Raw genomic sequence first — 72,089 nt, 5'->3', positions numbered from 1 at the left:
CTCGATTCAATTATGAAACATATCAGTGGGATGATAGGGGCACTCATGATGGACAAAGAAATGAAGAGTAGTCACGACCGGAATATTTCAAACACTAGTTAACACTTAATTAAATTAGTGGGTTGGTGGTTGTGGTGGTATCCACATCGGTTCATTTCTAGAAATTTATGTGACTGAATTTTACCACTTCCCCTGGTCATAAGCTACTACAAATTTTCTACTTTTATCATTTCAAAATAGTTATCAGCATGTCTCCATAATTAAAATCACAATTATTATGTTGTGACAAGGAATTTACCTATTCTCAAACACCTGCTTTAGAAATTTACAAGGGTTAATCAACTTTGAAAACCTGCTTAAAAATAAAAAGTCTTATAAACTTCACAAATACAAGTTGTATAGGCAATGTATAGACTATTTCTGAACGTTGTTCGTACCGTTTACTGGTGATGATAATTTTTGGGGGTTATAATATACTTTTAGTTGCAGTTGTAGTTGCAGGCAATCCCACAACACACCCCTTATATTATTATGGCTATAATTTCTAAATCAAAACTTATTTGATATGAAAATAAAGATAAAAATAATGAAAATAGAAATAAGACACAAGATTTACGTGGTTCGATCAATTTGATCTACATCCACGGGGTTAGGGATCTTCACTATGATTGTTTGTAATTACATCTTGATTACATGGAGACTCCATTAATGAGTATTTGGAGCTCTAGGTTGGTAGAGGAAGAAGAACGAAATAATAATAATACAAATTGTAAACTTGTCCTCTGTCTCTCTGACTTTCCCTTTATATAGGTGTTTACATAGTGGATGACAACTCATATGTAGTGGAGTACAGCTCATATTATCTCGCGCCCAAACTACATTCTCGCAAGCTTCTCTACCTTCTCGCAAGCTCTCTCTATAACTTCGCAGGCTCTATCTATAATTTCGCAAACTCTTACCGTTGTGCGATATTTGGATCTTACATCTTGCCTCTTTTTCCTTGAATATTGCTTGAAGAACGATCTTTAAGGAAAAATCCATTTTGTAGTAGTAGTTGTTGGAGGAACGAGCGAAAGAATATTGGACTTGAAAAGTACATACTTGTCTCTATTCTTTTGTGAAGTTCCGGAGCGTTGCGAAGTAAATAAGAAGTATCATCTTTTGAAGTATGCGAAGTATGAAGTATCCTTGAAGAAGTGTAAGAAGCATGAAGTATCCTTGATGAAGTATAAGAAATATTCAATTCTCGAAATGTAAGAAGTATCCGTCCTTGAATGAGAATAATAAGTATTGTCTCTATTCATGCGGAATTATTACTCCATTTTTGGTGATTCTCGCCGAGAAGATAAAGAACATAAATGTTTTCTTGGTAATCCATAGTTGCCTCTGTTCTTTATCTATGAGGGTAGAATCTTTGAGAAAATGTTGAATGTGCGAATTGTTTCTTCATTCTCATCTTTCCTGTCTCTCATGTTTTGTGCTCAAGCGATAGTATAATCTCTTCAAGTTGCTTATAATTGTGCGAAATAATTGAGCGAAATGATCATATTGTTCGGAATAATCACATTCTGCGAAATAATCACATTCTGCAAAATTCTGACACATTCTGAATAATCCTACGAAACTCTGAATAATCCTACGAAATTCTGACACATTCTGCGAAATTCTGAATAATCCTGCGAAATTCTGACACATTCTGCGAAATTCTGAATAATCCTGCAAAATTCTGAAAAATTCTGCGAAATTCTGAATAATTCTGTGAAATTCTGAATAATTCTGCGAAATTCTGAATAATTCTGCGAAATTCTGACACATGCTGCGAAATTCTGATTAATCCTGCGAAATTCTGAATAATTCTGCGAAATACTGAATAATTCTTTGAAATTCTGAATAATTCTGAAAAATTCTACGAAATTCTGAATAATTCTGCGAAATTCTGAAAAATTCTGCGAAATTCTGCGATATTATTGCGAAGTTCTGCAATATTATTTCGTACAGTTTTGTAAAGTACTTGTGCGAATATAATGCTTATGTGATGATTATGTTATGAAATGTGTATGCGATGTTTATGCTATGAAATGCTTATGCAATGCTTTTACGATACGAGTATGATGTTTGTATGATGAGAATGCTTATCTATTGCAATATATAGCTAATGTTTGCGTTACTTAGCTCTTTTTGCACGCTAAAATTGATGTAGCTTTAAATTGCCTCCATTCTCCATTTCTCTGGATTTTTCTTTAGTGTATGCATTCCTCTTCGTGTAGTTATTGTTCCTCACAAGTTCTTACTTGTGTTTCATCTTTGATTTTTCCTGCACTATTAGTATCTCATAACATTATGATCATAATATCAAGTCTGCGGCATTTTCACTGCCTCAGTTTCATTTCCATGTATATATTTGCAAGCTTGTTTGCTTACATATAATCATTCTCGCAATCTTACTTGCTTACTCATTTTCTTATGTGGTCTTATTTTGCCTTCCTAGTTAAAGGTCTTATTTTTCCACCTCTTGTCATTGCGACAAAATCGCAGAACGTCTTTGTACTTTCTTGCAAAAACCCATTGATCTTGCCTTAAATTTTTCTTTTGTATTATTGCCTCTTCAGGATTGTTGCGATAATATGACAGGCCTAAATATTCTTGCGAAAATAAATCCCCATGACATTGTCGTCTTGCGACGAAATCGCAGGACGTCTTCACACTTTCATGTAATGACCCATTGATCTCGTCTTATCTTTTTCTCTAGTATTATTGCATCTTCAGGATTGTTGCACAAATATGACAAGCCTTAATACCCTTGCGAGTAAAAAGCTCATGACATTTGCGTCTTAAGACACTTATCAGCTCCCTAATGGAGGGTGCCGCCCTTATCTTCCCCCTGGTTACCCCTTCAAGGAGGCGTACTTCTACCATACAAGGTTAGCTCCTCCCATCCGGTCTTAACAACAACCAGTTGTTTTCGCAGCCTCTTATCCCTTTTACCTATAGGGCTTATGGTTACGAGACTTCACCCTAAGTGGGGTTTTCTTCGAGCCGAATTTCGCAGAATTATTCCGAATTTCTCAGAATTTTTCAGAATTTCGCAGGATTATTCAGAATTTCGCAGAATGTGTCAGAATTTCGCAGGATTATTCAGAATTTCGCAGAATGTGTCAGAACTTCGTAGGATTATTCAGAGTTTCGTAGGATTATTCCGAATGTGTCATAATTTTGCAGAATGTGATTATTTCGCAGAATGTGATTATTCCGAACGATATGATCATTTCGCTCAATTATTTCGCACAATTATAAGCAACTTGAAGAGATTATACTATCGCATGAGCACAAAACATGAGACAGAGGAAAGATGAGAATGAAAAAACAATTCGCACATTCAACATTTTCTCAAAGATTCTACCCTCATAGATAAAGAACAGAGGAAACTATGGATTACCAAGAAAACATTTTATGTTCTTTATCTTCTCGGCAAGAATCACCAAAAATGGAGTAATAATTAAGCATGAATAGAGGCAATACTTATTATTCTCATTCAAGGACGGATACTTCTTACATTTCGAGAATTGAATATTTCTTATACTTCATCAAGGATACTTCATGCTTCTTATACTTCTTCAAGGATACTTCATACTTCGCATACTTCAAAAGATGATAATTCTTATTTACTTCGCAACGCTCCGGAACTTCACAAAAGAATAGAGGCAAGTACGTACTTTTCAAGTCCAATATTCTTTCGCTCGTTCCTCCTACAACTACTACTATAAAATGGATTTTTTCTTAAAGATCGCTCTTCAAGCAATATTCAAGGAAAAAGAGGCAACATGTAGGATCCAAATATCACACCACGGTAAGAGTTTGTGAAATTATAGATATAGACTGCGAAGTTATAGAGAGAGCTTGCGAGAAGGTAGCGAAGCTTGCGAGAATGTAGTTTGGGCGCAAGATAATATGAGTTGTACTCCACTACATATGAGCTGTCATCCACTATGTAAACACATATATAAAGGGAAAGTCAGAGAGAGAGAGGACAAGTTTAGAATTTGTATTATTATTATTTCCTTCTTCTTCCTCTACCAACCTAGAGCTCCAAATACTCGTTAATGGAGTCTCCGTGTAATCAAGATGTAATTACAAACAATTATAGTGAAGATTCCTAACCCCGTGGATGTAGATCAAATTGATCGAACCACGTAAATCTTGTGTCTTATTTTCTATTTTCATTATTTTTATCTTTAATTTCATATCAAATAAGTTTAGATCTAGAAATTATAGTCATGATAATATAAGGGGTGTGTTGTGGGATTTCCTGCAACTAGTAATCATGTCGTGTGTGAGTGGAAAATTGTGATGTGGGATTTCCTGCAACTACATCAGTAGTAGAAAATTGTGATGAAACTTTTGTCTCCTGTTGTAAAACCCAGATTACACTCAATCGCAAGTAGTCATGTCGTGTGTGAGTGGAAAAATAAAGCAAGATACATGAGTATATCGCCTTGACTCCAACTCAAGTCTTGAACAAGCAAAAGAAAATGGCATTATATAACACCTGAAGGGACTTGATTGCTCATCACCTGATAACGAAATATATTCTTCAGATAAACTTTAAAATGTTCCTACGAGTTGTCTCTGTTACTTTCTTTGTTTTAGTACTACAGTTTGTTTCATCTTACCATGTTGTTGTCTTTGCTTCAAGTTCTATTTTTCCTTTGTCGCATAAAAAACAGTTGCAAGTAGTAGTTGAAGAAGAAGTAGATGCCCTTTTGAAATGGAAATCAACCCTTATTAATCATTCTCATTCTCTCCTCCCTTCTTGGAAGAGAAATTCCACGACAAGTCCATGTAAGTGGTATGGAATCACTTGTAACAACCAAGGAAGTGTTGTGGAATTGAATTTAACAACCTTGGGCTTACAAGGTACGCTTCATAGTTTCAACTTCTCATCTTTCTCAAACTTTGTTAGTCTTGATTTGAGCGGAAACAAACTATTCGGAACCATTCCTTCCCAAATTAATAATCTTCCAAAACTAATTACCCATCTTAATCTTTCCTTAAATACAATTTCTGGGCATATTCCACCAGATATAGGTTCTCTCAGAAGCTTGCAATATCTAGACCTTTCTCAAAACCAAATTAGTGGATCCATCCCTCAAGAAATTGGTAACTTGCACTTTCTCACTTTTCTAGGGTTGTACATGAACAATCTAACTGGCTTAATACCTACTTCTGTTTGCGATCTGACTAATATGACCGTTTTATCAATATATGAAAATCAAATCTCCGGTGTCATTCCTCGGGATGTCGGAAGGTTAAGGTCTCTTACCTTGTTAGAATTGTCCACAAACTATATCAATGGTTCAATTCCCATTTCTTTAACAAACTTGACTAGGCTGGAGTATCTTTCCGTTTCCGAAAACCAACTTTCTGGCACCATTCCTCGAGATATAGGAAGGCTACCTTATCTCACAAGCTTGAGTTTGTCCAAGAACAATCTTAATGGTTCAATCCCTGCTTCTTTGACTAATTTGTCTAGACTGACCACTCTGTACTTATATGATAACCAATTCTCTGGCATCATTCCTCAAGATATAGGAAGGCTACGTTCTCTTACAAGCTTGGATTGGTCCGAGAACAGTATCACTGGTCAAATCCCTACTTCAATCTCCAATTTAACCAACTTGACATATTTATCTCTTTTTGAAAACCAATTAACAGGTTCATTACCGATAGGAATTAATAATCTAACACGGTTGCAAACATTGTATTTGAGTGACAACAAGTTTTCTGGTTATTTACCTCAAAATTTATGTCAGAGTGGAAAGCTTGAATATTTTGTGGCATTTAATAACCATTTCAGGGGTCCGATACCAAGAAGCCTTAGAAATTGCACCAGCCTAAAAATACTCGAGCTTAAAAATAACGAACTGGTAGATAACATAACAGAGGCGTTTCACGTGTATCCGCATCTAGAAGGGTTTGTTGTGCGTAACAATATGTTGTATGGTGAGCTCTCAAAAAACTGGGGGAATTGTCAAAATTTGACATACCTATCTTTTGGAGGGAACAATATTACAGGCAGAATACCATCAGAATTGGGAAAGCTAAAGATTTTATCAGAACTTTATCTCGATTCAAATAAGTTAGTAGGGGAAATCCCCAGGGAGTTGTTGAAACTGTCCTCATTGATCGAGTTAGATTTGAGTAATAATCATCTTTCCAGTAGGCTGTGTTTTGCAAATGGAATGTTATCCAACGTGCAATATCTCGATTTATCAGCAAATAAACTCAGCGGATCAATACCCAAACAACTAGGGGAGTGTTCAAAGTTACTAAGTCTGAATTTGAGCACAAACAATTTTAATGAAAGCGTGCCACCACAGATCGGAAACTTGGATTCAATACAGATTTTGTTAGACCTTAGTTATAATGAGTTGAGTGGAGAGTTACCATCATCTCTCGGAAAACTAAGCAAACTGGAAACACTGAATTTGTCCCACAACAAGATTTGCGGTTCAATTCCATCTTCATTTGATCAAATGCTTAGCTTGACTACTGTAAATATTTCGTCTAATGAGTTCACTGGTCCAATTCCAAACATCAAGGCCTTTAAGGAGGCTCCATTTGCTGCATTAAAGAACAATAAGGGTTTGTGTGGTAATAACTCTAGGGGTTTAAAACCATGTAATTCTTCAGTTTTGTTCGAAAGAAAAAGGGCCAAGCATAAAATTTTGCTTGTAATCCTACTTCCGTTGTTTGGTTCATTGTTTCTTTCATTCATAATCTCCGCCATCTTGTTCCTCTTTCGAAAAAGATCCATAAGGAATGTCACGCCGATAGATAAAGCTAGAGCTAACAATACCACAAGAAATTTATTTTCGATTTGGAATTACGATGGGAAAATAGTGTTTGAAGACATAATTGAAGCAACAGAGGATTTTAATACAAAATTTTGCATTGGAACGGGAGGATATGGGAGTGTTTACAAAGCAGAATTGTCAAGAGGTCAGGTTGTAGCTGTGAAGAAACTCCACTCATCATCATATGAAGATTCTGAGATGTTTGATCTGAAGTCATTTGAAAGTGAAGTTCATGCATTGACAGAAGTCCGACATCGAAACATTGTGAAACTTTTCGGGTTTTGTTCTAGTTTTGAAAGGCGGATCTCATTTTTGGTTTATGAGTTCGTGGAAAGAGGAAATCTAAAAAATATTTTATGTAGTAGGGAAAGGTCTGTGAAGTTCAGTTGGATAAAAAGGGTAAAATTCATCAAAGGAACAGCTGATGCACTTGCTTATTTGCACCATGATTGTGTTCCACCAATAGTTCACAGGGACATTTCTAGCAACAATATTTTGTTGAACTTTGAATACGATGCTCGTGTTTCTGATTTTGGTACGGCGCGATCTTTGAAGCCGGGTTCATCCAATTGGACTTCACTTGCAGGAACCTATGGATATGTTGCTCCAGGTACATAATCCAATTGAAAGTATAATTTATTGTCATTGCTACCACTTTCTAAAGCTAAAAAGTAAATGCATATCCATTATTTCTTAGTTTAATAATATTGTTGTTACAGAGCTCGCATATACAATGAAGGTGACCGAAAAGTGTGATGTTTATAGCTTTGGGGTCATCATATTAGAAGTACTAATGGGAAGGCATCCATCTGAGATCATCACATTGCTCTCGCAAATTCTTCTTTCATTTTCCTCTTCCAGTAAGGCAGGGCAAAACGTGAGGTTGAGAGACATTTTGGACCAATGCATTGGAGCACCACCAGAAGTCCTTCAAAATGAAATAATGTGTATTGTGAAAGTTGGGTTTTCGTGTTTACGTGGTGATCCACTTACTCGGCCAACTATGGAAAAAGTATCAGCAGAGCTATCATCATATGCACAGAGTAACGCATCTTTGCTGAAGTCCTTTGAAACCATTACTTTAGCAGACCTACTCATGTAAAGTAATGTGATGATCTTCAATGGTTTAAAGTGTGAAAGACGTGCTGTAATTAAAGGGGCATTCACAGTCACCACTACAAGTGCTGAAGAGAAAAACTTTAATCACATAAGTGAAAATGCTTACTTAACCAGATATCATAGCAAAAATGATAAACATCAACTTGGATTACATTTCATTAAAAGCTTTTAAAAGTAGTACTACATTAACCATAACCCCAATTGCATTACTACACCAAGGACTATGTTTTAGTACTTTGAGGCTTTAAAGCACCCTAAGCAAAAACAACATGATCAGCAAAATATGTGACCTAAACTAAAACGCCCCATATGCAACTTTGATCTAACACATGAAATCTAAGGTCTTGGTTGCAGAGATGAATCCAGGATTTATCTTTGGGTACGGATGGAATTTCATTGCTTAGCAAGGTTGGCTAATGCTGCGATTTTTTTTCTTTTAGTAGGTAACTGTGGTTCCCATCTAGTTTGCACCCAAAACCTTCTAAATTGTTTAATACTCTAAGTTTCTAGCTTTATCAAGTATCGACTAACTCAAATGAAAAATTTGACTCTACTTTAACTGACATAAATTAGTGGGCTTGATCAAGTTTCAACTTTCAATCTATTAACACCAAACTTATAGAAACATGTTTTGAGGCATACAAGGTAATGACAAAATAGAGTCATTATGCAGTAAAATCAATAACCCTTTATCCATCATATTTTTATCATGACAACAATTCCCCTACTTCATTAGTGTAAATGATAATAATTAGAATCTAATATTAATGATTAATAGTTAACGATTATTAGTGCTTAATGTCAATGATTATATAGTCTTAGTTCAAAAGATTTTTTTTCTTTGAGAGATAATTAGGTTGGGGTTTGTTAAAGAAGAAGAATAAGAAATTAGGCTTTTGAGATTTGTTGAACTAATGGATAATTAAGGTTTTCAAATACAAAGGTAAACTTCTAAACAAGGTTTAATGTCCTTTTTATAAGTTGAATTTGTCAAAAAATTGAAGTTTTATAACCTAGATCTACTGATCAGATTCGGCTGATAACTTGCCAGCCGAACCTATTTTTTCTGAAAATATGCCTAAGTTCGGCTAAAAATTTATCAGTCGAACCTAGGAAAATTTTCAAAAAAACATAGGTTGGGCTGACAAGTTATGAGCCGAGCTTCACTCTATTAGGTTCGGCTGACAAGTTATCAGCCGAACTTCACTTTGTAACGGACGAATTTAGGTTCGGGTGATTCAAATGAAAAACTTAACAGCCGAAATAAGTGTGTTTTTTGACAAAATGAAGTTCGGCTATCATTTTCATGTTTATTTATCAGCCGAACCTAATAGAGTTCCAATATGCGGATTTGAAGCTAAATCTCTTTGTGCAACGCTTCACATGACTCATTTATATTTGTGGTTTTAATCAATGATTAAAAATTTATGAATCAACAATTAATCACCGAAAGTTTGATTGTTGATTAAAATCCAAACGGTTTGATTGTTGATTAAATTAGGTTAGGAATCAAAATGATTTTGGATTTTGGTTAGATTAGGTTTGTGTTTTAATTTTAGGTGAAGGGTATGTAAGTAAATAATAAAATAATTAAGGGTAACTTAGTAATCTACCCACTGCTAGTACACCCCTTATAAACCCACCCAAGATAGGAAAATGGTTTTGTATGCCTCAAAATAGGTTTCAACTTATATGAGGAGAAATTCATTGTGGGATGAACTGTACCTAAGTAGTGGGCTGAACACAAAACGTTTGGGGCCAAATTGAGGGACGAGCTGGAGCCCCAGTTGGCCCCCTCACAGGCATTCCCCTGCATGGTTTGAGAACAACAGTAATGGTATTCTCAGCACCTAACTCATTGTAGTGTAGTACGTGTAAGAAGAAAGCAATACGGAGATTGCTGGCGTTGAGAAGAGAAGAAAAGGATGAGAAAACAAAAAAAATAATAGCGTTCAAAGATGAGAAGGATAGATTGTTCTGAAAGAGTTGTTTTAATTATAACTTGATAAAAATTGTTGTTTACAAGAACGTAATAAGCCTGTTTATATAGGCATGATAAGAAACTAAAAATAGTAAAAAGGAAACTCAAAAAGAAGAAGTTCTAGACTTGAAAAACAAGTAAACCAAAGTAAATGCTATGAATCAACTGTGACAGTTGATACATCATAAAGGGATCAACTGTGAGAGTTGATACATCATAAAGGGATCAACTGCCATTATTGATACAGACCAATTGGATCAACTGGAACAGCTGATACGTTGAAAACAGGTAGATGTCTTACATCAGTCCCCCCTTCTTGAGAAAAACTCGTCTCTGAGTTGCTTGAAACAAATAATAGGTCATTATCACCATGAAAGGTGAAAATCTCTTGAACATTGAAAACATTAGAAATGTTCAATTCCTTGGGTAGATCAATGACATATGCATTGTCACTGATTTTCTTCAAGATTTTGAAAGGGTCGTACTTCTTCATCTTATTCTTTTTATAGGTACCAACTGGAAATATTTCCTTACGTAGATGAATCATTACTAGCTCTCCCTCTTGAAAAGTTTTGAATCTTTTATGTTTATCTGCAGCATCCTTGTATTTAGCATTAGACTCCTCAAGTTTTGTTTTGACTTCATGATGTAGTTGAGAAGCTTGCTCCAACATATTATCAGCTTTGACATTGGATTTATGTAACTTAGGAAGTACAACCAAGTCTAATACATGATTAGGAACCTTTGAATAAACAATTTCAAAAGGAGTTTTACCTGTAGATCTATTTACTGAAGTGTTGAATGAAAACTCCATGTGAGGAAGCAAAATATCCCACTGTTTGTTGTTATCAATGCTTTTAACTCGAATCAAATTTCCCAAAGAACAATTGACAACTTCAGTTTGTCCATCTGTTTGAGGATGTGAAGTAGTGCTGAACTGCAAACTAGTCCCCAAACGCATCCATAATGTCTTCCAGAAATAGATTAGAAATTTTGTATCTCTATCAGAAGTAATAGACTTAGGAGTGCCATGCAATCTAACTATCTCTCTGAAAAATAAAGATGCAACATTTGAAGCATCTGTAGACTTTTTGCAGGCTATAAAATGAGCCATCTTGGAGTATCTATCCACAACAACCATCACTGAATCATTACCTCTAGCTGTCCTAGGTAAACCAAGAATGAAATCCATGCTAATATCCACCCATGGAGCTTCTGGAATTGGTAAAGGAGTGTAAAATCCGGTATTTTGAATAGTTCCCTTAGCTTGATGGAAAACCATGCATTTCATCACATATTTTTGTACTTCGTGCTTAAGTGAAGGCCAATAATAGCGGTCCTCTACAAGTGCAATAGTTTTATCTCTGCCAAAATGGCCACCAAGTCCACTTCCATGCAGTTTACGTATTAAATGAAGACGTAAAGAGCCATTAGGAATGAAAAGACGATTACCTTTAAATAAGAAGCCATCTTGAATGAGAAAATCATCAACTCCATGAACCAAAGAACTGCATTTTTCCCAAAGCGACTTAAAGTCATCATCCTCAGCATAAATATCTTTAATATAATCAGAAGCAAAACTCTCATTTCGAATGGTAGTTGCCAAAAGATTTCGCCGTCTACTCAGAGCATCTGCAACTTGATTAAGCTTCCCACTTTTATGTTTGACAGAAAAAATGTACTTATTAATTGTGGATAACCACCTATCATGCATACAGTTAACCTTAGTTGAAGTCTGGAGATATTCCAAGGCATGATTATCAGTATTAGTCACAAATTCTTGATGAACCAAATAAGTATGCCATTGTTTAAGATCTTGTACAAGAGCAAGCAATTCCAATCATAAGTAGACCACTTTTTTTTGAGTATCAGAATTCTTTTCACTATGGTAAGCAACTGGATGTCCTTCTTGAGACAAAACTGCTCCAATTCCAATAATAGAAGCATCACAATCAACTTGAAAAGGCTTGGAAAAGTCAGGCAGTGCAAGAATAGGAGCTGAACATAGTTTTACTTTAAGAGTATTAAAACTTTTATCAACCTCTTCAGTCCATATGAATTTGTCCTTCTTCAAACAATCAGTAAGAGGTGCAGCAATGGTGCTGAAATTTCTTACAAAACGTCTACGAAAAGAAGCTAGTCCATGAAAACTTCTCACCTCTTTGATACAAGTAGGAACATGCAATCCATAATAGCTTAAACTTTAGAAGGATCCGTATGAATACCCTTGGAAGAGATAATATATCCCAAGAAAGTAACTTCAGAAGACATAAATGTGCATTTCTTCAAGTTCACAAACAAAGAATTGTCGTACAAAACTTTGAACACCTGAGAAAGATGATTGATATGCTCTTTTGCACTTCTGCTGAAAATTAATATGTCATCAAAGTACACAATGACAAACTTACTCTAAAAAGGTTGCAAAACCTGATTCATCAGCCTCATAAAGGTGCTAGGATCATTAGACAGGCCAAAAGGCATAATAGCCATTCATATAACCCCTCTCTTGTTTTGAAAGAAGTTTTCCATTCATCTCCAACTCTGATTCTAATCTGATGATAACCACTACGAAGATCAAGTTTAGTGAAAATGATAGACCCTTCTAAAAGATCAATCATATCCTCAATACGTGGAATATGAAACCTATAAGGAATGGTGATACGGTTCAAAGCTCTGCAATCTATACACATTCTCCATCCATTATCCTTTTTAGGCACCAGAAAAGTTGGACAAGCACAAGGGTTATTACTAGGTCTAATTAACCCCTTAGTCAATAAATCATTAACTTGACCCTGTAATATTTCATGTTCAGTTGGACTCAACCGATAATGAGCTTGATTAGGTAAAGAAGATCCCGGTATAAAATCAATGCAATGCTGAACGTCTCGAAAATGTGGTAAACTCAAAGGTAATTCTTCAGGAAATAATGCTTTAAATTTAGATAATATAGGGTGTACCTGAGAAGGAACTTGTACCATAGGTTTGGTGTCTTCATGAGAACTCAAAGTGTGAATTGAATGTAAAGAGCGAGAGATAGTAGCTACCAAAGCAGTAGTCTTGCAATCACTTTATTCTTGACTCACTGAAGAGGACTTGGAAGGAAACAGAGTCACTCTTTTACCATCTTTGTAAAAGGTATAAGTATTCTCAAAACAGTTATGAACTGCTCTAATGTTATACAGCCATGGTCTTCAAAGTAGGAGATGAGTTGCAGTCATGTCGATAACATCACATAGCAAAGATTCTTCATATCCAACAAAAGAAAAATTAATAACGCACTGATGAGTAATTCGTTGTGTAGAGGAACTATTCACCCAACCTACAGAATAAGGAGTAGGATGTGGTGTAGTTGGTAATCCCATTTTCTCGACAACAACAGATGCAATGTAATTGTCCACCACCACTATCAATGATCATGTCACAGACTTTACCACCAATAAAGCACTTGGTTTTGAAAATATTATGCCTTTGAGAATAACATGGTTCAATCAGCATGAGTGGTCGAATCATTCCAACAAAGTGATCACCATAAGTCTCATGTAATTCAATATTTTCAACTTCTTCACTTTCACCATCATCAAAAACTTCATTATCATTTGATTCAGAATGTACCTGATTATCTCCAATGAAACCATTAAAGCGCCGACAGTCAGCTGAAGAAGGACCAGGTTGGTTACATTTATTGCATTTATCCCCACGAAATTTTGAATAAATGTTAGGAGCTCTATTTGGAGGTGGAAATTGTTGTTGCATTCGATCGGAGAATCTGACACTTGCTGGTTTAGTTTGTTGTTGTTGAATGGATTGAGGTTCAACATGGGATGGTAAAATTGGTGACGTAGTTGTAGTTGTGGAAGGTTGAGCAAAAGAAAAGCTCACTGGCTGTTGCGGTGAACTAGAACTGAATTCTTGTGGATCAACAACCATTGTTGACCCCCTTTCACCTTAGTTACCATAATAAGAATTCAATTGTCTGGCAGCTTTATAAAAGTGTTGATAACGAGCTTGTCGTGGAGTTGTTTGTCTGGAAGAATTTAGTACACGCCGTTCAATCTTAATAGCTTGCTGAGTAGCTTCAACCATTGTAAATACGGATTGTGTCATTCCCTGTTGAATTAGGTTGTTCAATCCATCTATAAAATATGCAACCAACTATTCTTCAGTTTCATTCAATCTATTGCGAGCAATTAAAGCATAGAACTCAGCTACATATTCCTCTACTAGTCTAGCTCCTTGTCGACAGTTTTGAAGCTTGAGAAACAACTGATGTTTAAAATCTTAAGGTAAAAACTTAGCTCTCAATAAATCACGTATTCTCTTCCAAGTTCGTATAGGAGGTTTGTGATATTTACGACGATAGTCACAGAGAGTTTCCCACCAAAATGAAGCTCCAACTTTAAGTATATATGCTACCAGTTTCACCTTAGAAGAATCAGGAACTTCCATAAAGGTGAAAAACGATTCTACTTCATATAACCAATCCAGCAAATCTTCAATATGAAAACCACCATGAAAACTAGGTATATCAGCCTTTAACTTGAATTCTGGAAGATTTCCATAAGGATGCATATTAGACTTTAATCGTTTTTCTTCTATCTATTGTTGTTCTTGGATGTCTTCGTCTTTGTCTTCGTCATCACTATTGATAGTTAATGTTGTAATTTTTTTATAAATATAACCTTCTAATGGTTTTGTGTGATGAATAACATGTGAAACATGTCCGGGGATAGACGTATCTTGAACAAAAGAAGGTTTAACTTTCTTAGTTTCATCATCTTCGTTTTATCATGTCTTCTTCTCTCATTCTTCCTCATCATCAGTTAACTTAGGCATGTCTTTGTCATCCAGACCTGCATGTTTCCATAACTTATCTAAACACTCTCCTTGGAATACCAATCTTCGTTCGATACTTCCCAACTGTTTTCTAAAACCATCGGTAATAGTTTTATTGGTATCAAACTTGTTTTGCATAGAGGTTTGAAGGTTTTTCAAAAGTTCTGCTAATTCAGTTAGGGTAGGAGTTTTATCTGCCATTGAAAAGCAAATTAGGGTTCTGAGTATGTTTTGCGGAAGCCGTGAAGGATCTGTTTCTATATAGAAATCTAAAAACTCTATAAATGATACCAACTAGTATAATACGTGTAAGAAGAAAGCAATACGGAGATTGCTGGTGTTGAGAAGACAAGAAAAGGATGAGAAAACAGGAAGAATAATAGGGTTCAAAGATGAGAAGGATAGATTGCTCTGAAAGAGTTGTTTTAATTATAACTTGATAAAAATTATTGTTTACAAGAACGTAATAAGCCTGTTTATATAGGCCTTATAAGAAACTAAAAATAGTAAAACTCTAAGAGAAGAAATAAGGAAACTCTAAAAGAAGAAGTTCTAGACTTGAAAAACAAGTAAACCAAAGTAGATGCTATGAATCAACTGTGAGAGTTGATACATCGTAAAGGGACCAACTGTGAGAGTTGATACATCATAAAGGGATCAACTGTTATTGTTGATACAGACCAATTGGATCAACTGGAACAGCTGATACGTTGAAAACAGGTAGATGTCCTACATCACATTGTGACAAGTTTTCCTCCTATTTTTGACACCACAACAATGAATGAGTATTCTGGAATCACACCTACATGAGGGTAGGTATCACATGTCCATTTTACGGTCAAATTTTTTTAAATGGGACATGACTGGCAATTCTCTGTGCTTCAGTGAATCAACTTCACCCACAAGTATTCATCCTTACACACTTGCATTAAAGTATGCATCTGCGTTCACTCTTAAGATAATATGCTATGGAAGTATTTCTTCTTTTTTTATCTTTAACTCTTTATGCTCCCATAAACATAAGAGTTTTTCCATGCATCAAACCAATTGATAAACTCACACAAATCAGCAACACAATGAACATAAAGACATGGCACAATTGACCCATTTTATTGCATCAAAGGAAGATTACATGCAACAGTCCATCCCATAGACCAAACAGGTCATTCACCCTCTTGGTGAATGCCTAACTCTCTCTAAAATTAGTGGTTCTTCCCCTAATTCGAAAAACACCAATATTTTTGATTCCTAAACTATTTATACTACTAGGATCAGGCCAAAAATTGTGTGCAACCGTTTGCACAAGCCTTGGACAGCCAAGTTTCCAAGGGGTAGTTTCCATAACCGCCTAAAGGGCGCATAACTGACAAGCCTTTTCTAATTTGTGCCAATCCATGCCACACGTGCCCCAAACGGTTGTGGACACCCTAATAAGAATACAAACTCATTTTATAACCGTTCCAACTTGTGTCACATCATTGGCATGCTCGCAAAGCCAATAACCAACACTTGAGCCATTATGCACCACTTTTACACCACTTTTGCGCATCACTGCAGTATGGTCTCGATCTGAACTTTATATAAGCTTTAGCTAAGGAAAATTCATGCCAACATGATTTCCAACTAATGCCAATATGCTCCATATGGTCATATGCGTTATTCTTGCTTTACTTAGCCAATTGCTCGACAATAGTGATGCATACTTGATGTGATCTCAATAATGTTGTAGTAATAAGGTTCGTTGAGGCTTGTGAAAGCAATGGATTTTTAGACTTATAAAAATTAAAAATAAAGAACACTTATTATAAAATTGACTTCAAGATATGAGAAAATAACCAAGACACTGATTCCACTATTAAACATGAATTAATGATGGTAAATAATTATCTTTTAAGTCCTTTATATCTTAACTCACTAATAATCAAGCAAATTCTCAAACATCAATTGTATCCCTTAAGCATAGATTATCTAAACAAAGCATAACCTATCTAATCGAATCACAACTGATTAGAAAAATTACGCAAACAATTTAAAACTCTGCAAAAGCAGTAATTGAGTGAATTATAATTAAATATTAGAGAAAATAAAATAGTTACCAATTATTCATGCGTAAATAGCTTCCTCATTGCCTTGGTTGTGGGAGAATTATCCGCTCACCATGTTGGAAACACGCTCAAAATTTGATTTCATTTATGCTCAAAGATGGTTTACAAATGATGAAAATGGGAGAATTATAATAAAAATCGGGTTTGTAACAGTTATAAATGTTACAAACCGAGTTGTTACAAAGAACGATAGAAGGTTTCTGTCACTGTTATTGTTGCTTTAAGACTGTCTGTTAACTGCGACACACGGTTGTGAGTCGTTGTTACTGTTGGAAAATGACGGTCTTGAATGGTCCGTTCTTCGTGTTCTTCAATGGCAGCAGCAGAAACAGGTCTCTCTGCAACTTGGTGTTTCGACTCTGTGGTGCTCTATTTCTCTCCCAAACTCTCTGTCTGCTCCTGCTCGACCCCAGCAACGTATTTATACACCTTTGGACAAAGAATCACTACTCATTAACTCAGAAAAATCTCTCCATTACTCGGCAGTTAATGAAAATATTTCTGAGAGCTATTCTTTCCATTCTTGTCTTATCACGCTGTTTTCTCTGGTTAACATGTTCCAACACGTTCCTTAGTCTTCTCTGACAGCAATTAACATGGTGTGCCAACGATCATACTTCCCAAAATAACTCGGCGTCTTAACACAGAATATCCGAGGAAATATTTCTTTCCCTGCTGTTTGATAATTTTTTCCATTACTCCCGTGCATGAATCAATTACCTTTCCTGTTTTAGTGAAACAGGATAATTATAAACCAAATCATCGAGAATATCTCAAAGAATCTCGTCCAAATCACTCCATGAAATTTATGCAGCTTCAAAACTCTTTTTCCCGCCAATTTTGTTCTTCACGAGAAAGAATAAGGAGGTGCCCCTATCAAACATCCAGGGTGCCGAATAACAGTGGGTGCTAAAGATGAAAATGGGCTACACATAGCCGTGGGTGCCCCTTAGCAAAAGTGGGGCTCCGTATAGCAATTGTCCTTCGGGGGTGCTCCGAGCAACTTTTCGAGCCGAACTTTCCAACAATATTTATTTCCAAGAAAATACCTACAAACACACAAAAAAACATAATAAGGACGAAAACGAGTACTAACAATAGGAAACATTTAGGACAAACTAGACACATAAATGCGTCTATCAAATACCCCCAAACTTATTATTTGCTAGTCCTCGAGCAAAACTAATAAAAAAAATAGAATCGAGTTAATCTCGGGAGGGTTTACCAGAGGTATACCCACAAACCCATGACTTCTAATTGGTCACAAGTATCCAAAGAGCTATGAGGACATACATATTCTCAACCTATCTCCAAGTAACTAGAATTCCATAGAAATTAAAGGTGCCAGCTATAAAGATGACTAAAGAAAAGGGGAGACACATCTGCACCACTTCTAGATAAAGAGATATCTGCTACACAGCTAGATAAACATTGTAAGATGCGTCCGCTGATTTACAACTGGATAAGATTAGGAGAGAGATAAAGATGAGAGGGACATCTTCTACACAGCTGGACTAATTACGTGTGATGAGTTAAACCAGTGCTAGAAAGATCTTGTGCCAGATTGAAAGCGGAGTAACAAAGCAACCAAAATGCATCTTTCTTCGACTCTCTCATAGTGCTCAGTAGAAACAACGTCTTCTTCGGTCTTCAACTGTTGATGATAAACTCTTGAACCTCATAGAACCTTGACAATTAATTCTTCTCTTCGATTTCTTGCTTGACTTAAAAATTTCTACTTCCCTATGGCCTTATTGAATAAAGAACTAATTATAGAACAAAACGAACGTAATGATGATTTTTTTTTTCATTTTTCTATTTTCTTTTTCTTCAATTTTTTTTTCTTTGACACAAAAATTACATGACAATAATTTACATGGACATGAGAGAAGGACTTTAAAAACTTGGATCTTCACAACTTGTGATGTCTTGGTATCATGAATTCTAACAACTTATATCATTTGCTCTTATAACTTCAACTTTGATTTTTGAATTATTCTTTTCTATTGTTGCTTCTAAACCTAAAACGTCTTCATAGATTTTGATGTCGCTCCGCTTGTTGATGATGATAAGTTTCTACTGAGAGAGAGTCGCAATCCAGTAACTAAGACTACATTGTGAGGTTGCTTTGTCTTTCTGGCATTTCCTAACCTATTTGCCTTTCCATCATGTATGGTTAGGTCCATCATGGTTACCCTCTAAAAGTCACAAGTATATATGACGATCTTAGAACCTAAGAGATATGGTCTAAACTTGTCTAAGGCAAACACAATGGCTAACAGTTCCTTCTCGGTAGTGGTATAGTTCAACTGGGCATCATTCAGAGTTTTGCTAGCATAGTAAATCACATGAAGTAATTTGTTTTCTCGCTGACCTAGCACAACACCAATAGCATAATCTGAAGCATCACACATGATATCAAAGGGTAGGTTCCAGTTGGGTGACTGGACTATGGGGAGGTAGTGAGTAAAGTCTTAAGCTTCTCAAAAGCCTCTAAAAAAGCATCATCAAAGACAAACTTAACATCTTTGGCAAGAAAATTGCAAAGAGGTCTAGAAATCAAGCTAAAATCATTAATGAATCGACGATAAAAACCAGCATGCCCTAAGAATGACCTAATATCTCTTACGGTTTTTGGGACCGGTAAAGTTTTAATAAGGTCAACTTTGGCTCTATCTACCTCTATACCCTTCGAAGATACGATATGCCCTAGAACAATTCCTGAACGAACCATGAAGTGACATTTCTCCCAATTAAGCACTAAATTCTTTTCCTTACACCTAGTCAAAACTAATTACAAATGATGCAAGCACTCATCGAAAGACGAACCAAACACTGAAAAATTATCCATAAACACCTCTAAGAACCGTTCTACCATGTCAGAAAATATGCTCATCATACAACGCTGAAAGGTCGCAGGGGCATTGCATAGACCGAAAGGCATGCGTCTATACGCAAGGTACCAAAGGGACAGGTAAAAGTGGTTTTCTCTTGGTCTTCTGGGGCAATAAGAACCTGATTATAACCGCAGTATCCATCTAAAAAGAAATAATGGCTACGTCCAGCTAATCTCTCTAGCATTTGGTCGATAAAGGGAAGGGGAAAGTGGTCCTTCCTAGTGACCTTGTTCAATTTTCTATAGTCAATACAGACACGCCAACCCGTGGTCATTCGGGTTGGGATTAACTCATTGTTATCATTCTGGACTACAGTAATACCGGATTTCTTGGGAACAACCTGAACGGGGCTGACCCACTTACTTTCTGAAATGGGGTAGATAATACATACATCTAACAGCTTAAGAACCTCGGTTCGAACTACTTCTTTCATATTAGGGTTCAGTCGACGTTGCATCTCCCTAGAAGGTTTGGTATCTTCCTATAAATAGATTTGATGCATACAAACAGTAGGACTTATACCCTTAATGTCTTCTATGGTCCACCCTAAAGCTTCCTTGTTGTTTTGAAGGACGGTCACTAGCCTACTTTCCTGATCACTATCCAAGTCGGAAGCAACAATCACAGGTAAAGTCTCATACGGGCCTAAAAACACATACTTCAGGGTATCTGGCAATGGTTTTAGGTCCAACTTAGGAGGCTCTTCTAACGAAGGAACTAGGGTAGACTTATAAACTGGTAGTGGTTCGAACTTAGGTTTCCATCCATTACTAGTGTCTAACAAAGGGGTTGAATATAACAAAGCATTTACCTCATTAATCACATTATCATCATCGAAATCAATCCCAAAGTGAGCTAGGCATTTCTCTAATGGATCTTCTAACAAAGTGTTTGGTAATGACTCCTCAACTAATGTTCCTATCATGTTTACCTCTTCTAGGCTCGAGTCATCTAGTTCAGAGGGTAACTTACTAATATGAAAGACGTTCAGCTCAATAGTCATATTACCAAAAGACAAGTTCATAATACCAGTTCGACAATTAATGATCGTATTGGATGTTGCTAAAAATGGGCGACCTAATATCACTGGTATCTGGTTCTCTGGGTCAGGGACAGGTTGGGTATCTAGGATAACAAAATCCACTAGATAAATAAACTTGTCGACCTCAATAATAACATCCTCGATCACACCACGAGGAATTTTAACGTACCTATCAGCTAACTGAAGTGTCATCTGGGTAGGTTTCATATCACCAAGTCTTAGCTTAAGGTACACATGGTATGGAAGTAAATTCACACTGGCTCCTAAGTCAAGAAAAGCTTTCTCAACACGGTATTTACTTATTGTGCAAGAAATAGTAGGGGACCCTGGGTCTTTATACTTAGGAGTAGTGGTATTTTGAATAATGGAACTCACGTGACTAGCTAGGAAGGCTTTCTTCTGAACACTAAGTTTTCGCTTTCGCGTACACAAATCCTTAAGAAACTTAGCATAAGCGGGAATCTGCTTAATCGCATCCAACAATGGTAGGTTGATAGTAACCTGCTTAAAAACCTCCAATATATCATTAAAGTTCGACTCGCTCTTAGTTGGAACTAGCAGCTGGGGAAACGGGGCTCTGGGAACAAAGCCGGGCTCAGCAGGACCCTCATTGGTCTCTTTAGAGACTATATCAGTCTCCTCATTTTCTGGCTCAGAAGGGTGAACTACAGCATGTTCACTATCAGGCATGGAAACCTTATTATCAACTTTCTTTCCACTCCTAAGGGTTGTAATAGAGTTCACATGATTGTACGATTTCTGTGCTTTAGGATTGGATTGAGTTTGACTAGGAAACTTACCTTTTTCCCTCAAAGATTCATTTATCTGACTAACCTGGTTTTTTAACTCAGAAATAGCTTGGGAGTTAGCATAACCTATATTTTTACTTTTTCTATCCCTTGGGCAACCATTAGGTTGATCTTATCAGAGTTTTTAATAAACGAGGCTAGAGTGTCTTCTAAACTTGTGATCTTTTAATCCGAAGGGTTCTGAAACCGGGTTGACCTGAAGAGTTCTTAGCATAACCAAAACCTGGGGGAGGCTGAGAATTACTAGACTGACCTTGATTCTGGCCCTTAGACCAAGAAAAATTAGGATGGTTTCTCCAACCAGGGTTGTAGGTTTCTGAGTATGGGTCAAACTTCTGACGGTTCTCAAACCTAGCGTTGTTATAGACAACATGGGCTTGTTCTTAACTAACATGACCTTCCCAAAACGAGTTATTGGGCTCTACTCCACAACTAGAGACTTGAGCGGATCTAATCCTATCATCAGGTTCAACAAGAGACCTATATTTAGACTGATTCAATTCCAACTTCTAGACAAAGCAGCAAACTTAGCATCTGACTCGAAGCTTGTATCTACCACATTGGTGCTACTTCTATTGACCAAGAGTCTTTTAGGGGGTTCAACAAAAGACTCCCACTATTGGGATTTTTCAGCGATAGCTCCTAAGAAGGTAAAAGCATCATCAACATTTTTATTAGTGAACTCACCAGCGCATATAGACTCAACCATGGCTTTGGTCGAATAATCTAGACCATTAAAAATAATCTCTACAAGTTTCATCTTATCAAATCCATGGTGAGGACACTGGGATTGGAGATCACTGAATCTCTCTAAAAACCAATAAAGAGACTCTCCCTCTTGTTGCACACTAGCACTAGTTTTCTTCCTAACAGCTGTAGTTTTATGCTTAGTGTAGAATTTTATATAGAAAGCAGCAATAAGTTCTTGCCATGTTTCAATGGATTCAGATGGTAGGTTTTTCAACCAGGTCTTGGATTTATCTCTCAGGGAAAAGGGAAACATCTTAAGTTTCAAAACTTCATCAGTGAGGTCTTTTATTCTAACTGTCCCACAGATTTCCTCAAAGTCCCTAATATGAAAATAAGGGTTCTCATCATCTTTTCCTAAGAACATAGGGATCATCTGAAGAATACTAGGTTTTATCTCGAAATTAGCCGTACTGGCTGGAAATTTAATGCACGAAGCTCGGTTGGTCCTAGTTGGGAACATGTAATCTTTCAAAGTTGTCATCGCTGGCACAGCTGAAGTACTAGAGGTACTTTCCTCACAAAGAGACAGATTCTCAAAACTAAACTTTCCAAAAAAGGGGCTCTCAAAAGAAGAGTCTTCGAGCTCCCCGCCTTCACAAGAAGAACTACTAGGTTTATCACTAATCAAATGAACTAGAGTGTTTCTTTTCCAAGCCCGATCTCGAATAACCTCGGGCATACACTAGAAAAACAAAAGAAAAAAGAAAAATCCTAAAAGGAAGGGAAGTTATATGCAAACACAAACAAGGCTGACTCCACCACATCAAACCTACTGATTTCTAGCAAACAAAAAGCATGATGGCTCCACTTAGGTTGTTTCTAGACTAGCTTCTAATCCTTCGAATGGGAATTCGTTACAATTTGAGAAAACCCCTCTGGAATCAATCCGAGTCAAAGTAAGTTGAATAGAGGCGAGGGAAGCTGCATAGAGATTTGATACCCAAGGCCTCATCGCATTCCAAGGCGGCGCAGTCACGCATTCAACTCACAGAAACCATCATGAACTTCGAAGTATGCTCAAAAGAGTAACCAATATTTTTCGAACGACTTTCCTATTAAGCTCGTTACGCTATAGGTCTCGTTCTATTCCAAATTTTATATTTAGGTTCGCGTTTGGTTTTGTTTTCCTAAGGCAGGAAAGAAGAGAACGGTGATGAAATCCGAACCCTTATCTTGTATGGATAGTCCTTGCCCTTTACTAGGAAATTAAAGCAGTTGTTTTCAAGTCCTCAGCATATATGCAAACGAAGGAACATAGTAACTCGCTGACAGGGGATTCGCGAGTGTTTCGACAAACTTACCTCCCTTTCCAGACGGGGGATGAACCGCTAAAGTCGACTCGGGCCATAAATCCAATGGCGTGCACGAACCCGAGGGGCCGAGGTGATATCGTAATCACCTTCCTTCTCTGCAAACAGTTTAATATTTAATACTACCCTTCCGTAGGGTTTAAAAATAAAAGAATGTCCAAATGTCCAAGTCCAAAGTCCAAAAGAAAAGGAAAGTCTAAAAAAAAAATGTCTCTCTTTTTTTCTCTCTTTTTTAATAAAAACAAAAAAAAAATTCTCCTTTCGCTTTGTCTTTTACTCCAAGTCTTTAAGTATTCACCAAAGCTTTGGAAAAATTTTCTTTCGCTCCAAATTCTAAAATCTGTAAGGAAAAGACAAAAACCCAAAAACGTAAAGAAGAACAAATAAAAACCTAAAAAATCTAAAAACTCTAGCCTGAAGACAAGTCCGCGTCGGCAGCGCCAAAAATTGATGTGATCTCAATAATGTTGTAGTAATAAGGTTCGTTGAGGCTTGTGAAAGCAACGGATTTTTAGACTTATAAAACTTAAAAATAAAGAAAACTTATTACAAAATTGACTTCAAGATATGAGAAAATAACCAAGACACTGATTCCACTATTACACATGAATTAATGATGGTAAATAATCCAACACTCTAATTATCTTTTAAGTCCTTTATATCTTAACTCACTAATAATCAAGCAAATTCTCAAACATCAATGGTATCCCTTAAGCATAGATTATCTAAACAAAGCATAACCTATCTAATTGAATCACAACTGATTAGAAAAATTACGCAAACAATTTAAAACTCTGCAAAAGCAGTGATTGAGTGAATTATAATTAAATATTAGATAAAATAAAATAGTTACCAATTATTCATGTGTAAATAGCTTCCTAATTGCCTTGGTTGTGGGAGAATTAGTCGTTCATCATGTTGGAAACACGCTCAAAAGTTGATTTCATTTATGCTCAAAGATGGTTTACAAATGATGAAAATGGGAGAATTATAATAAAAATCGGGTTTGTAACAGTTATAAATGTTACAAACCGAGCTGTTACAAAGAACGATAGAAGGTTTCTGTCACTGTTACTGTTGCTTTAAGATTGTCTGTTAACTGTGACACACGGCTGTGAGTCGTTATTACTGTTGGAAAACGACGGTCTTGAATGGTCCGTTCTTCGTGTTCTTCAATGGCAGTAGCAGCAGCAGGTCTCTCTGCAACTTGGTGTTTCGACTCTGTGGTGCTCTATTTCTCTCCCAAACTCTCTGTCTGCTCCTGCTCGACCCCAGCAACGTATTTATACACCTTTGGACCAAGAATCACTACTCATTAACTCAGAAAAATCTCTCCATTACTCGACAGTTAATGAAAATATTTCCGAGAGCTTTTCTTTTCATTCTTGTCTTCTCACGCTGTTTTCTCTAGTTAACATGTTCCAACACGTTCCTTAGTCTTCTCTGACAACAACTAACACGGTGTGCCAACGATCATACTTCTCAAAATAACTCGGAGTCTTAACACAGAATATCCGAGGAAATATTTCTTTCCCTGCTGTTTGATAATTTCTTCCATTACTCCCGTGCATGAATCAATTACCTTTCCTGTTTTAGTGAAATAGGATAATTATAAACCAAATCATCGAGAATATCTCAAAGAATCTCGTCCAAATCACTCCATGAAATTTACGCAGCTTCAAAACTCTTTTTCCCGCCATTTTGTTCTTCACGAGAAAGAAGAAGGAGGTTCCCCTATCCAACATTCAGGGTGCCGAATAAAAGTGGGTGCTAAAGATGAAAATGGGCTACACATAGTCGTGGGTGCCCCTTAGGAAAAGTGGGGGTTCGTATAGCAATTGTCCTCCGGGGGTGCTCTGAGAAACTTTTCGAGCCGAACTTTCCAACAATATTTATTTCCAAAAAAATACCTACAAACACACAAAACACCATAATAAGGACGAAAACGAGTACTAACAATACGAAACATTGAGGACAAATTAGACACATAAATGCGTCTATCAATACTCTTGAATCACTGGCTTGTTTGTAATGTCCAAGCTTTGTCCAGCCTTGTACTAATGCATAGGCCAACTCTTGGCATATATTCCTCACTCTTACATCATCCTTGAGCTTGGGCCAACTCAATTCCATGGATATGCCTCAATGCCAACATCGCATGTTGCATTTGTCAGTTGTCTTGTCTTGTCTTCCCCAATGAAGATTCATTGTGTCGGTCAATAAGCCTCATTTGTGCACCTACATGAGGGTTGGTAATAATATTCTGATTAATAATTTAAGGTTCCATTGGGGTCACTGAGTATATGTGCAAGATCAGACAAAAATTTAAGGTCCCCATCTAGCCTAGTTGGCTTCAATACTGATTTCAACTATGCAAATTTATTTAACCTTTAGAGCTTCTCTAATGGCATGTGTGGAGATAAATCTCAAAATCCACCTAGGATACACATCCATTTTCTCCAAAATCATTCTCCAACCCTGATGTCTTAAACCAATGTATAGTTGACTTTGGGTAGACATTGTCAAAGTGAATGTCTAGTTTTAGACATTCCCCTTGACATTGTCTACCATCCTAGTCAGCTTTTACTTAATTGAATTGACTTTAGTATATTAACAAATTGATTTTAGCTCTAATAAAATCTTAATTATGGAATATAAAATTTATACTAATTAAAAGAAGAGGTTACATGCAATAATGTTGGAGATTAATTTTTTTCTCTCCCTAATTTTAAGGAAAAATGGATTGAGGATGTCTTATTTGTGTTGCCACATATGAAATACACACAATGACCATTGGATAAGCTCAGTGATCTCAAGAAATGACCATATTTTGCACCCACTGACAAGTCGTGGCATGCGTAAGGAAATTATTGCCTGCCCTTTTTTATAAATTTGGCTTCGACTTTGGCACTGTAACAAGACTAGGGATATGCATTGTATGGTTTGGTATTTGTACTAAACCAAACCGAGAAATATCATGAATGATTTTTCAATTTCAAAATTGTATATTAATCGTTTCAGTTTCGTTATGGAAAAATTGATATGAACTAGCAGCTTTCAGACTCTTGGATTGTGATATCTATACTGTGATATAGATTCATCCAAGTATTATCCAAAAAGGTAATGATGTGATTGTAGATTGTGGTAAATAGAGTATCGTTCAAACTCGAACTTGTGAAGGATGTTTTTAGATTTAAATTCAAAACTAAATAGAAAACTCAAAAGAATACGATAACAATAATAAAAGAACACTGAGGCTAAGATTCCACTATTTTCCAAGTTCAAAGCGATTAAATCCAAAACTTATATTATGCAATTTTTTCGTTTAATTCGATTCTCAACTATTGCAACAAGTAGATTTCCAAAATAACAACTGTAAATCCAGAGCATAAAGCATCAAAACCTAAGTTAAGCATGCTATATCAAAAGAAATCACAATCGCTTAACGAAAATCATTCAAACAATTATCATTCAAGGCAAAATAATCATATCAATATTTGCAATAAATAAGATAAATAGAAAATACCACTCTTTATTGGAAAAATAGCTTCCTCTATCGCCTCAGCAATGGGGTTTAGCTCCTCATATTAATAACTTGCTCAAGATACATGATTATAGCCAAAAAGTTGATTAAAAGATGAAGAAGTACTAAAACAGGAAGTTTAAGACTCACAGAAAGCGTCACAGATAAACGATACAAAAAAACTGCTTCTGTCTCCGTTTTCTAAGACCGTTCTTCCACTGTCGTTGATACTGTTGAGGAACGACTGCCTTTAGGTGTTTGTTCTTCGTGTTCTTCAAGCTTCTTCAATGGCGGCAGCAGCAGCAGAAGAGGTTTCTGGATGTTGATTGTTTACACTTTTCTGAGGCTCTAAACTTCTCCCTAGGGTTTTTTTTCTATGACTTGCGGAAACCTCTTTTATACACAACAGGACCACGAATTCTTCACGAAATCTTTTGGTTTATCTCTTTTTTTTCTTTGGCAGCAGGTCACGATAATTTCTTCCCAAGTCTTCTTACGCGGCTTCTGTGAGTTCCCAACTTATCCCAAACTCTTAGTTAGATATAGTAGAATCTATATGAATGTATATCTGCACCTGTTTAGCTCTCTTCCCCTTTCACGGCTTATCCAGCCAATTCTGGCCCTTCAAATCACCTCTACCAGCCCTGTTATGAAGTAACAAGTCCAGCCCAACGAAAAACATAGGTTGAATCTCCATAAAACTCGTCCAAAAATCGAGTTGAAAATCTGCCAGTGATAGCATGCATGAAACCAGTTTCCCGCCAAAATTATGTTTTGAATTTGGGAAGGAAACTGACCTCCCCCTATCCAGTCTCGGTGTCCCTTTAGCACATGCCTAGAAATGGGTTTCCCCTTATCCAAAGCGAGAGTCCGAATAGCAAATGTCCTCCCAGGTGCCTTTAACAACTTTTCGAGTCAATTTCGCCGCAAAAGCTTATTTCTCCAAAATACCTATAAAGGCATAAAATAACCAAAATAAGTACAAAATCGAGCACTAAAAATATATACAATTGAGATATATTAGACACATAAATGCGTCGATCAGGTAAGATGGCTGCTAACTTTCCGGAGGAAAGATTTCAAAACCCTCTTAAATTAGTAAGTGTTGCGTTACCAACCAAGGTGATGCATTAGTACATATCATTGCATCATTAAAAAAGATGGCAGGAAAGGTACATGGGTATACTGCTCTTTAGAGTTGGTATTAGGAAAAAATACATAGCTATCACGATGGTGAAGTGATTTCAAAAACCTCTTAAATTAGTAAGTGTTGCGTTACCAACCAAGGTGATGCATTAGTACATATCATTGCATCATCAAAAAAGATGGCAGAAAAGGTACATGGGTATACTGGTCGTTAGAGTTGGTATTAGGTAAAAATACATAGCTATCACGATGATTACTTCACCATGATCATAGTTAGATTCGTAGTTGGTGTTTGGAAAAGATCACAGATAGATTCGTGGTTGGTGTTTGGAAAAAGTAGATATGTTAGAATATTTTAGACGGAAAATGGGTCATTTGTCCAAATATATTTAAAACATGGTTCAAATGGACTAGTAAAAATTTGTATGGGTGAAATGGATATCAAAAAAATAGCAAGAATGAAACTGGATTCATCCTGACTTAATCTTAAAAAATAGTAAGGATGAAACTGGATGCATCCTGATGTAAACTAAAAACAATAAAAAATATTTTAAAATGGGTAGGATGAAACTGTTTACATCCTCGCTAATTTTAAATTTTTGTCCATTTAAACAGTATCAAAATTTAAATGTCATTTTCACCCAGAAATTATTGATTTTGATCTTTTTAACCAATTTTGTGTATTTTAGAAAGATACGGGGAGGTAGCTTAATTGTATGTGGTTATGTCCACAGTTAGATGATGTCACATCTTCACAATCCAAGGGTCCTGAAGTTGCTAGTTCATTTCTGATCTCGCAGCGCGAGATCAATTTTTTTTCCTTTGATTATCCACTGTCACAGTTCGTTACAAATTGTTGATGTTAGAAACCGAAATTTTGTTGGTTTCAATTGTCTAACCATTAAAATTTCAATATGAACAAAGCAAATCAAAACTATCATAATACAAAAAAAAAACATCCGCCAATTTCTTTAATTTATGGTCGAAAATCATATAGAAATTGTAAAAGACATAACCATGAGCGGAATACCAACCACGTTGATATGGATTTTGCATACCGAATTAGATAGTTAGAGCAAGATCTAAGATATAGTAGTATAATGGAAATAATTTAATGATTTTTTAAAATATTTTATACCAACTATTCTTTGCTTTGGTTTGAAGATTTGTGGGAACCGAACTAAAAATCTAACTTTTCTCAAAACTAAAACCGTCCCAAACCGTTAAGCAAAATGTTTGGTTCGGTTATTCATGAACGGTTCGGTTTCGACAATTTACTTTTGGGGATTGGTTTTTTGTGCATCGTGCCATCCCAAAAGCTACAGTGAACAAGGTTGTAAAATCGTGAATCTTATTGTGAATGGTTTTCATTTTTAAGAATCGAGTTGTATGTGTACTTTTCATTAAATATACATATGCATATCCGTGTTATAGATTAATAAGTTGAAATATATATGTTATTATAGTATTATAGATATGAATAATACATAAACAATTTAGCGTCCATAATAGTGGTTGAGCACTTAATTAGGTGGATGTGGCTCTTGAGTTCGAATCTTGTTCTCTCCTCGGAGTCAAAATGACTCCGACAATCTATTTCTAATAAAAATCACTTGGAAAATACAGATTTTAACGCGTCTAACTTATGAATTGATGTGAATCTCACGAGTCAGAATGTAAATCTTACGATTTACACTAGATTCGATCAATAATCGGGATATGAATCATTTTGGAAAATTTTGAAGTGAATCGTGAATCGTAAGATTTTGAAAACTATGATAATGGGGTCGAAATAAGAAACTATCCCAAACTGGTGTTTTACAAAATGGTCACCCTTTCTTAATTTGGTTTACAAAATGATCACACTTTAAATTAGTGATTACAAATTGGTCTTTCTCCATCCGACTTAACTGTTTTTGAAATAACAGTCCGAGTTTTGTCCTAAATACCCCTCCTCAGTAGTTGAGGTGATGTTGATGAGGTGGAAATAGCGATGGTGGCGGCGGTGGCTATAACCCAAGAGAAGAAGCGGTGAACGCTTGAGTGAATGTGGTGCCACGATCCTGAACTGGGGTGAATTTTCCGTGCTATCTTCTCCATTACTTCAGCCATCTGTTACACAAAGCCTCAAGCTAAGCATTAACTCAGCATTTCCCTCACAATCACTTCCTCCGATCACCAGTTACTCATGCTGCTTCAATCCATTTCCGCTAACCACTTGTTCGATTTAGCCTTGCCTGCACTAAATTTGAACACACACCAACTTTCATTTATCATTCTTTGTAATGCAATTCATTCCTGAGCATACATCTACGGAGTAAACCATTCAAACATCAGCGTTAATCACAGTTGCATATGCAAGCACAGTTCAACACTAAGCTCTCCGACCCTCTCACTGTTAACTGCAACCCTTGCACACCTCCAGTCTCAAGTCCTTCATCTGCATGCAAATCCAATAACCATTCCTGCAAACTCTTGAGTCACAACTATTGTACATGTACCACAACCGTTGCATAACCCATTTCATGCAATACCAGACCACCAAACACCACTGCACAACATTCATTTCCATCTGAGTTGTTGCACCCTCTTGAACCACCAGTTCATAACCATTTCAGTTCAAACCATCTGCATGTCCTAAACATTCATCTACAAATAACAGCAGCAACCAAAACCTCCAGTTCTTCATCTGCTTCTCAATTTCACTAGCAACAGTTTCATCATGTCAAATCACCACTGCAATGAACAACTACCACAACACCAGCGCCTTCAGTTCCATTCCCTCAGCTAGGCCTGTCAATGGATATCCATTATCCGTTAGCCGTATCCGATTACCGGGTTTCTGTTAGGTTTAGTTCCGTTATATCCGTTAGCCGTTACCGATAACTTAACGGATATTTTTGTGTTAACGTAACGACACCGGTTTAGGCGTTTCCGTTAGCCTTATTTCCGGTACCCGCTAACATATATACCCATTCATCCATTTAGCCTTTAGCCCATACATATTTTCATTCACATCGAAGAGAAACTAAGAAAACACCTTACCTATCCAGTCCTCGTTTATGTCTTCTTCTCCTCATCTCTTATGAATCTTATTCTTATGCTCATTAGTTCGTCCGAGACTCTTAGTTACCAACATCATCTCTTTTCTAGGGTTTTTCTTAAATTATATTTTGAGTTCAATTTTGATTTTAAAATTTAATTTAAGGTTTCAGAAGTGATTTGTAAAATTAGAATTTGATGGAGAGTTTAGTTTGATTTAGTGAAGAGTTTGGTTTGATTTTGTTTACGAGAATACAAATTTTGAATTATTGAAATTGATTTTGAATAAAGCAAGAAGAACAAGCTGCTATTGTTGTTGTTTATACAGGTTTGATTGATGAATATATGACGAGGTTGAGTAGAAATTAGGGATGGGTTTGTATCCAATTTGATTTTACAACAAGAAATTGAGCCAAGAAAAGGCAATAAATTGGATGGATGAGTTTTTGCTGGAATCAAATATGGATCAATTTCACAGAGAGGATGGTTCTGCTGTTGTTGTTAATTAATAGCAAGGATGATTCAAATGGGTCTGGTGATGTGAGATGAATGATTATGTGGTATTGTTGGTGTTGATTGCAGATGTAGTTCTGTGAAATGGAAGTGTTAATGATCTGAGATGGCACTGGTACTCAGTGAAGATGGTGGTGTAGCTGTTAGGTTTTTTAACGGAAATTATGGGAAAATTATCCGTTGTCCGATAAGTCCAACGTAACGGTAATGGTTTTGAATTTCATAATTCCGTCGGTACTTAATGGATATCGGTTAACCGCTAATTTTAATGGCAACGGTAGCGGCAGAGCCATTATTTGTTACGTTAAGTGCCGTTGACAGCCCTACTCTCAGCAAACCATTGCAATCTCACATACAACACCAATAGTTCTACCAATACCATTACCAATCTCAGACCTGCAATTTCTGTATCATCAACACCAGTGCTTCAACCAACTACAGCACCACCAGTTCAAGAATCAACAACAGCTCCTTCAAATCCATATAATCACTACCATCTTCTCGATTACTTCAGCCATCTGTAATTTGAAATACCCATCCTCTCCACCAGCAAGCACCACCACCACCAACAACAACAACAAAGCAGCACCACCAAATCATTCTTAACAACAAAAACAACTCCATCAAAGCCATTCTTAACCACAAAATCCATTCACAAACCCATTCTTCTTCACTTATAAAACAAATTACAAAACCAAATTAAATTAGCTAGGGTTTATTGAAAAAATCCATACATATCAAAATTTACAGAGAACCCTAACTCTTTTTAACTCATGCAACACCGTTTGATTATCGATTCATATTCACAAAACTAAACTAGGGTTTCTTAGATCTTACCTCTTTCCATCTTCCATCTTGAGTTGTTGTCTTCAAAGAATAAATCACAAGATTACTTCCATCTTCAATCACGTCAACAGCACACCAAACTGTTAATGAAAACAATACATTCAAGTTCATCTCCTTCAACATCTATCGATCCTGTTTTATTTGTGTAGATGGAGTTACCATGAGATAGAGAGACGAGAGAACATCGACGCACATGGGAGAAAATGAATTAGGTTTTGCTTTTATTATAATTTGAGGGAGAAATAAGTAATTCCAACACCTGAGTTAACTCTGACGAGTGACATAACGCTGCAGTTAGCTCTCCAGTGACTAATAATTTGTAGATACTTTGTAACAGTGGACTGATTTGTAAACCGGGTTAAGGAAGTGCGACTATTTTTGTAAATACCCAAGAAATTATTGATGCTATAATGACAGCACAGAGGATCCGATGATGATTGGATAGGTCTTTTACCATTTAAATCATCAAATGGGACCAGCTCTCTCTTATTGGATATTCGTCAGGATCTGCAATCCGTGTATTTAGTATGGAGTGATTGTAAGTTAACCAAAAAAATCAACCAAAAAGTGTACCCTGAGGGAATCCAACGATCTCAATCGTACCACGAGGGAATCCAACGATCTCAATCGCGCATTCTCAGCATTGGAATAAGGAAGGATAGGAATCGACCCCACCACCCCTCTCACAAGGTATAATCTCTGGTGGTTTTGTTGGGTGCTGGGAAGCACTGATACGGACACGACATGTTACAGACACATGCACCGACAAAATTCAAAATCATTGGGACACGGACACATTTATATATACTAAATAAAAATTTATATACTAAAATCATAGTATATCGAATACATTAATCACGTAAATACATGAAAGAAAAAACTTTGTTTTATGTAGTTAGGTTAGCCCACCGGTTGAAAAATTGATTATTATACTAATTTCCTTAACGTACTGGGTCCAATAGTAGAAGGATATAGATTTCTAGACGTGCATTGTGTCGGTATCCCACACATGTCCTACATCCGACACGCCGGACACGGATACGAAGCCAATAGTAACGTACCGGTGCTTCATAGATTAGGTGTGTAATCGTTTAGCATTTCTGGTTATATATTCACTTACGAAAATGTTTAGTGTATCGAAAAGGTACACCGTGATGTGCATCGTGATTTCGGTGTAAGAGAAAAAAACTGGTGGACCTCACTTTTTACCCCACCCCCTGCAAATTTTCTGGAAGACTGCCCTAACAGTCCTTAGATTTCTTCACGGTGCACATCGCGGGACACACCTTGGGGGTGTGTATCATCGCTGATTCACTTATCACGTGGGCTACCATGAACCACATGGAGCTTGACCCGAGGAAATGGGGTTGAAAATCGAACGCCTTTTCTCCATAGGTCAGTCAGTCAAACTGTGAAATACTGCAGCAAATAAAGGGACAGGTCGGGCGTGCATTCACTCTTCTTCAATGGGTCAAAGTTTGGGGAAGAGGGTGTTTTTTCTTTTTTGACCTTTTCCCTTTTTTCCTTTCAAAATAGTCCTTTCCCAATTTCAATAGAGTCAAAAAATGGAGAAGACGAAGAACAGTGAAAAATCCGAAACCTAAAAAATTCAATCTAGCATCTTTCATTTACCTTGATCTTCTTCTGCTTGTTCAATTGGTAATTTCAATTTCACCCTAATCCAAGATTATTGTTGATTTGTATAGTTATTATTTGAGGAATGGTGATTAAAGCGGCAGCGAATCAAGAAAATTGGGGGAAAAATCAAGGGATGTTTATGAATGGAGGAGGCTGTTCATCTGTATCCGGTGGTGGCGCCGCTCCTGCAACTGGTGGAGGTGGGAAATCAATGTCAACAAGTGGAAGCGTGGGTTCTTCTCCATCCAGTAAAACCCTGAATAGGTTACATCATCTTGATATTCAAGCTGCTGCTGCTGATGATGCGGGATCTCCAGGCGCTGTTTCGGGGAAGAAGAAGAAAAGAGCACCGGCAGTAGGAGGAGGCTATAATAAGGCTGGTGGTGGTAGAGGACTGCGTCAATTTAGCGTCAAAGTGTGCGAGAAAGTGGAGGCCAAAGGCAGAACTACTTACAATGAGGTTGCGGATGAGCTTGTAGCTGAATTCTCAACAACAGGAACTGACAATCCACAAAATTTTGAAGAGAAAAATATACGACGGAGAGTGTATGATGCACTGAATGTTCTTATGGCAATGGATATCATTACTAAAGATGAAAACAAAGAGATAATATGGAGGGGACTGCCTCGCCCTGGTGCTGGTGATGAGCTTAAGGCTGAGCGGCTTGGTCTGAGAAACAGAATTGCGAGCAAGGCTGCACATTTGCAAGAACTTGAGGAGCAGTTTGCAGGTCTTCAGAATTTGATACAGCGGAATGAGCAATTGTGTTGTTCAGGGAATGCTGCTGCTGCAACTAAAGGGGGTGTGCCGTTGCCTTTTATTCTGGTGCAGACGCGTCCACATGCTACAGTTGAGGTGGAGATTTCAGAGGATATGCAATTGGTGCATTTCGATTTCAATAATACGCCTTTTGAGCTACATGATGATAGCTTTGTTCTTAAATCGATGGGATTATGCGACAATTCTCCGACAAAGAATGATATTTGCACCCAAGAATCTGCTTCCAACGGAGGTGAAGGTTCCAATATTGGCACATCTAGAACGCCACAGGTAAACCGCCAAATTCCCCCTGTTGCCAGGAATGCTAATATAACCATGCCTAGCATGAACAGATGTAATTTCCAGTAAGCAAATTTCATCTTGGTATTGGTGGTGCATTTTGTAAAGTAATTTGGCGAAAAATGGTGATGAAATGCTATTTGGCTACCTCTAAATAGATAGCTATTAACCAGTTGAGGAAATTTTTCAATATTTTGAAATCTGTGATGGATCTTTTGTTTTAGCGGTTTGGTAATTCGTTTTGTATCTTAGATCATAATCTTGTTTCCTCTCCCTTTTCCTAAAAATATCTTATTCTATAAGAGTCTGCTAGCAACAATGTTCACCTTTCATCCAGAGACTAGACTAAAACTGCGCTAAAACTGAAAAAAGAAAACATAAAAACCCACCAGCAACAGATGATCAAGGAAGCGAAGGAGCAGAACCACCACAAACGACTTCTTACTTGTTGATCGATTGGCAGAGTCGCATCCTCTGCTTACAGCCTAATAGCGTCAGCTTGTTGATCGACTGCAGCATCCTCTCCAATATGTTTCTTACTTCTTGGTCGAAGGTAAGAGTGGCATCCTCTACTTCCAGCCCAGAACCATCAGCTTGTTGATCGACTGCAGCAGCTCGTTGTCTGGTTTCAGCATTTCGTTGTTCAATCGCAACAACTTGTTGTTCGAGTGCAGCAGTTCGTTGTCTGGTTTCAGCAGTTCGTTTTTCAATTGCAGCAGTTTGTTGCTCAATTGCAGCAGTTCGTTGTTGGGTTTCAGCAATTTGTTGTTGGCTCTCTTTGCTTAGTTGGAGCGCCTCCAGTTCTAATTCTAATTCTTCCTTCTGCTATGGTTATCCATACGGGTAAATGCGATTCCCAATCGTCGGTTTGTCTGCATATACACAAAGCACAATCTGTAAGTCGGGGATAAACCAATTAACAGTAAAGATCAAAATCCTACAACACACCATTTTTTGGAAAAGTTCGAATTTCTTGAACTTCCATTTTTGGTTTAACATGATTACAACAAAAATGATTCAAACCCATGTTTCAGAAAGAGAGTTGGATTGATCTCATACTTTTTTCTTTCTGATACGAAGTTGTGATTTCATACTTTTGAGTATTTTTGGGAGTATGAAGCAGAGCTGAGCTTTTGAGGGGTTTGTGGTGTGGAACCTGTGGATTGAGGTTTTAAAAATCAAACCTTTTCTTCAAAAAAAATTTAATTAATTTTTTTGATTTTTTTTAATTACGTTTTGGTTGGGCCAATTTTTTTTACTTAGGCTTAGTCCTATGGGTGCTAATCTAACAGCTAGATTAGCATTTCACGTCAGCGGGGACCACTACCCAACGTTGTTTGGTTCAGCGGCAGCGCTGATTGGTTCAATGCTTTAAATCTCAGCCATCAGATCAAAAAATAAATCTCCCAGTGTTGAACCATTCAGCGAAAAGGTGATCTTTTTAGCGCTGAACCATTCAGCGCTTCAATCTCGCTGCTAGTTCGACTGCGAGCACATGCTAGGAAAGAGAACTAGTATTAACAAATAGGCACACTTTTTTTTTTGAATTGCAACACTTCACTGCTAATCTAGCAGATCAATCTAGCACATAGGACTTAGTCTTAACCGAGTTCGGCTAGTTTTTTTTCCAAGCCGAATTTAATGGAAGTAATTTGATAATAATATAAAGAAAAATCTGTTAGGAGAAAAAATTACAACGTAACCAAAAATATTGACTAACTATAGGCTAAGAATAAAAAATTGTGACGTAGCCGACTTTCGGTTAGGAGAAAAAATTGCGACGCAACCGAACTTAATATATAGATTTTCAAAAGAAAAAAAAAAGGTCAAGTTAGAAGAACAAAATTGAGACATAACTGAACTCAATATATAGGTTTTCAAAGAAAAGTTCGATTAGCTTGGAAAAGAATTTGCTATGTAATGGAACTCAATACATAAGTTTTCATAGAAAAGTTTGGTTATGAGAAAAAATTGCAACGTAACCGACTCAACACATAGGTTTTCAAAGAAAGTTCAATTTGGAGAAAAAAAATCGACTTGACCGAACTCAACATTTTTTTCTGACAGACTAAAGTTCGGTTAAAAAAAAATACCACTTAACCGAACCATTTGTTAGAGTACTGCTCGGTCGAACTCGCAAGCATTGCTATCTCAAGCTTGTTTGTCAAGTTTAGTTGCCAAAACTATAAGTTTTGATTTCTAGTCTACTTATAGCTAAGTCTCGGATTAGGATAGAAAGTGTAGTTGAGCATTAGACTTCACGGCGTTCATCGATTGAAGACGAAGAACTACTAAGAAGAGATTGTGGAACTTCATGAGCAAAAGGTATGTGGAGACTTGAACTCATCTATCACTCAAAATTCTATCTACTCTATCTCCTATTTGAGCTGAGTTTAACTCGCTTACATATTTCTCGAAATATGTGTTGGTAAGCTTTCGATTTAACCAAGTTCATCTTATATTCATGACGAAAGTCAAAAGATGATCATGTGAAAATCGCCTGGTAACATCTTACATGATTTGTGTGAGGCAGTCATTTGATGTAGACTCGAAATGTTTCGTATTGATCATTCGATCACTTGAAAATTGCTTTTAAGCTAATAGTTTGTGTGAGACAGCTATTCCCGTCTTCCAAGAATGTTTCAATGGTTGAAATGAGAGTTTAGAACAATTGGATTTAAGCATAGTATGCGTACTTGCATATATGTAATCCATGTCCGGGAACCATGGTATGCATACCCTTATGCGTACTTGTTGGTTTGTGAAGTTCGGGAACCTTGTATGAAAACCGGTACGCGTCTGGCGTAAGGTTCATGTCCAGGATTTTCTGTTGAGTTTGTAAGGTTTGTGTATATCAGTTCGTGCACTGGCGAAACCCAAACTTAGTCCGGCTACTTAGGTACGGGTACCCGTATGCATACCTAAGTGGATGATGTTCTAAAATCGGTTTATTCATGAACTAATACGTTTATATAATAAGGAATGCAATTTTTTGCAAACCGTGGCAATAGTGTTCATGACTTGATTCATGTGAATCAAAAATAATTTTGCTTCAATTGTATCTTGTGTAATTCCATGAGAATATAAACAATAGAACAACTCTACAACTAGTTTCATTTGAGTCATTTGAACGAGTTATGGTTAAGATGAATAAGGTTAATATGAAAGTGTTCATATGTCTGAGCCAAGATGGTGTACATATTTAGGTACGGTTACTCATATCTAAATGAAGTTACATTTCATTTGTGTGTAACAAGTTAAGTTCGGTCTAATAGTTGAAAGATATTAGCTTGAATCTAATCATGTTTTCATCTAACGGTGAATATTGAATGCTTTGTTACCAAGGTAGCATTGATTGCAAACCCTGATTTGAAGACTATATAAAGGAGAACTCTATAAACTGGGAGACCTAATCCCCACACCTTCTGTGTGATACTAGTTGCCACTAGAGTCGATTCTCCTTTAACCTTAGGTTTTTCATGAAACCCTGTAGGTTAACGACTTTAAGACTTCATTGGATTATGAATCCATACCCAACTATTTTCTTTGTAGTTGGATGATCTGATCTTGCATTTTCTATCGTATTTAGTACTGTCTTCTTTAAGATTAGGTCGAGATTTATTCTCCGACAGGCAAGATATAAAGTAATCACAAACATCTTCGTCTCATCATTTGTGATTCCACAATATCTTGTTTCACTACCATACGATTAAGATTATAGTGAGGTGATAGATATTTCTAGGTTGTTCTTAAGGAATATAAGTCCGGTATATCAATTGGTTCCTGTTCACCTTGATTTATCAAAATACGGTACAAAACTCATAGGTTTATCTGTGGGAGACAAATTTATCTATATAATAAACTTTTCTATGTGAGACAGATTTGTTTACAAGTCTTCGACTTTGGGTCGTAAAAACTCTTAGTTGTGGGTGAGATCAGCTAAGGGAATCAAGTGCGTAGAGTCCTGCTGGGATTTAGAGACGTAAGGAGCGCAACTATACCTTGATATGTGTGAGATTGGTTAGGGATCAACTACATTCCAGTCCGAAGTTAACTTGGAGTAGGCTAGTGTCTGTAGCGGCTTAATACAGTGTGGTGTTCAAATCTGGACCAGATCCCGGGATTTTTCTGCATTTGCGGTTTCCTCGTTAACAAAATTTTTGGGGTCCGTGTTATTTCTTTTCCGCATTATAATTTGTTATATAATAGAAATATCACATGTTGTGTGTAAGTTCAATCAATTGGGAATCCAACCTTTGGTTGTTGATTAAATTGATTGACACTTGGATATATTGGTTTATGATGTCGTCCAAGTTATATCTTATATTCAATCGGGCTCGCAAATTCCTATTTGTATGATTGCGGAATGAATTGAGAAATAGAGATACAACTCTTGGATATATTTCCATTGATTAAGTCTGATTGTCTAGTTGATTCTCTTGGAATTATATTGCAGTTTGTCCATACAGATTGCTAAGCGAAATATTGGATGTGGTTGTTGTACCCCCGCTTTTTCAATAACAATTGGTATTACATACAAAAGATCGTCTATGAAGAACAAATTGAGGTTCGGCTAGGAAAAAAAAACCTCGCTGGACCGGACCTCATAAAAAATATTAAAAATAAAAAGTTAAATGAAAAAATGTTTTTAAAAAAGCATAAAAATATAATTGAACAATAAAAATATAAAAGATGTGGCGTTAGGTTTTCTATCAGATGCTGGTTCAACTTTAAAACCAGTGGACATCCTTGTTTATGATTGGGACAATAAGTGCGATGTGTGCTTGGACGTAACTGGTGTATCACCTTTCACGGGAAGGGACATCCGTGCTTTCAAGCCTGGCGAAGCAATTAGAAGTACTGTTTTTCTCGTAAAAACACTAATTAATATCTTGAGAAATGCAGGGATCAGGGTTACGGTTGGCGCTCTTGCTTTTACTACTTTGGATGAGCTCGGTAGTGAGTACTGAAAACGTTGATTTTCTGAAGAGGCTGCGTAACTACATGTCTAGTCATGATGCGAAAGTTAGGGTGGGGATTTTCTTTTCCACATGTTGGGGGTCGTTATCCGAAAGGGGGTTGGTGTTCAACTTGTAGCTAGACTTCCAACCAATTTCTTGTAATTCTTTTATTTATTTTTTTGTTGTTATTTGAGAATCTCAGTTAAATTAAAAAAAATATTTAAAGTCAAATTAAATAAAAGAATATATTAATAAAATAAAAAGTTAGTTAAGTAAAGGGACAATTTAGTCATTTGCTCTTACTAGGACATCCCTTATCCCTAACCAATGGTTGGCCTAATAACTTTATGGTCCCAAAAAGAATCATTCAATCGGAAGACTCCACTCATTCTTTCAACTCTAACTAATTTTGTCAGTATATCAGATACCTTGTTCATCTCCTTTGGCACATGGATAAATTGCCAGGAGCTAAAATTTATAAAAATGCGTTCATATTATTTACTAGGTTATGGAGTCTCCACTCCACCTTGAAAACATCTTTATTAAACACGTCAACCATAAGCTTTGTGTCTAGTTGAGTAGACATTCTCCATCTCCAAATCTTTCGCCCAATTAACTGCCTCTCATAGACCCCTATAGTCTACTTTTCCTGCACTCCCTGATTCAGCTAGGTAGATGCATTATTTTAATAAAATCATGGTATCATCCATCATAGTTTATAGTAAAAACACCTTTAATTAAGAGGAGGAAACCAACGAGCATTACACGTGTTCTGTCTTGTCACAGGTCTAATAGTAGTGGCATTCCTGACGTTTTGTCTATCCAGGTATTTCCTGCATCTCTTATTAATACTTTCTGGTGAGATATCACTTCCTTGGAAGATTTTTTCACATCTTCTAGTCAAAGACACAAGGACACAATAACTTTATTTATTAAGTCTTTCTCTGCTATTTGTTTCCAAAAAGTTTCATCTGAGTTTATTCATTATGTTTATGTTATTCACTAATGTTGACATTAGTTTCCTAGTTAAAGTATTATTTATAAATTTCCTAGTATAATTATTAAATAAAATTGATAAGTTTTATTACTAGTACTTGATGGGGTTAATAAAAGTTCGTGTCATTGTGTATATTTGAGTTAAAACTAAAGATCATGGTAACGATAATGAGATCTTAAGTCATTTTTCTTAATTCTATCATTATGTGTTTTCAATATTAATTATAAAATAAATCTATTGAATCATATGTATTCAACCAGTCGGATGCTGGAACTGATGCAGATGCCAAAATTAAAATCCGTCATATATTGGATTGGATGTGGATGAGGCGAAAATCGGACCAATCCAGGACATGTTCCTAACTTGTTGTTTTAGACTATACGTATCTTTGTCGATATGTAGTAACATAAGGTCCTTAATGTAGCAATGTCCTAAAAAGATGATGACATTTTAAATTTCAATTGTGAACTGAAATTGGAAGTTGTTGGATGCAATACTGGTTGGTTTTAGCAAAGTCTTAAATTAGCTTAAGCATTTTGGTTGAGTTGAAAAAAACAATGAAAAAAAGTATGGAAACTTACGGATGTAGGATCGAGCAAGAGAGAGGAGAGCACAACGCGAAAGCAAATAAACGATTACATTGATAATCAGTTTGGTTTACAATTCTTATGGCTCATGTAGCCTACTTATAGTCTCACAAACTTGACGATCACTCAAAGTAGTTTCCTAATAAAAACAAACTCTAAATAAAGCACACTTCTAGAAACACAAAGAAACTCTAAATATAGTAAAACTCTAAAACAAGGAACCGACACAACTTGCTCTTATAGTTAACTCGAACTTCCAAATATCGCATAGTGTGTCAACTGTTCCTGTTGATCCAACTTGACTGCGTCAACTGCAGCAGTTGATCCATTCGGAATGGATACCAAAAAACCATATCTTGGTTTAACTTCCAACATCCACCCTTAAACCAAGATATCATTCAACGAGAATTCCGTAACCCTCTTCTACTCCTCATCTTCTTCCAAAGATCGACGTTAGCACGTCCTTGTCTTTTATTATTTTTCATTCCTCTTCTTCCATAGATAAACGTTAACACGTTCTTGTCTTTTCTCATTCTTCTTCAAAGATACCACCAACAAAACCTAAGTCATTGATACTCGATAATAGCTCATCCCAACGTCATGATCACACCGGAATTCTGTCAATCAAACTCAAATAAAAAAACAAAGCACAAACAACAAACTAACTAAAAACTAAGCAATCTTCTAATTTTTATTAACAACAATCTTCAAACACATTCCATAATGTCGTCTTACCATAGAAACCAGCACAAACTTCTTTCTTCTTCATCGCAGCGGAACATCATTCTTAACAGATCCCTAACAAGCTAGAAACACCTCATTGTGCTCTATTCAACTTTCTAACCAAACACAAAACCAATTTCTTAACTCATCACCGATCATAGTAGCTCACCTTCTCAACACTTGTTTACCTACTTCACTCACAGTATTTCCACTCAACTCTTCAAATTCCACACTGGAATTTCTTCACTTCTCTAAGCCAAATCCCCACTTGTATTACTTCACACAACTCTAGCCAAACCCCCACTGGGATTGCTTCACTCAACTTGTAGACTTTACTCACCTACAATCTTGTTTCACGCTCACAACCTTGTGACGTCTCAAACTCAACAACTCATAGGCATTACCTCCTTTAATTTGTTGTCTTCTCACACATCACCCCCTGGTGATTACTTCTCTTACTTCACAACCTTACTGTTGTATTTCTTCTTCTCTTGTCTTCTTTACTTCTTTGTTCCAGTCACGCTTGTTAGAGTCGAAACTTTCACACTTCTTTCACAAGATTCTCTCACAATCTTTCTCTTCTTACGCTTCTGCCACAAGCAATAACTAACACAAAGTCTGCCACACTTTGTTAGGTATTCCAACTTTCTTTCACAAACTCTTCAACCTTTCTTCACGATTTCCAACATGTTTGAGCTTACACTCTAACACGCCATTCTCCCTTAAGCTCAAACATCACCATCCAACAATCCTTGTCATTCTAAGTCTTTGAATTCGATCAACTTCATCAAACTGTACCATTCCTTCTTGACTTTAATACAAACTTTGATCTTCTCTTGCGTCTATTTCGAATCCATGACTTAACCCTTCGAAAAAAAACCACTCACCCGAAGCTTCTTTCCTCAACTAACATCAAATCTGCTTTCTGCAACGTCTCTGACAGAAACTGTCACATTTCGCCACTGTTATAAAACTTTTGTCACGCTTCATGTCACCAACTAACACTTTCTTCTGTTACGTTTCTGTACATTTGGTATCAGAGCAAGGTGAGAGGAAGAGAAAGGAGAGCACAACGCGGAAGCAAATAAACGATTACATTGATAATCAGTTTGGTGTATAATTCTTATGGCCCATGTAGCCTACTTATAGTCTCACAAACTTGACGACCACTCAAAGTAGTTTCCTAATAAAACCAAACTCTAAATAAAGAACACTTCTAGAAATACAAAGAAACTCTAAATATAGTAAAACTCTAAAATAAGGAACCGACACAACTTGCTCTTCTAGTTAACTCGAACTTCCAAATATGGCATAGTGGTCAACTATTTCTGTTGATCCAACTTGACTGCGTCAACTGCAGCAGTTGATCCATTCGGACTGGATCAACATCATATGTTAATCCACGAACCAAAACACCATATCTTGGTTTAATTTCCAACATCCTCCCTTAAACCAAGATATCATTCAACGAGAATTCCATAACCCTCTTCTACTCCTCATCTTCTTCCATAGATCAACGGTAGCACGTCCTTGTCTTTTATCATTTTCATTCCTCTTCTTCCATAGATAAACGTCGACACGTGCTTGTATTTTCTCATTCTTCTTCAAAGATACCACCAACTAACACTTTCTTCTGTTATGCTTCTGTAACAATTCTTCAGTAACACTTAACTGTGACATTCTTTTGTCACACTTCTGTTCATTTGTAACAGTTAGCCACTGTAACAATCTTCCAATAACACTTTCCTTTTTTTTTGCGGACTCCAACATCTCATCTTCACAGTCTTCATCCTTCTTGCGACTCGAGACAATTCTCAAACCATCGTTTCAAACCCTGATGCCCTAACGTCATGGTTCACCTTAGCAGCAAAGCATCAATCTTTTCCATCTTCTAAGTTCTCGTACACAGCCACCAGTACAATGAAAAGAACCTGCGTCAGACTTGTTAGAGTCATCACCTGCTCTTCATCATCTGGAACCATCACACATAACCATCGGCAATGCCATCTCTTTAACCCATTGCAGCTTCATCTTCCATCACCGGAAACCACTTACCAGCCAACAAAACTCGTTACCACTGTGAAATATCCACAGAACACATTCGTGTCACAACTGCACCCATCTCCAGTCAACAACAACGGCTTAGCTCTATCATTAATATTCATCATTAGGGTTCTTCTCTGCGTTCTCACAAAACAGATTCGATCACTCACGATCACCACCAACAATCATCATCTCTGTTTCCTGTCACTTTTATCTTCTTCTAAATCGAGCTTTAAGGTTCCAACTTGGACTAAAATTCCACGGATTCTTCATGTACATGACGTACACGAGAATAACTTGCATCTTCTTCTCTGTGCTTGTTCACAACAGTAGACTCGGATTTTTGTTCGTTTCAATATTCAGCAACACCAATCAAGAACGAACTTTCTTGTATGCCTAAACGCTAACTTATAGCAACCAGTATCGATGGAAGCCACGACATCAAGATCTTCAATCTTCTTGTCTAAAAACTTCTCCGGAATTAACCTTGTCATCAAGTTTGACCTAATTTCCTTTCTTGGAACCAAAAAACTACACGAACTTGAGCTTAGCCCAAAAAAACATCCTCGAACCTAATGGCTTCAAATTTCCCACACCTTCCACCGGCGCTAGTTTTGCTTTACGACCTCTTTTTTTAATTACAGAACCTTCTTTTAACTTCTCTTCTGACCACTTTTCTTCAACTCGTAACAAACCTAAAAGCTAAAAACATAACTCGCAAATCATAAATTATCTGACTTTATCTTCCTCTCCTCCCTCTTCCTCTCACCTTGCTCTGATACCATATGTAGGAACGAGCAAGAGAGAGGAGAGCACAACGCGGAAGCAAATAAACGATTACATTGATAATCAGTTTGGTGTATAATTCTTATGGCTCATGTAGCCTACTTATAGTCTCAGAAACTTGACGATCACGCAAAGTAGTTTCCTAATAAAAACAAACTCTAAATAAAGCACACTTCTAGAAACACAAAGAAACTCTAAATATAGTAAAACTCTAAAACAAGGAACCGACACAACTTGCTCTTCTAGTTAACTCGAACTTCCAAATATCGCATAGTGTGTCAACTGTTCCTGTTGATCCAACTTGACTGCGTCAACTGCAGCAGTTGATCCATTTGGACTGGATCAACATCATATGTTGATCCACGAACCAAAAAACCATATCTTGGTTTAACTTCCAACATCCTCCCTTATACCAAGATATCATTAAACGAGAATTCCGTAACCCTCTTCTACTCCTCATCTTCTTCCATAGATCGACGTTAGCACGTCCTTGTCTTTTATTATTTTTCATTATTCTTCTTCCATAGATAAACGTTAACACGTTCTTGTCTTTTCTCATTCTTCTTCAAAGATACCACCAACAAACCCTTACTCCTTGATACTCGATAATAGCTCATCCCAACTTCATGATCACACCGAAATTCTGTCAATCAAACTCAAATAAAAAAATAAAGCACAAACAACAAACTAAATAAAAACGAAGCAATCTTCTGATTTTTCTTAACAACAATCTTCAAACACATTCCATAATGTCGTCTTACCATAGCAACCAGAACAAACTTCTTTCTTCTTCATCGCAACGAAACATCATTCTTAACAGATCCTTAACAAACTAGAAACACCTCATTGTGATCTATTCAACTTGCTAACCAAACACAAAACCAATTTTTTAACTCATCACCGAGCATTGTAGCTCACCTTCTCAACACTTGTTTACCTACTTCACTCGCAGGATTTCCACTCAACTCTTCAAATTCCACACTGGAATTTCTTCACTTCTCTAATCCAAATACCCACTTGTATTGCTTCACACAACTCTAGCCAAATCCCCACTGGGATTGTTTCACTCAACTTGTAGACTTTACTCACCTACAATCTTTTTTCACGCTCACAACCTTGTGACATCTCAAACTCAACAACTCATAGGCATTACCTCCTTTAATTTGTTGTCTTCTCACACATCACCCCCTGGTGATTACTTCTCTTACTTCACAACGTTACTGTTGTATTTCTTCTTCTCTTGTCTTCTTTACTTCTTTGTTCCAGTCACACTTGTTAGAGTCGAAACTTTCACACTTCTTTCATAAGATTCTCTCACAATCTTTTTCTTGTTACGCTTCTGCCACAAGCAATAACTAACACAAAGTCTGCCACACTTTGTTAGGTATTCCAACTTTCTTCCACAAACTCTTCAACCTTTCTTCACTATTTCCAACATGTTTGAGCTTACACTCTAACACGCCATCATCCCTTAAGCTCAAACATATCCATCCAACAATCCTTGTCATTATAAGTCTTTGAATTCGATCAACTTCATCAAACTGTACCATTACTTCTTGACTGCGATACCAACTTTGATCTTCTCTTGCGTCTATTTCGAATCCATGACTTAACCCTTCGAAACAACCACTCACCCGAAGATTCTTTCCTCAACTAACATCAAATCTGCTTTCTGCAACGCCTCTGACAGAAACTGCCACATTTCGCCACTGTTATAAAACTTTTGTCACGCCTCATGTCACCAACTAACACTTTCTTCTGTTACGTTTCTGTAAATTTGGTATCAGAGCAAGGTGAGAGGAAGAGAGAGGAGAGCACAACGCGGAAGCAAATAAACGATTACATTGATAATTAGTTTGGTGTATAATTCTTATGGCTCATGTAGCCTACTTATAGTCTCACAAACTTGACGATCACTCAAAGTAGTTTCCTAATAAAACAAAACTCTAAATAAAGCACACTTCTAGAAATACAAAGAAACTCTAAATATAGTAAAACTCTAAAACAAGGAACCGACACAACTTGCTCTTCTAGTTAACTCGAACTTCCAAATATGGCATAGTGTGTCAATTGTTCCAGTTGATCCAACTTGACTGCGTCAACTGCAGCAGTTGATCCATTCGGACTGGATCAACATCATATGTTAATCCACGAACCAAAACACCATATCTTGGTTTAATTTCCAACATCCTCCCTTAAACCAAGATATCATTCAACGAGAATTCCATAACCCTCTTCTACTCCTCATCTTCTTCCATAGATCGACGTTAGCACGTCCTTGTCTTTTATCATTTTCATTCCTCTTCTTCCATAGATAAACGTTAACACGTGCTTGTCTTTTCTCATTCTTCTTCAAAGATACCACCAACTAACACTTTCTTCTGTTACGCTTCTGTAACAATTCTTCAGTAACACTTAACTGTGACATTCTTTTGTCACACTTATGTTCACCTGTAACAGTTAGCCTCTGTAACAATCTTCCAATAACACTTTTTTTTTTTTGCGGACTCCAACATCTCATCTTCACAGTATTCACCCTTCTTGCGACTCGAGACAATTCTCAAACCATAGTTTCAACCCCTGATGCCCTAACGTCATGGTTCACCTCAGCAGCAAAGCATCAATCTTTTCCATCTTCTAAGTTCTCGTACACAGCCACCAGTACAATGACAAGAACCTGCGTCAGACTTGTTAGAGTCATCACCTGCTCTTCATCAGCTGGAACCATCAGACATAACCATCGGCAATGCCATCTCTTTAACCCATTGCAGCTTCATCTTCCATCACCGGAAACCACTTACCAGCCAACAAAACTCGTTACCACTGTGAAATATCCACAGAACACATTCGTGTCACAACTGCACCCATCTCCAGTCAACAACAACAGCTCACCTCTATCATTAATATTCATCATTAGGGTTCTTCTCTGCGTTCTCACAAAACAGATTCGATCACCATCACGATCACCACCAGCAATCATCATCTTTGTTTCCTGTCACTTTTATCTTCTTCTAAATCGAGCTTTAGGGTTCCAACTTGGACTAAAATTCCACGGATTCTTCATGTACATGACGTACACGAGAATAACTTGCAGCTTCTTCTCTGTGCTTGTTCACAACAATAGACTCAGATTTTTGTTCGCTTCAATATTCAGCAACTCCAATCAAGAACGAACTTTCTTGTATGACTGAATGCTAACTTATAGCAACCAGTATCGATGGAAGCCTCGGCATCAAGATCGTCGATCTTCTTGTCTCAAAACTTCTCCAGAATTAACCTTGTCATCAAGTTTGACCTAATTTATTTTCTTGGAACCAAAAAACTTCACGAACTTGAGTTTAACCCAAAAAAACATCCTCAAACCTAATGGCTTCAAATTTCCTACACCTTCCACCGGCGCTAGTTTTGCTTTACGACCTCTTTTTTTTATTACAGAACCTTCTTTTAACTTCTCTTCTGACCACTTTTCTTCAACTCGTAACAAACCTAAAAGCTAAAAACATAACTCGCAAATCATGAATTCTCTGACTCTATCTTCCTCTCCTCCCTCTTCCTCTCACCTTGCTCTGATACCATATGTAGGAACGAGCAAGAGAGAGGAGAGCACAACGAGGACGCAAATAAACGATTACATTGATAATCAGTTTGGTGTATAATTCTTATGGCTCATGTAGCCTACTTATAGTCTCAGAAACTTGACGATCACTCAAAGTAGTTTTCTAATAAAAAAAAACTCTAAATAAAACACACTTCTAGAAACACAAAGAAACTCTAAATATAGTAAAACTCTAAAACAAGGAACCGACACAACTTGCTCTTCTAGTTAACTCGAACTTCCAAATATCGCATAGTGTGTCAACTGTTCCTATTGATCCAACTTGACTGCGTCAACTGCAGCAGTTGATCCATTCGGACCAAAACACCATATCTTGGTTTAACTTCCAACAACGGATATTGTCTTTTCTTTTCTACATAAAATATGTACTTCCACTTACATTAAATTGTGATTTCGTTATTACTTTTAAGTCAAACATTAAAATTCTAACTTGCAAAAAAATCACGAACATAATAACATTTAAAAGTAAATGAATAATTATCCACATCGGGATCATCCTTGAATGTTAATCGGATGTAATCAACCAAACAATACACAAACATTAAATTGAACTGATATCAAACACCAAATTACAGCAAAGGAATCAAATTAAATAATCAATTGAAGAAGACATATACGTAGAGACATTGCCTCCATTTGTATCTCTGATATTATAACCTGATAAACGAATTCAATCCAGTAACTACTCCCAGCAATTGAAATAACTAAACGGTTTCCAATAAAGGTCACTTTATGCACCTCCTCATCCACTATATAATTATTAGCAACCATGTTGTTTGGGTTCAAATTTCTTACTAGACCATCACCAGAGAACAACAAGCCGGTTATGTTGATAGTAGTGACAAATGTGGTCCCACGACTCACGAATCTTGGATCTGATCTTAGTTTTTTGAAACCAGTAATGAGTATCATCCCCTTGTTTCTTTTCTCACAATTTCTAAATTGTTTGATTATCATTTCGACCAACTTCTCTCTCTCTCTTATTAAGTTATCCTCTTAATTAGGAGATGAATATGATGATAATCAGGCCCTAGAATCTTACCCCTTAGAATTGAAATTCCCAGGTATGATACCATGGAGAAATCCTAGTATCTACATTGTGAAAGGATGGATTGAATTCATAAAAAGTTGAGATTATAGACACGAGTTTATAATTCCTCTTGAATCTGACAGACACACTCACGTGTGATTAGCACATTTACATGATAGGACTCACACACTCACCTGACACGGTTACACAACATAACACCTCACACTAAGTTTCACCCATCTTATCTTTGATGAGGGTTTGATCAGGATTGTTAAATTCTAAGTTCGCAATTAACTTCTTTTCATTTTATTGTGTAGTATATATATATATATATATATTGATCAATAAATGCTCATATAACGTGCTAATATATATATATAAATGCTCCTAACGTGTTTGAAGGAAAAAATATATATTTGTTAATATATATATTCTAACCAAGTTTTCACTCATTGAAAAAGTTTTGTTAATACATAAAATTTGTTAAATTTTGTCAATAAAAGTTTGTTCTCGTATTGCAAAATAAATAAGAAAACCCTCATCTTCTACAACTTTATATGTATTAACAACAAGGAATATAACAATAAAAAGAAGGTACCTGATCATTGAATCTCAAGTCGACAATCAACGCCAACCTTATGATTTTTTTGAAGTCAAACTTGAAGTTGTTGTTGACAAGATATGTGTTGCTTGTAAAAAAATAGAGAATAGTGAAAGGGTAAGAAGAGTTCAAGTTTTGGAATACCAGGGAATATGTGTTATTAAAAGATAAATCAAAATTTCAAGTTTTGATTGTCAACAAACACAATAGCCATAATACTAGTAAGTTACGGAAACCAAGGAACGTCTTCTCAAGAGCGCAATTAATCAGTTAAGTCAATTGAAGATAAACATGCCAAAGATTGTCTGAGACTTTTATTGAAGTTTTTAAAATTTATTTATTATACAAAAATGGCTCGAGCCCGTATATTAATTTAAAACTTCGTAATTTAAAAAATAAGAAGTAAAGTTGAAAATTAGACTTTCATTTTTTTATAGATACTTAGACTTATAATTAATTAAAACTAAAACATCTTGATGTGTAGGTATCATATTAACATGAGTGGATTATGTCTGAGCAACACTTTTAAGATATTGTAACAATTTTCGTATTAGAATCAAAAATGAGAGGGTACCTAGTGTACAACCAACTTTTTCGTTCGTGAACCTATATGGACAATCCTTGTACAACCTATACGTTCGGTTATCACTCAACTATATATATACAAGATTGTTTGTAACCGAATGGTACTAGAACCCAATTCTAAATTTAAAGAACAATTCTTGTAGGTTTCTTTAAAGTTTAGCTAAGACTATATAGGTTTAATGAAGTACAACCTGTAATATTTCATTATAAAGGTAAAACAATATAGTGCGGAAAGAAATATTACAGACACCAGAGATTTTGTTAATGACAAAACTATAATCTTGTATAAAAACCTCGGGATCTAGTCCAGATTGAACATATACTAATTTAAGTTGTTCCACCAATTACCTACTACCAGATTTCAGACTAGTTATGATAGCCTTGTTTCAGTTGTATTCATGTACCTATAGAAACCATAAAAGAACACCGATTCTTTTTATGAATTGCTTTTGTAAATCTTCTAGAAGATCACTAATTCTCTTGTGAAGATACTCGTCTAAATCTTCTAGACGAACATTAATGGTTCTTTAGAAGATGCACCACAACAATTAGGGTTTACACGTTCAGTAACCTAATTGATTTTTCCTCACAAGATCACCTATACATAATCTAGAGTTATTTTGATATGTCAAATCTAGGGTTTATGATAAATAATCCTTTGAATGGCCTTATAACAGAAGATAAGGACCTAAAAATAGAAAGGATTAGTGTAAGCACCTAGATACATGTTATGTAACTATCAAAGAAAAATATAATTTACATGTGCATTACGATCTCCAAGTAAATTAAGTCTTCAAACTCTCGCCCTTGTTTATAAAGAAAAAATTTATGCACCACGCACACAATTTTCGAAGGAATGACTTGTATAGCTACATGAAATTACTTTTTTTTTTATAGTGAATGACCAAGGATAGGTTGATTAAAACTCAAGACATCTTGTCTTGGAAAGGAAACATCGAAAACTTGACTAAAATAGACCCGAAATAATGTTTTTGAAGTTTTAGTTCGCAAAATGCCGCTGAGAGTGTGTGTATTATTTAATATTCATGAGCTCAACCTTTTTCTATATTTTTTTCCAGCTTTAGTGTCACTCATAACTACTTCATTATATATCGAAATTGAGTGATTCTTGGTTTGTTGATTTCGTCTACTCAGTCACCATATATTGAGAATTCTTGAAGGCCAATATATATGATTCAATAATATATATATATATATGCATATACATATATATGTATGTATGCAATTACTACATTTTGAAATCCGTTAAAAAATCCACATCCAATCCATTTGCCTGCCCACTTGTGGATGTTTTCAAATTCGTAGGAAAATAGACTAGACATGGGTGCATTCCCAAATCCGTCATTTGGATGGAATTGGGAAGGGAAATACCAAATCCATAATTTGTCCATCCGTCGCTCAACCTTACCTAAGAATAATAGAAAAAGTGGCAAGCTAGGCCCCAAACATAATGAAGCCCAATATCAAACATATGGAAACGTTGAGCCATGGCTTGCCGATACGTATTGTATCCCCATCTATAAATACCAAGACAACATCCTTAATATAGGAATATCTATAATAATAGTTTTGCATCGATCTATATCAGGTTGATACGTATCCGTATTAGAATACAACGCTCTAGTTCAGACTGATACGCAAATACTAAAGTCTAACATTTTTAGTTATTCATTTTTCATATCATAATTCCAATAATTTTTTTTCTCCTAGTTGAATTGAAGGTTACATATACATCAAGTACATGGAGAAATAAACAGTATCAAGAACAACATACAATCCAACAAAGAAAAGAGAAGGAAAATCAAAAGAACTACTTGGAATGAACATGATAGAGCGGATTAAACGGAGAAAGAATGATCTTCAAGGATTAACCCAACCAGTTGATAGAGATGATTCGAATATTTTGGTGTAACTTAACCACCAATACTGCTAACACATCCACCAGCATTAGCGTACTCCATTCCATATAAGGTTAAAATACAAAACTGATTTTAATCGTTGAATGAATCAAATGGTACACGTTTTTGTTAGTACCCTCCTTTAGCAATCAAATGGTACACTGAAATCGCTACACCGTTAACAAATACCGCGAACCATTTGTAGGACCAATACAGTCGACTCCGGATTTCGATTCGTTAGAAGAACTTTATGTCAAGGAGATTTTCGAAATAACTCTTGAAATTTAATTTTTGGAATGTTAGTATATCAAACATTTTTCACACATAGATATAATAACTTCAACAGGGATTTCCGACCGATTCCTAGTGAATCAATTGAAACTCAAAAGAAAATTCGGGTCAAATTCCGTCTCGACCAAATCCAACATCCCACCATTATAATTGCAACTGGTTGGTCTATCTCGGTCGAGATCGACTACATTAGGTTAGGTGGGACCAACCACTCAGATATCCAACGAAGACAATCCGCTTGATTCCAGAAGAACCACATTAGCTTCCATACTCGTAGCAAACACTGAATAAAAACAAAGACGGAGATTTTTAAGGTTTTTTTCATTTTTATTGTTGTAATAAAATAAAATTAAACCCATAAAATAATCTGATTTTTGGTTTTTTGTTGTTCCCCATTAAAAAAAAAATACAGAGAAATTTCATTCTATAGAGAGAAGGGGAAGGAGAGAAATGAATCATCCAAAGGAATCAAATGGCAAAGAAGAAGAAGAAGCGTTAGGATCGAGCTTAACAATGGAAAGGGTAGCTGCAGCTAAACAGTTTATTGAGAATCACTATAAAGCTCAGATGAAGAACATTCAAGAACGTAAAGCAAGGTAAGAAGAAACATCCACAAAATTTCTTCAAATTTTCTGAATTTTTGTGTTGAATCTGGTTTGATTTGGTGATTTAGTCAAATTATTCGATTTTTGTTAATTTTTGATCTGAATTTTGTTATTGGTGTTGAATTTGATTGAAATTGAGGGTTAATTTTGAGGTTAAATTAGGGTTGAGTTATTAATGAGGGAGATGAAGGATTCATGATTATAATGTTAGGTTATGGGAGATGGGAAAGTGATACGAGGATACGAGGTACACCACTGACTGGCTAGTGTCATGGTGCCATAATAAGCCTTATAGATCTTGTCATTCACCACAAATGTTGCACCACGCGGATGATTTAAGGCTTATGGTAACATCTAGATTAGACTATGAGCAAGGTTTGTAGAAATGTAGAAACAAAATTTCCTAGAATGTTACAGTTTGTTACTTTGTTTGAAATGATTCAGTAAATGTGTGTGTTTATTGTGCATTTTTGAAGTTCTGTGTTCTATCACGATATTATTTGTGAATTATCGAGACCATATGCGTTTCTCTTGGACGCTTGCTCTACACCAACCATGCTAGGCTGCACACAACTTGCTCGCTGTTTACTCGTGGCTGGTGATGTGGCTCCATAATTACCATAAGATCATGGCATAGACCCTGCACGGTGTACCATCATGAGAGTTAGGACTCATGGATGGGCAACATGCCACCATCACGAGCAAGCGGCGTGCAGTAGAATATGGTTGGTGAAACTGAAAAACAAAATTTCATGAAGAGTTCAATATGTTGAAATACTTCATCAAATGTGTTAGATTAATGTCTGTTTTGAGGTTCTGTTATCTAGCTGAGGATAAATGTTCTCCTAGTTTGCTAATTATTGAGGCTATTTGTATGTACAATCTGTAAAGCAGAACTAGAGTTTTGATTCTTAAAAAACTGAGCATGATAAACCTGACCTCGTATTGAGTCGAGTACATTTGAGTTAGTGTCGTAATTTTTTAAGTGCGTGATATCCCTGATTCTTAGAAAAATGGAAGGCATAAAGCCTTTAACTAGTTTTTAAGTAGAATTCCAGTCCATTAATATAGACACATACCACAGCCAACTTATTACCCTATATATACCACATGAGCCTACTTTATTACCCTATTGTATATATAGCATACTAAGTCGGTGGTGGTATGTGTACACAAGGTACTGGAATTCTGCTACTGACGCGCAGCCTAGCAAGGTTTGTAGAAGTGTAGAAAGAAAATTCCTAGAATGTTACAGTTTGTTACTTTGTTTGAAATGATTCAGTAAATGTGTGTGCTTATTGTGCGTTTTTGAAGTTCTATGTTCTAGCCGAGCATAAATGTGACGATATTATTCGTGAATTATCGAGACCATGTGTGTTTCTCTTGGACGCTTGCTCTACACCAACCATGCTAGGCTGCACACCACTTGCTCACTGTTTACTCGTGGCTGCTGATGTGGCTCCATAATTACCCTAAGATCATGGCATATACCATCACGAGGATAGCACTCATGGATGGGCACCATGCCACCACCAAGACCAACCGTGCAGCCGAGCAAGGTTGGTGGAAATGAAAAACAAAATTTCCTTGAAGTGTTACAATATGCTGAAATACTTCATCGAATGTGTTAGTTTAATGTGTGTTTTGAGGTTCTGTTTTCTAGCTGAGGATAAATCCGACTTAGTTTGCTAATTATTGAGGCTATTTGTGTGTACTATCTGTAAAGCAGAACTAGAGTTTTGATTCTTAAAAAAATGAGCATGATAACTCTGAATGCGTATTGCATTTAGTACTTTTGAGTTAATGTTGTAATTCTTTAAGGTCATGATATCCTGATTCTTATAAAAATGGAAGGCATAGAGCCTTAAACTAGTCTTGAAGTAGAATTCACACAACCGACTTATTACCCTATATATACCATATAAACCTACCTTATTGCTCTATGGTATGTATAGGGGACTAAGCTGGCTGTGGTACATGTACATTAAAGGGACGGAATTCTACTTCACAAGTAGTTTTAAGGCTTTAAGCCTTCTATATTCTGTTGATATCATTGGTTCATTTCGAAGAACCAATGATTACCCTTGGATCATGGTATTCACCATGATTGGTGCACCGTGCCTATGATTATGGCTTGTGGATGGGTGTCATGCCACCATTCTGAGGAAGTGCTGTGCAACCTATCATGGGTAGAAACGAGAAACAAAATATCCTAGAATGTTATAGTATGCTTGGGATGTTTCGTCAAGTGTGTGTGTGTTTGATGCGTGTTAGGATGTAAATATAAACAAAATGCAAAACTGATAGGGCACTTGCTCTATACCGACCATGCTAGGCTGCACACCACTTGCTCCCGGCTGGTGCATGGTGCCAAAATAACCCTTGGATAGCATTCACACTCAATGGTGCGTCATCCCGAGAATTAGGGCTCATGGATTGAAGCGATGCCACCATCATGGGCAAGTGGCGTGCAAGTGATGTGCAGCCTAGCATGGTTGGTGGAAATGAGAAACAAAATTTCCTTGAAATGTTTCATCAAGTGTGTATGTTTAATGTGCATTCTGAAGTTGTGTTTTCTAACTGAGGATAAATGCGGCATAATTTGCTAGATAATGAGGCCATTTTGTGTATCTCTCTGAAGCTGAACTCGAGTTTTCTCTTACATTTTGCACTTTTAAGTTATTACCATAATTGGGCAAGTGCTTAATTGAGTGTTGTTTGTCATATTGCTCTGGTTTTTCTGCTGGAGCAAGCTGGCCTCGCTGTTGATATGAGTTGTTTCTTTGTCTTTTGTTCAGACGTCATGTGTTGGAAAAGAAATTAGCATCCTCAGATGTACCTGAGGAGGAACAAATAAATTTGTTGAAGGATTTGGAAAGGAAAGAGACAGAGTTTATGAGACTTAAGAGGAATAAGATTTGTGTTGATGATTTTGAGCTGTTAACCATCATTGGGCGTGGAGCATTTGGAGAGGTACGAGCTGTTAACACTCCACATTTATGTTTCTTTATATGAAAGAATAGGTTGATTCTTTGAAAGAAATTTAGAATTAGGTGCAAATTGAAAATTTATCATATACATCATGCCACTGTGATGAATAAATTCTGGCGATAATTCCTTGACTGTTGGTAATATGTTATTTATTGTTCCTTATTTTCTCCATACTTGATAATTTGCGTCCCAGAACCTTTTATGACCATGCAAAATAGTGTTGATTCTCGTGTTTAGTCAATTTGCATCACCTTGGGACTCTGGATTTTAAGTCTTTGAAAACCCACTTGTTGTAAACAGGTTTTCAAGGAGAATTAGATCCAATTAGTTTGAACATTCTTTTGTTTCTTGGTTCATATGCTTTGTATTGACACAGGTAAGGCTATGCCGAGAGAAGTCCTCGGGCAATATATATGCCATGAAGAAGTTGAAGAAATCAGATATGCTTAGCAGGGGCCAGGTGAGGTTAAACATCATTCCCATCCTTTGTTACTAAGCTTGTGGAAGGTGTCATTTTGTTATGCTTAGATTGCATTTTCTCCATGGTTCACAATGTGTTCAGCTAATTAGGAAAGTTGTATCTGTGTACTAAACAAATTGTGGGTATTCACTAACTTGTTGTTTCTTTTACTTTTATTATAACTAAGTTTGATTCATGATTTATTTCGGAGCTCATCTTTTGACAATTAGGGTCCTAAATAAACCATGTGAAACTGTTTTCTTCTCGATGCAATGTGTAAGAATGTTTTATGTGTTTGTTTGAAAGATGTTGATTGTCTGGTGATGAACTCTACCATAGGCTTGCCATTTTGATACCTTGGTGTCGACTTGCTTATTATTGTCTGTGCTTTGGATTCAACATTTTATGTTCAGTTTGAAATCCTTTAGGATTGATTTCCTTTTCATTGTTAGTATAGCGTCTACTTCGGTTGATGGAGAGAACAGTCACAGATATCATGTATTTCCTTGCATCGTTTGTGAAATGTTTTGATAGATCCACTCCTTTTCCGTCCATACCATATTTGCTTCTGTAGTCCGCTTTATCGGTCATATGCCAGCTCTTCACTGAATTTGGTTTGTGTACTTAGAGATTTATTTTTTCACCCGTAGGTTGAACATGTTCGAGCTGAAAGGGATTTGCTTGCGGAAGTTGGCAGTCACTGCATTGTGAAGTTGTACTACTCATTCCAAGATGATGAATACTTGTACCTAATTATGGAATATCTTCCTGGTGGAGACATGATGACTCTCTTAATAAGAGAAGACACCTTAACTGAAAGTGTGGCTAGATTTTATATTGCTCAAACCGTTCTGGCCATAGAGTCCATTCATAAGCATAACTACATTCACAGGTTAGTAATTATTTACAAGTGAATTAGATTGAGAAAGGTTACATATCTTTTGTAGGAGTAACTTCATACTTCAAATTAAACTTCCCGTAAAATTCCAATCTTGCATTTTCAGGGATATCAAACCTGACAATCTTCTGTTAGACAAAAATGGTCACATGAAGCTGTCTGATTTTGGTCTTTGCAAGCCACTAGACTCTGCTACTTTGTCTACTTTACATGAAAACGAAGCCATGTCTGATGAGAACTTGCGAGAAACAGTGGATGTTGACAACAGCCTACAGAAGGCAGAGGCTGGACGTAGGTGGAAAAGCCCAAGTGAACAGCTTCAGCATTGGCAGATAAATAGGAGGAAGCTGGTAGGCGTTGAAATTTTACATCATAGTGATGTATTAGTTATTTTAAGGCATTTGTTTTAGGTCGCACTAACATGCTATTGGTTTTATCTTCAAGGCATTTTCAACTGTGGGTACACCAGATTATATTGCTCCAGAAGTATTGCTGAAGAAAGGCTATGGCATGGAGTGTGACTGGTTCGTATATCAATCCTTTTAACTCAGTGGTAGAACTTGTTACTTGTAACTTCGCCATCATGAGTCATTTATCATTTTTGTGGTTTACTTAGTTTTCAGTCATTTGGTTCCACTTCCTTGCGACTTGTGACTGTCACCCCTCAATTTATTGCACTTATATAGTTCTTATTAATAGTGGAATGTTGATTACCTTTCCTGTGAATGGCAACCTAATACCCATTTATCTGTTCCGCCTTCCGTCATTTTGTCTTTTAAGAAGAAGTACCCCTAGTTTTTTCTAAAATATATATTACTACTTCACTATGGCACCAATTGGTTATAAGATCCGCAGGATCAGGTTTAAGTCTATATAAACCGCCTGTATAGAGCAGTACCTTGGATAGTTGTCTGTGAGACTTATACTCCTGACATCATCTTCAGATCTAGATGCGTCCTTTGAACTCATTACCAACTCTCTTTAAACTACCTAGCTTTTCTTCGTCTTCTGCTAAAATGTCATTTACTATTGTAGTGATGCCCTGTTCCCCTTTCTGTATCTGTGGGATGAGGTATCTAAGAGCCTATAACCCGAACTGCCTGAAATTATGTGCTCTATTAACCAAGTAAATGTGTTTCATGTAGCATCTAATGGTTTGTCCTTAGACATTGTAGTTAGTAGTTACCACATCATAGTATACTCACTCTATACGAGTGCTTTTTTCCTCCATTACTGCCCAAACTTTCTTTTCAAAATTTTAACTAACATGAGCTACATTTCTCTTGGAGTAGTATTTGGTTTGATATATTCTGATTCAGTGGACCACTTGCAGGTGGTCACTAGGCGCAATTATGTATGAGATGCTTGTTGGTTATCCCCCTTTTTACTCTGATGACCCCATAACCACATGCAGAAAGGTGAATCTTCTTATCATAATTTGGGGCATCCTTGTGAGCCTAATCATCTGCGGAGTTCTATACTGTTAACTTTTTAATTGTCAGTAGCTAAAGGATCGTTTTGATTTACTTTTCCATTTTGTTTTGCCATTTTAAAATAATTCTGAACTTATTTGTATCCTGACAGGAATTTTAACTATTGATCTTAGACAATATTACTAGGACACGATCGCCTTATAAAGCTCAAGCAACCGCAGGTTTCTTGTTTATTTGACTCTGTTCAATAAATGATTTCAGATTGTTCACTGGAAAAATCACCTAAAGTTCCCTGAAGAGGCAAGGTTGACACCTGAAGCAAGGAATCTCATCTGTAGATTGTTATGTGATGTTGACCAGAGACTAGGTATTGGAGGGGCAGACCATATAAAAGTAAGACCTTAAATCCTTTTTTAAATTCTTGATCATATTATTTTGTTCCTTGTATTCATAGTAATGGAAATGTCTCAGGCTCATCCTTGGTTCAAAGATATTGTTTGGGACAAACTTTATGAAATGGAAGCAGCTTTCAAACCAGAGATCAACGGGGAGCTTGATACTCAGAACTTTTTGAAGTTTGATGAGGTTAGGTTCTAATCGTCCTTACCAGACATGTTTTTTATTTCGTGGACTCATGGAGTAGCTTGTTCTGTTTGTCACTACTTAGGCGGAAACTCCCCCAGCAAGAACTGGCTCTGGGCACTCACGGAAGGTACATTACCAGTTAACTTAAAAGATAATATATTGTTCTATAATACTCCCTCCGTACCACATATATAGGCGGAGGGACCAAATCTCTTAGATTAAGAAAATTACCTTGAATTCATCATTTTTCATGTTTTTTCTTGTTTTACCCTTTGTCTTATTACTAACACAATTTTCCATATACAATAAATAAGGGTATTTGTTAGAAAATTCATCTTGAAAATAGGACTCCGCTTATCTATTGGGACAAAGAAAATTCAAAATTCCGCCTATATAATAGGTACGGAGGGAGTAGACACTAGCAATTCTGACTTTGAATAGTCGCCTCTCCAGTAGCTGTTGGGAGTTGGCTAAAGTTTAACTTCTTTCATTTAAACATTACCGTAAAAATTAGGATCTTGGATTTTGTTCAAATATATTACCATGAGATGTCTCAGGTGTAAAGACTGAATGCATGCTGTAAATTGGTATACTCCCTTTATTTATCTTCATCTGATTCTCTAAAGTAGTCCTTTTTGTAAATTAGGAAGTGAATTCTTGTTAAATCTGTTTATTTGTATTCTAAATGCATCACCCTCATGTTTCTTACATTGACAGATGCTATTAACACCCAAAGATTTAAGCTTCGTTGGTTATACATACAAGAACTTTGACGCTGTGAAAGCGAAACATCAATCTTTGGGTATACAGTTCTTGCTTTATAATTTAGAAACTGGATCTCTCTTAAAGTTCTCTTGTTCTGTATTGCTCTTCATGGTTGTTAGCTGAAAGGGGAACAATCATGTAAATGGAACCTTACGTTTAGTTATTTCAATATTGCTTGCAGATCGCAAGAAGAGTACATCACCCACACGACAATCGCTGGATTCTGTAAACAGTAATAAACTATAAAACTAACCCTGTTTGATAACTCTACGAATCTGCTTCTCAGGATTTATGTTTTTGACAAGTCTAATTACTTTTTGGCCCTTGATTATGTTAGATAATTTGTTTTTGCAGGTGATTCTGCTGTGGATTATTCTGCCAGGCCAACAATGTTGGAAATACAAACAGATAAGCTAACAATTGACGATTCCATGTTGCCATAGAAAGAGACGCAGTTAAGTCAATTCGCCGATGCATTCCGTTGTTAAAACTCGAAAGTCCTCGTATGATGATGATGGTAAAGAGCGTAGCACTGCCTGCTTAGTTTTCAGTCAGTCAGGTTATTGTTACCGTACATTTGTGTTCTGTTTGATGAACCACCCACCGTCTAGATGTACAGTAGTATGTATTTAGAGGAACTGTCACTGGCGAAATGCATTATTAGTTAGTAGTTAGTAGTCAAGTGTTTAAATGAGACAGCCAGATGATATCATTATGCACAATGTCCTGGCTGCCCAAGTCGGCACACCCTCATGCCTTACCTTGCGGTAGTTTCTGGTTTTTGCATCTAAACAATTCAGGAAAATTAAGCAAAGAAGAAACTTATGCATGTATGAGATTGTTCCTACACATTGCTAACCTGCCTATATGTATTATTCGGAAAATCTCTTTAACGAACTGATAATCTTCCGTATACCATTTTAACTGTGGCTTAAGTTCTTCTTTTACAGTTTTACCTTCAAATTCATTCAAAATCAATATAGCTGTGTAGTTTTCCATTTGACACAACTTCTGTGTTACGAAGTGAGGTTAGAAAAGTTCTCTGAAATTTCCAATTTGTTGATTTCTCCGAAACCGCTTTAATTTCTTCGTCAACAATCAATTTTTCGTTTTCCTCTTTTTCTTTTTGTGGTTGTAAATTTAACCATAATTTCAATGTCAACGATTTCAATTAAATAAAATCAACTTTTTTTTTAAAAAATATCTTCTTTTTTTCTAATTTCCCGGTAGACCATGCATGTTGCTTCTTAAATCTAAAAGGATACACCTTTCCAATTAACTCTTCTTTTTAAGTTTGTTTCCTTTTCCTTTATCCATCGAAATCAATGAAAACGTATACTGAAAACATAGTTTGTATTACTTTTCTTGGTATAGGAGCAAGAGCAACACATGTCCTGTCCTGTACCCTAACTACTACTATATCATATAATTTCATTTCCCCAATATATATATATATATATAGATAGACACCGACTCACCCTTCATTTGTACTTCTTGGGTCTCTCTCAATTCTTTTCTCCTCCTTCCTCCTCTTCTTCTTGAACTTCTTCCATTAACAAAATTCAAGCTTCTAAGAGAAAAAAAGAATGTCTGCAACTAATAATGTTTGTTGCTTGTGTGGTGATATCGGTTTCCCTGATAAACTCTTTCGCTGCAACAAATGCTGTAACCGCCTTCAACATTCGTAAGTACTTAAACTGCATATTACATCTTGTTTTTCATATCCAGAGATTGTTGTACAACTGTTTTCGTTACTATTTTTACTAATTGTGATCATGAAATTACATTACAGTTATTGTACTAACTACTATGATGATTCGTCATCGGTAGCGAATGTATCGTGCGATTGGTGTCTACACGAAGAGAGAGGCAGTATTACTACCGCCACTGCTGCAACTTCTGGAAAGAAACAAATCTCTTCTTCTGGCAAAAGATCTTCGTCGTCTAGCAGTGGTAAAGATCATGAGTATAACTCATCAGGTGAGAAGATTAAAAAAAATGATAAAGAATCAACTACTAGTACTGATCAAAGTAAGGGAAAGAATAGTGGTTCTCCATCTCCAAGAACTGCTGGCCGGAGATATAAATTTCTGAAGGATGTGTTATGTTGATCATGAAAGGATCAATCAGTATGTTAACGTGAATATCATCACGATCGTATCATCAAGAGTTATATATTTAATTTCCATCTATATATATTTTTTTTGTTTAAATGTATGTTTCATGTGTAATGGAACTTTATAACTAGAAACATGTATCAGGTTTTATTTATTGTGATAAAAATCTTCTTAATTAATTAATGGTGATTTAGATCGATCCTTTTAATTTTAATTAACTTTCTTTTCTTTTTGTTTTATTATTTAGCACTGTACTTTGTTTAGGTGTAAGATCACATGAAAAGATTTGATCACTGATTGATTGGGATTTAGTACCTGAAAGAGATTTGTGATTAGAAACATAGAATCATATTATTTCTCTAATCACCACCGTACCTTATAATTATGATTATGTTAATTATGCTAGATATAAGTGTGAATGGTCAAGTAATATGTCTCTGTCTGTCACATTGAGGTGTTGCGTTTGCCTTTAATATGTACTCACGATATAGTCTGAGCTGAGAGTAGTCTCTGTAAGTGAATTAAATTGACACCAAAAAAGGGAGATCATATAGTGTGTCTAAAAACTGCTAACTTTTTGTAGGTTCGTTGAAGGTATTTATGACATCCTTATCTCCATTTTTTCTCTATAGTCTTCTTCATGCATATCTCCTAGACTGTGCTTCAAAAAAAAAAGTCTCCTAGATTGCCCTACTGAATTTTTTCTTAACTATACAACATTAAACTGTGTTTAGGCGGCTGTTGGGTTGCTGTCTTGTTGCCTTTTCTCCTATGTGTTTGGATCGGCTTTTACCCTTACCTTGTTGTCCTTAGGCGCTTTCTTCCTAATACTCCCCCCTCCAAATTATACAGGCGGAAAAATCAAATACCTTATATTAAGAAAAAATTTGTGTTTCATAAAAATTTATCTCATTTCTAGTTTTATCCCTTATAATATTCCCAATACTAAAAACATAAAAGTGGTTATGGTAATATCCATGCAACATTAATAACTTACTACGAACTTCGCCTATCTAATTGGACAGACAAAAATCTTATCTCCGCCTGTATAACTTACTTGTACGGAAGAAGTATATATTTAACCTTGTAAGAGGCATAAAACTTTTAATCAATCTCTATCAAAAACTACTTTCTCAACGAAGAAGAACAAAACAGAACTGAAGATTGTAATCCTAATACAGACGAGTTTAGATTAGGCTATTAGGTTAGGAGATAAAAACGTGTTAAATAGTAATACTAACGGACGTTAACTATTTTCAAGGTTTGACTAGAATATTCATTTGACTAACCAGTTAACGACCCCGAACACTAAACTGGACAAACCATATGGTAAGACATGCCAAAATTTGATTATGATCCACACATCAACAACTCTAGTTTTTAAGCTATTCAACTAGAATGGAGATGGTTTTACTCAGAAGCTTTCCTTATGAAAGAACCACCCATGTCTAGCTTGATTGATTGTCTCCATCTCCATCTCAAAATCAAAATCTTTCTTGATGATTTAACTTGGAAAAACTTCTACTCAACGTTTAGCTTGATGATTCAACTGGACTAATGTTAAGAATAAACGCATTAAGGTAAGAATAAACGCATTAAATAAATCCCTTGAGATTGTAAGAAGAATCTGTTGTTCATTGGTCAAGTTAATTAATCATGCATGAGAACTGCCTGTGTGATAGGGAGTCTTTCTTGACCACCCAACCAGGAAAAAGAAGATTTGAAACATTTCGAAAATCTCTATGAGATAACCCAACACACAACCCCACCAAAATCTAAATCATCTTCCATCAATATCATCTAGTAGTAATAATTGATACCCATCTACGACACGATGAATTGCTCTACCATGGATGAGAACAATGATCCCAGCGAAGAGGGAGGATACGTACGGTAATCTGTATACTGATACTAACATGTAATAAGTGATGATTGAGGAATATGAAACGACCGTGGGATAAATACATCATTAGGATCATATATAACTTACAAACTATGATTTCTACGTAGTAGTAGTCGTCTTCTGATGATATATTTGTTCATCGCTTAATCACAGAAATATGAGATGCCAATGGTTAGCAATGATAGCAAGTATAATTTCCAGATAATATACATAAGTTTGTACTTACCTATATAATTAAGGAATCAAGATCTGTAATTAGATAATTTTGGAATTCTATACAAGGTGAAGTACATAAAAAGTAGAAAGGGCTTTTTCTATTTTCCACAATGCATTGATGAAAGACCTTGACCCACAAATTGTAATCAATTCAAGAACTTAAAAACAGACCTTTTCAGATACGACATGATCAGCATATGTTTTTTCAAGTCGGCCTCAACGATCATGGGATATATCATATTTTACTTAATTAACTCATGATCAAATTATTATAATATATATATATATATATATATATATATTTTTGATTTACCTAGAATATGTTTTTTCAAGTCGGCCTCAACCATCATGGGATATATCATATATTACTTCAAAAATTCATGATCAAATTATTATATTTTTTGATTTACCTAGATTATCACATACTAGTGCATGCGCTAAATATTCTAATCGAGCTTAAAAGTGAAAATGGTGATGACTACTTCTTTATCTGAAATATGTATGAGTTGATCAGTCAATTGCATTTTTAGAGATTTTCATTAGTGCCTTATCAAATCAGTGTCTACGTACCTATTACTAGGTTAAGTCGTCATGTTCAACATCATATAATTATGCATCATATCAAGCCAAGTCTAGACGGGTATTAGGATACCATTTCAAAAATTACTAGAAGTTAGTTTTTGAATACAATTTCATTTTAACTTCTACAATCAAACGAAAATAATCTATTTATCTTGAAGGAAATTGTTTTTACTTCTGATTTCTGAAATTGATTTTGGTTTATGGTATTTGTGTTGGGTGCAATAATCAAAATAAAGAAAAAATCAAATAAGCAAAAGTTATTGATACTTAGCTCCTTTATAATGGAAGTGATCGATTGACGAAACGAACGAGCTTCTCATATCTCCACAACAGCAACAAGGCAAAATTTTGGAAAAAACAGAGTGAGCCACGTGTTCAACACGTTGCCCTTAAGACATTAGCGCCCGGCTACACTCAAGAGTGATGCTATTTCCCTCACAGGACGGATATCTCCAGGATAAAACACCCTACTACACCTACTACTAGCATATGTAGTAGATGCTCAACTTGAGCTTGGCAACTCCGAAAAAACCGTTAAGGAAAATCGCGAACTCTTAAGAAACGCTATAAAATATTTTCCCTTAGGGGTCCCTCTAAAATATAGCGCAACCCCTTTCCCATAGATTTTACAAAAGTAGTGAATTTCCTTATATAATGGAATAAAACAATTTGAGAAGAGGAAACTCCACAATGTGGGACTAATAAGTTTTTCATTCACAAAAGAAAACAATAAATTATTATTTTATTACAACCATTAAAAATCAATTTTTATTAATCGTTTTCCAACAATCCCCCACATGAATGAAAACTCAATAAAACACAAAAACACAGATAGATCTTGGTAAATCAACAACCCAATTTCACGAACCGAACTGAGTGAACAGACAGACAGATCGTGCATGTTAAAGTTATACTAGCCATTCCAACGCCATCTCCCAAACACAACAGTGTGTTGACCCCAGGGTCATACTGTGGATCGCAAAAATCATATAGTATAGAGAGCTTTCATCTTTAGCTCCTCACAAGTGAGACTAAAGGTTCTTTTCACCAAAGTGAAAAAGCATGAACTAGTGAACCTTTAGTGACCCTTAGGTCCTAAGTTCCAGTAATACCAAAACCATCAAAACGAAAATCACATAAAAAGCACAGGAAATACCATTTTAGGCAGAGGTGTCCATGAGGTCTTGAACCTTTGCTTAGTGAGATATTACCGGAATTACTTGCTAGAGACAGTGAACTATGTCTTGAACTGCTAGCATTTGATGTAAATCACGATAACAACCACGGATGATATCTTCAAGGGTGCTGTCAAGATCGTGCCGTTTTGTCCAATTTGGCCCTGGACATATCCTGTTTCTCAGAATGCTCTAGAGAATCAAAGCTCATATTCTCATAGGAAGCGGCTCACTTCCTCATTCAGATAGGTGAGTTTCCATAAAGAGTGTTACTTCTACACCCCATTTCAATCTTAAATTGAAACTATAGATTTCATTAAGACTTCTTAAAAGCCATCCTTCACATGCAGTCACACTATCACGTCTACACCATAGGGAAGGGACAAAGAATGAAATTCTCTGATAGTGTTTACCTTTACCCACCACAAATTAGTTGTCTCATTCGAAACCTTGATCTTGGGATCTCCAGTCAGCAAGGCTGAGTATCCTTCATGGAAAGTTTAATTTATGAGCTTAAGCCCCATCCCCTTCGATGTGTTTCTAACAATCTCTTTGGATGAACCTTTCGTCAAAGGTTGCGCGATATTCTCCTTGGACTTTATCCAATCAATGGAAATAACGCCAATTGAGATTAGTTATTTTTAGCTTTAACTATTATAGCTTGGCTAACACAGTATATAGATATAGCTGGCACATGCCTATTCCAGAGAGGAATGTCTTCTAAAAAGCATCTTAGGCATTCAACCCCCTCTCGTGCTTTATCTATCGCAATACTCTCAGATTCCATAATGAATTGAGCAATATACGTATGTTTGGAAATCTTCCAAAAACAAACCTTCCTGCTAGAGTGAAAACATATCCACTCGTAGACTTAAGACTCCTCTGAGTCAACTATCCAGTTTGCATCACAAAGTTCCTCAAGGACAGCAAGATACCTCTCATAAACCAAACAAAAGGTAATAGAGTATTTTAGGTACCGTAATACTCTACTAAGTGCATCCCAATGCTCTTGCTCTGGAAAACAAGTATATCTACTTAACTTACTCACACTATAGGCAATGTCTGGACACTTAAAGTTCATTAAATTCATCAGACATCCTATAACTCTTGAGTATTCAAGTTAAGATACTCCACTATCCTTAATTTTCTTGAGTCTACAAGAATAATCGTACGGAGTACAAGCAGGCTTACAATCACACTGATTGTATCTCTTAAGCACAAAATTCAACATAATGAGAACGACTAAGACAATAAATGCTAGATTATCTACTAATCCTCATCCCTAAGATTACATCAACAAGGCCTAAGTCTTTCAAGTCAACGTTCTCATTCAGCACATGTTTTTTTTTGTAGTGGAATTAATCACATCTATGTTTGTATCAAGTATAAGCATATCATCAACATGCAAGCATACAATCACATAGGCATCCTTAACAAGTTACTTGTAAATATACTTGTCAGATTCATTAACTTAAATCCATTACACATTATTACATGATCAAATTTTTCATGTCACCGTTTACGTGCTTATTTGGAACCATACAAATATTTGTTCAACTTACAAACTTTGTCTTCATAATCTTTCACTACAAAGTCCTCAGGTTGGTCTATGTAAATTTCTTTATCCAATTCACAGTTTTAAAAAAGCTGTCTTAACATCCATCTGATGTATCTCCAAGTTGTTAATCGCAGCAATATCAATTAGCATCTCAAGAGAAGTAATTCTCGTCACAAATGAATAAGAATCAAGGAAATCTACACTTTCTTTTAGTTTATAGCCTTTAGCTACCAACTTAGCTTAATATTTTTTCTACAGTTCCATCTACCTAACGTTTCCTATTAAAGACTCATTTACATCTCATGGTCTTACTCCCTGGAGGTAAGCTAGCAAGCTCCCAAGTAAGGTTCCGAAGGACTGAGTCCATTTCACTAAATGAAGCTTCTTACCAGAATGAGGTTTCAGTAGATATCAAGGCTTCTTTACAAGTCCGAGGCTTAGACTAAGCTAGGCATGTTATGAAGTCGGCTTCATAAGAAGTCTCAAGTATAATTATTTTACTTCTCTTAGGCTCAACCGTAACTTCATCTTCCTTTAAGATAAGTTCTGACTATTTGAAAATAAATCTAGGGGATCAACAACACATCTCTAATGAGGTACAGGTTTAAGAATAAACATGCTCAAAGAACTTAGCATCCCTAGATTATGTAATAGTATTCACACCAAAGTCAGAAAAAATCACACCAAAGTCTGAAAAATCAGAACACACAACCAAAAATCTATATGTAGAAGTATACTCAGCATACCTTATATGAAGACACAATCAAAATTTTTGGTTTCTATCTACTTCTTTTAGGAAGACGAATGGAAAACTTAGTCAAACACCCCCACACTTCGACGCATTCATAAGAAGGTCATCTACCTATCCATAAATCATATGGAGTTTCATCTGATCCTTAAGGGTACTCTATTCAGGATATACTAGTTAACATGACTGCCTCCCCCCACAAGGCCGCAGGTAATCCTGAACTAATCAACATGACAATTATCATCTTCTTAAGGATACAGTTGTTATGTTCAAGGATTATAATTGGTTTTGAACTTCAAGTTTATACATCTTAAGGCTTCTAAGGCATCATCCTTATCCCTAAGCAAGTATACAAGACAATACCTCGTACAATCATCTACGGAAGTTATAAACCATCTTTTACCACACTGATTTTGGGTTGAACTCATGTCATCTAGGCCTAACTGAATTAATTCTAAGGCTTAGAATTACTCTGAACATTTGTGCTAAAAGGTTTTATAGCATATTTGATTTTTCACAGATTTCACTTTTGTGTTCAACGTCCAAACTAAATTTGGGTACGTAGCCTATGCTATCCAGTTAAGCATTGACTTATAAGTTTACGGTTACAAGCTTACCACATAAAACAATCAATCACATAAAGAAAGCACAAGAATCAACTATGTTCACATCATCAGTTTTTTCTGTTAAGCTTATATAGACCCAAAGTCCTATAATTGCTTAAAAAATAACTGCCTTGTTACAACAAGTTTTCCAGATTCAATTAAGATATTAAATCTTTTTCCATCTACAATAGAACAAGATACAAGATTCTTGCATATGCTTGGAACATGAAAACTTCATTCAATGTGAGAGTATTACAGATATGAGCTTCTGCTCGACCTTTTCCTTTTATGCAACCTCTATTGCAGATGAGTTACTCAAAAAGAGTTTCTCGACATCCCCTATCCTCTGATAGGTGGTGAACATGTCTCTGTTTCAACGAACATTCTTGGTGGCTCCAGAGTCCACGTACTGGTCTCTCACATTGGTTGTTAAAATAACTTCTGACATCATGTCAATGAACTCGTTCTAATTTGTTTCAACTAAATTAGCATTAACTTTCTACTTATTAAGGTTTTATGTTGTCTACACTTTACTACCGTATGGCCCAGAATTTTACAAACATAACAATCACCCTTAATTAAAGTAACGCCGGATTCAGTTTTACGAAACATACCTTTCTTACGAAGACTACGGTTAGAGTTGTGTTTGATATTCCCGCCTTTGTCAGCTTTGGAAGACTTGTTTTCATCCACATGCGCCTGGTAGCCATGTTCCTTTTCAATTTCATGTCACAATCTTTGTTTATACTCTGACCACGGACACGGTAATTTCCCAATCACCTAATACACCACATCTCACAAACCTTAGTTCCGAAACGGAAGATAAAATATGAGTTTTGAAGATAATATCTAGATTTACAAACTTCTTTTGAACCACCATATCAAAAAACTCATGATTACCCCATAAAAAATACTTTAGTTAACAACAAAAGTTTGCCCGTCAGAATTTTTCACGAACATTTCTGTGTTTTGTAAAATATCAAAAAAATACTTTTACAACTCCAAAAATTCTGAAATTTTACGTGGGTAACTATCAGGATGTCTACTACTTTGTGTCAAAAGGGTTCATCGAAATTCCTTCTAGGTTAAGAGATAATCTCGAAACTCTACAGCTGACCCAAAAATTGTTTTTGTTTTTCACTCCACAATTAACATCCATGATTCACAAACCAACCAACCATTTTCAATTATTACAAATTATAATGTCTTAAGATTGTTGGGTGCAATAATCAAAATAAAGAAAAAAATCAAATAAGCAAAAGTTATTGATACTTAGCTCCTTTATAATGGAAGTGATCGATTAACGAAATGAACGAGCTTCTCATATCTCCACAACAACAACAAGGCAAAACTTTGGAAAAAACAGAGTGAGTCACGTGTTCAACACGTTGCCCTTAAGACATTAGCGCCCGGCTACACTCAAGAGTGATGTTATAGCCCTCACAGGACAGATATCTCCAAGATAAAACACCCTACTACACCTACTACTAGCATATGTAGTACATGCTCAACTTGAGCTTGGAAACTCCGAGAAAACCGGGAACTCTTAAGAAACGCTATAAAATATTTTCTCTTAGGGGTCCCTCTAAAATATAGCGCAACCCCTTTCCCATAGATTTTACAAAAATAATGAATTTCTTTATATAATGGAATAAAACAATTTAAGAAGAGGAAACTCCACAATGTGGGACAAAAAGAAACAATAAATTATTAGTTTTATTAAAACCATTAAAAATCAATTTTTATTAATGGTTTTCCAACAATCTGAATATCCTGTAAATCATTTGTACGGTAGAGGAGAGTTTCCATCTACGAGAAAAACAATTGATGATTGGATCGAT

At 36.2% G+C, this 72,089-nt stretch overlaps 4 protein-coding genes across 4 annotated transcripts; all 4 read left to right on the top strand.

Moving 5' to 3' along the window:
• Positions 1-4,607: 4,607 nt before the first annotated feature.
• On the top strand, positions 4,608-7,956 carry LOC113316740 (MDIS1-interacting receptor like kinase 2-like). The gene is made up of 2 exons (XM_026564886.1): positions 4,608-7,464; positions 7,574-7,956. The coding sequence occupies exons 1-2, from the start codon at positions 4,608-4,610 to the stop codon at positions 7,954-7,956; spliced, it is 3,240 nt and encodes a 1,079-aa protein (XP_026420671.1).
• Positions 7,957-34,252: 26,296 nt separating this feature from the next.
• Positions 34,253-36,055, top strand: LOC113318973 (transcription factor-like protein DPB). Its single transcript, XM_026567273.1, has one exon. It carries the CDS (start codon positions 34,491-34,493, stop codon positions 35,535-35,537), a length of 1,047 nt encoding a protein of 348 aa, XP_026423058.1. The 5' UTR covers positions 34,253-34,490; the 3' UTR covers positions 35,538-36,055.
• Positions 36,056-53,972: 17,917 nt separating this feature from the next.
• On the top strand, positions 53,973-62,279 carry LOC113318330 (serine/threonine-protein kinase 38-like). The gene is made up of 13 exons (XM_026566476.1): positions 53,973-54,203; positions 57,011-57,185; positions 57,580-57,663; positions 58,314-58,555; positions 58,668-58,911; positions 59,006-59,085; positions 59,895-59,979; positions 60,256-60,387; positions 60,466-60,579; positions 60,662-60,706; positions 61,297-61,381; positions 61,526-61,576; positions 61,699-62,279. Exons 1-13 carry the CDS (start codon positions 54,058-54,060, stop codon positions 61,785-61,787), a joined length of 1,572 nt encoding a protein of 523 aa, XP_026422261.1. The 5' UTR covers positions 53,973-54,057; the 3' UTR covers positions 61,788-62,279.
• Positions 62,280-62,812: 533 nt separating this feature from the next.
• Positions 62,813-63,650, top strand: LOC113319468. Its single transcript, XM_026567716.1, has 2 exons — positions 62,813-63,028; positions 63,137-63,650. The coding sequence occupies exons 1-2, from the start codon at positions 62,931-62,933 to the stop codon at positions 63,453-63,455; spliced, it is 417 nt and encodes a 138-aa protein (XP_026423501.1). The 5' UTR covers positions 62,813-62,930; the 3' UTR covers positions 63,456-63,650.
• The last annotated feature ends 8,439 nt before the right edge of the window (positions 63,651-72,089 follow it).

This window comes from Papaver somniferum, chromosome 10, assembly GCF_003573695.1.
Source record: "Papaver somniferum cultivar HN1 chromosome 10, ASM357369v1, whole genome shotgun sequence".
Lineage (NCBI taxonomy): Eukaryota > Viridiplantae > Streptophyta > Magnoliopsida > Ranunculales > Papaveraceae > Papaver > Papaver somniferum.
Note: the sequence above shows the minus strand (reverse complement) of the source record. Positions and strands in the feature narration are given on the sequence as shown.

Excerpts from the sequence above, each read along its gene's own strand:
- LOC113318973 (XM_026567273.1), top strand. The coding sequence starts at position 34,491 with ATGGTGATTAAAGCGGCAGCGAATCAAGAAAATTGGGGGAAAAATCAA.
- LOC113318330 (XM_026566476.1), top strand. The coding sequence starts at position 54,058 with ATGAATCATCCAAAGGAATCAAATGGCAAAGAAGAAGAAGAAGCGTTA. Across the intron at positions 58,556-58,667 it reads AAGCATAACTACATTCACAG|GGATATCAAACCTGACAATC; the intron begins GTTAGTAATTAT and ends TTGCATTTTCAG. Across the intron at positions 60,580-60,661 it reads ACTTTTTGAAGTTTGATGAG|GCGGAAACTCCCCCAGCAAG; the intron begins GTTAGGTTCTAA and ends GTCACTACTTAG.
- LOC113316740 (XM_026564886.1), top strand. The coding sequence starts at position 4,608 with ATGTTCCTACGAGTTGTCTCTGTTACTTTCTTTGTTTTAGTACTACAG. Across the intron at positions 7,465-7,573 it reads CTATGGATATGTTGCTCCAG|AGCTCGCATATACAATGAAG; the intron begins GTACATAATCCA and ends TTGTTGTTACAG.
- LOC113319468 (XM_026567716.1), top strand. The coding sequence starts at position 62,931 with ATGTCTGCAACTAATAATGTTTGTTGCTTGTGTGGTGATATCGGTTTC. Across the intron at positions 63,029-63,136 it reads TGTAACCGCCTTCAACATTC|TTATTGTACTAACTACTATG; the intron begins GTAAGTACTTAA and ends ATTACATTACAG.